This window comes from Scyliorhinus torazame, chromosome 11, assembly GCF_047496885.1.
Source record: "Scyliorhinus torazame isolate Kashiwa2021f chromosome 11, sScyTor2.1, whole genome shotgun sequence".
Taxonomy (NCBI): Eukaryota; Metazoa; Chordata; class Chondrichthyes; order Carcharhiniformes; family Scyliorhinidae; genus Scyliorhinus; species Scyliorhinus torazame.
In genome coordinates this window covers 85812413-85884501 of record NC_092717.1, presented here as the reverse complement: position 1 = coordinate 85884501, position 72089 = coordinate 85812413, and positions in this window count along the sequence as shown.

The window sequence follows — 72089 nt, the reverse complement described above, 5'->3', positions numbered from 1 at the left end:
TGTGGGAAATAAAGTCAAGGGAATGTGTAATTCTGATGGAAATGTACAGTCAAGACAATTCGAAATGTTCTGTAATGTTTATGGTAGATTTTATGAATAAAGTATATTTTTTGAAGAAAAATAAATAAAATGCTGTTCCAATCAATCAACATCCATACAGACTTAACCCTTTAAAATTTGCACAGTTTAACAAAGAGATTGACAGCATGCTTAAAAATTGCATAATTGAAGCGGGTTGCAGCCAATGGAGCTCCCCCATTGTGATGGTACCTATACCAGATGGTACCCAATGGTTGTGTGTGGACTATAGAAAGGTTAATGCAGTTACAAGAACGGACTCTTATCCTATCCTACGTTTGGAGGATTGCATGGAAAAAGTGGGACAGCTTTTATTTCCAAACTGGATTTACTTAAATGTTACTGGCAGGTATCTTTATCCGAAAGGGCGAAGGAAATTTCAGCTTTTGTGACTCCAGATGGTATATACCAATTCAAAGTTATGCCATTTGGCATGAAAAGCGCTCCAGCCAAATTTCAATGGTTAACTAACAAAGTCATTTCAGGATTACCCAATTGTGCGGTATACATCGACAATCTGATAATTTTCAGCCAGACATGATTAGAACATTTAAAACATCTGATGGAGTTATTCGATCGACTTCAGGAGGTGGGCTTGGTGATAAACCTAGCCAAAGTGAATTTGGAAAAGCCCAAGTTACTTTCCTTGGCCATACAATCGGACAGGGTCGAATGGTCCCACGGGATGTGAAAACAGAAGTTATTGAGGAATTTCCGATACTCTCAAGACAAAGGGAAATAATGAGATTTCTTGGCATGAGTGGATTTGATCAAATATTTGTGCAAACGTTTTGTAGCGTGATTGCTCCACTGATGGACTTGCTGAAGAGACGTCGAAAATTTCAGTGGACAGAGGACTTTTAACAGGCATTTGACTGCCTGAAAGCTGTGATAACGAATGCTCCTGTGTTGGAGAATTACAAGGGACTCTGTGATCAGATTGAACCAAAGTATCTGGCTTTAAAGAGAAATGCCGGGGCATAGAGAAATGGACGGATCGTGCAGAGACGTTCTTGTTCAAAGAGACTGTCAATCGAGAAGCATTCCAGTTTGAGGAAGAAGAAATAAAATGGTCTATAGTATTATACCTGTTTGCGTGTGTTGCTTTTTTTTTGAACAAAAAGTATATTTACTGTGTGCATTTCTTAAAGGATAGTGAAAAGGTGAAAAATGAAACCATCTTGAAGTTGATGGTTTATTTATTTTTTCTTGGAGGGAGGTGTCATGTGAGAGTACCTTTAAGAAATGGGTGTTTACTACTGCAGTGATGTCAGAGAGTGGATGGAGCTGGGCTATCTGTCAGCTTTTTACTTTCATTTTAGGCTGTTTGCTTCAGGGTATGTTTTAGTTTCGTTTTCAGAGCTGTTTTTTCAGTCTTATGGATGTTAAAAGGACAGCTTAGCGATTACTTAGTGTTGTATTCTTTGGGGGTTATATTTGAATTGATGGTTGCTAAGATGTTCACTGTATGTTTTAAAAAGGTTAGCTTGAGTTCATAGAACAAACATTGTTTTGCTTTAAAAAATACTTTTCCGTTTCTGCTGTACCACACCTGTAGAGTGGGCCGTGTGCTCCCCATACCACAATCTATTAAAAGTTGTGGGTCAGGTGAACTGCATGATACACTTTGGGGTCCTCTATACCCTCGCCCATAACACTACTAACAGGATGGCAAAATCGGACGGCTCCAAACAGGTTCCAAGACTATAGAAGGAGAACAGGACCTGGAAATTATGAAGACAGAAACCCAGTTAGTACCAACAATAGGAAAATGAACCCCAGAAATGCACTGGGAATGATAAATCGATGTTTTCAATGTGACTCTCAATACCAGTATGCTTTCAACTATCCAACATATTATAATAGACTGTTTAAAGTGATACATGACACGGAAGAGTCAGAAGAGGAAAAAGATAGTGACCAGAAAGAAGGCATTGTCCTATTAACAAGCCGTTTTACGCCGGTAATGAGGGTGTTGGTTGCAGAATCCTTCAATTGTACTGTATTGGACAGTGGCTGCACATCTACTGTGTGGAATTGACTGGTTAAAAGGTTACCTGGACTCCTTGAATACTGGAAATCGTAACAAGGTTAAGGAATTTGAAAGTTCCACAAGATTCAGGTTTGGGGATAATAATACTCTGAAGTCGCTGAAAAGAGTGGTGATCCCTTGCAATATTGACGGAGTGAATAATTTCATTAGCACGGATGTTGCATCAAGTGAGTTACCTTTGCTTCTGAGCAGACCGTCGATGAAGAAAGCACCCATGAAACTGGATATGGAACAGAATAAGGCAACAGTTTTTGGAAAGACGGTGGACTTACAGTTTACACAGTCTGGACACTATTGTATTCCATTACTGACAAATAATATTTCATGTACAGTTGTTAAGGATTTGTTAATGGCAGTTGAAAATGGGACTTTAGCTGATAAAAAGCTTGTTGTATTAAAATTGCAGAGGCAATTTGCACATCCGTCTCCTCGGAGGCTGAAAAATTTATTAAAGGATGCAGGGGTAAGCGATGAAGACTATACTCAGCTAATAGAACACGTTAGTGATCGCCATGAAGTTTGTAGGAAGTACAGAAGGACACCAGCACGACCGATAGTAACCCTACCTTTGGCCAGGGATTTTAACAACATTGTGGCCATGGATATTAAGATCTCGGATAAAGCCAATAATATATTTATTTTGCATTTTGTAGATTTAGAAACCAGATTTAGTCAATCAACGATTGTACAAAGTAAAGAAAAGAGAGTAATTCTGGATCAAATCGTGGAAAAATGGATAGGGGCAGGTATGGGCCCACTGGGAAACTTCCTTACGGACAATGGGGGAGAATTTGCGAATGATGAGTTTCGGGATATGTGTGAAAACGTGAATATCACAGTTATGAATATGGCTGCAGAAAGCCCATTTAGTAATGGTGTGTGTGAAAGAAACCATGTGGTAATAGATGACAGGCTCTGGAAAATTTGGCAGATAGACCAAACTGCAACCTAAATTCAGCTTTAGCATGGGCGGTACATGCAAAGAATTCTTTGCAGATGGTTGGGGGCTATAGTCCTTATCAATTAATGTTTGGTAGAAATCCTAAAATTCCGTCCATTTTGGATGACCAGCCTCCAGCTTGGGAAGGGACTACAATTAGCTCTGCCTTTGCTGAGCATTTAAATGCATCACATAGCAGTAGAAAAGCTTTTTTGGAAGCAGATGTCTCTGAAAGAATTCGCAGAGCTTTGAGGCATAATATAAGGCCATCAAATACCATTTTTCAGCAATGAGAAACTTATACTATAAGAGAGACATTTTAATGAATGGAAAGGCCCAGGGAAGATCATAGGCATAGATGGCAAAACAATTATTTTGCAACATGGCAATCAAACTGTTAGGGTACATTCCTCAAGGATAATGGGTACAGATTACAAATTTTCAAATTTAGACAGAGCAGACAGACATGACGAGGAACCAGGGTCATCTGGTACTCACATGTTACAGAACTATGATGACCAGTTAACTGATGTAGACAGGGTTTCTGTAGAGGAACATAACACTTCTGATGATTTAGAACAGGCTATTTTTCCGAAAGGATAACTGCCAAACGTTGGTACAAAAGTGACATACTTGCCTGAAGGGTCGAGTCAATGGCAGGATGCAACTGTTATTAGTAGAGCAGGGAAGGCCACTGGAAAGTATAAACATTGGTTGAATGTACCGCATTCAGGGGAGAGAGTCAAGACAATGGATTGGGAACACAAAGTTCAAAAATGGAAGACACTGAAATGCAGCGCCAGTTCAGATAGTACATCGACGGTGAACAGGTCCGCAGGAAAAGGTTGAGAACTATTGACAGGACATCCCACAGCAGAAGGGAAAGATCATGCAGTAGCAGTACAGAAAGAGATACCAGGCGGGAGAGGGGACATAGTTTATCAAGATCTCGGAACATGAGTATGACTACAAATACTAATAGGAGTAGAAGCCCACATGCACGTGAGATTTTGGTGGCTTCCAATAAGTTAGATGAAAAAGTTATCAAAGATGCCAAACAACAAGAACTGCATAGTTGAAGGGAATTTGGAGTATACACGGAATTACCGGATAGGGGACAAAGAGCTCTATCTCACAGATGGATTTGCACGGAAAAGGTTCTTCTGGATGGAACTTATCAGGCAAAGGCCAGGCTTGTGGCAAAGAAATTTGAAGAAAACTTAGAAGATCAGGATTTACGGGGAGATTCACCTACGGCAGGAAAGGTTATTTTAAAGATCTTCTATTAGCCACAAAGGCATGGGAATGCAAATCTATACATATAAAAGCTGTCTTCTTGCAGGGGCACCAGCTCCAGAGAGACATTTTTCTCCGCCCTCCTAAAGAGGCAGCTAACACAGAAGGGGTACTGTGGAAGCTAAACAAATTTGTATATGGATTAAATTAAGCATCTAAAGTCTGGTATTTTTTGGTAATTGGACAGACTAAGTTAAGGACAACTTTACTTCACCAATCTTATTTGGAAAGCATCAGCCCAATAGCAATTAGCCGTGGCTGGGTTTCACAAAAAGATGCAATAGTTTCAAAGATGGAAAAAGAGCAACTGCGAAGATTAATTGGGCAACTGAATTGGTTAGGTCGACAGACTAGACCGGACGTGAGTTTTGATGTTTTAGTGTTGAGTACAAAAATGAATGATCCCAAAGTGGAAGACATAATAAGAACAAATAAAGCATTGATCAAACTAAAAATGCAGGAGTGTGTTTTGAGGTTCCCAGTTTTAGGTGACCTTAGGCACTTGAAACTCATAGTTTATCATGATGCATCCTATCCAAATTTATGTGATGGAGTTTCAAGTGCTGGAGGTTTTATAATTTTCCTTTTGGGGAACAATGGTAAATGTTGCCCTCTTGTGTGGGAAACAAAGAAAATAAGGAGAGTGGTCAAAACCACTTTGGCTGCTGAGACGTTAAGCCTTGTAGAGGCGATGGATATGGCCTTTTATATATCTCAGATATTGACAGAAATTTTAGGATTAGGGGATTTGGGCAATATGCCTATTGAATGTCGCATTGGCAATACATCCCTATGGGAAAATGTGCACTCTACAAAATGTGTCGATTAAAAAAGGTTAAGGATAAACATTGCTAGTTTGAAGCAGATGTTGGACAGAGGGGAAATAGCAAAAATTAAAAGGGTTGACAGTCGCTATCAATTGTCAGACTGTTTTACAAAAAGAGGGGCTAGCTCACAGAAACTTTTGGGTATTGTTAATGAAAGGTGCCTGTTTCTGTGACTGTTTTTTTTTCTTCCAAGAATGAAAAAAAAGGAGGGAAATTGCGTTTGTGTTTTTGAGTTTCTTGTAATTTTGTTTTCACCTAATTATTTTTTTCTCCAAGAAAGGGGAGACTGTTAAGTAATGGGTTAAGAGACATTCCAATTAGTTGTCTCATTTATGTTAAGTATCCAATAATTGACACTGATATGTAAAGAGGCTTCAGGTGGCCTTTGTGGTAGGTGATGTGATGTTAGAGTTTTGTGCAGAGTCTGTTGAAGTAAATTAAAGGTGTTTGTGGAAAAGGAGCATAACCTTTGACTCTTTATACAACAGCAGCTAAACATCTAACATCAACCACTCCAAAGAGAGTTAAGTGCATTCCAATTACCCCTTTCACGCTTGAGTGATTTTGAAGTGCTGAGCTGGAAATTGACATTACCATTGCCACCTGTTGTAGCGCTGACCATGAAATCTCCCTGCCTTACCACTTGCCATCATGTGCTTTGGAAGGATTTACAGGCTGATAATCAAACTTTCTGGCCACATTATGAATGCATCTTCCATGGCCATCAGGCACTAAAGTGGCACTTGAACCCAGAGCTTCTGGCCCAGAGGTAGTAATGCTCCCCACTGTGCCACAGGACTTCCATCTCTAAGTCCACAATTGCCATCAAGCTAGCAATCAACCTGGTTCAGTGAGGAGGAGTGTATATAACTGGAACAGCATCGGGCATAAATAAAAATGACATGGCAACCTGCTGAAGCTAAAACTTATGACCACATGAATGCTAACCAGCAGAAGCAGCATGCCATTGACAGAGCTGTACCACCCCACAACCAACAAGGTTTTGCCACAAGTCGTGAACAGTGATGGATAAACAAATAATGAGAATAGGATGCTCTACAAAATGCCCTACCCTCAATGATGGGGAAGTCCACAACATCAGTGCCAATGATAAGGCTGAAGCAATTGCAAAATTCTTCAATCAGAAGCGCCAAGTGTATAATCAATCTCAGTCTCCTCCTGAGGCCCCCAGCAACACAAATTCCAGTCTTCAGTTCATTCGATTCACTCCACATGATATCAAGAAATAGTCGTATGCACTGGATGCAGCAAAGGATATGGCCGCAATAGCATTACAGCTGTATTGCTGAAAACTTACACTCCAGACGTGGCCGTGCCCTGTTCCTGGCAGCTACAACACTGGCATTTATCCAACAAAGTAGAAAATTGCCTAGGTTGTCTTGTCCACCAAAAGTAGGCCAAATCCAAAATGGTCAATTTGGACTGATGCATGAGTGATGAGAGGCAATGTTATGGAGGCTGGCTTTGCAGTTAAGAGGGTATAGGACCTGAAGCTCTGCTCTGGGACAAATGACATTATTTATGTTGCAGTATGGCCCCCCCCCCCTGTTGGCTGGCCCTCCACACTGCATAATTGTGAGTTTCATTGTAAGTCCGCCTCTGAATGGATGGGAAAATGGCCTCTCGACTGCAGCAAGAAGTGACAATTCAATTATGCAAATCATGGACAAAGCAAGAGGAACCTGTCTCTCAAAACTTCCACAATTTCTATGGATGCTTTGGGATTCAACATCCAAGAAGCAGCCGATGCCAGTTTTAATGTTTGAACAGTGCTTACAGACAATCATCGGGGAACAATGCTAAGACCTCACAGAGAACAATTGTTCTGGATTCAGTCAGGTTATTAAGCCCTGTGTGGAGATTGCCTCCAGCAATGGCATCTGTGTAGCGGCAGAGAGACAATTTAATGACAATGGTTCTGGGCTGCTTTGCCAAACTACAGAAGCACAGCCTCAAAACAAACAGAGACTGTAATGTCTTCAGGGCACTCATGGCATTGTTGCAAAATAGTCAAGAGTTAAACAAAGATGCAAATTCCACAGCTTCCGAATCCCAGGCAGCTTCCCAGTTATATGAACAGCGAATCACTGTTGCTCTCATCTCTAACATTCAAGGGCAGGGACACATGAATGAGCAATATAACATGTAAAAACACAAGAAGAAGTAAACATGAATACCAGAACCTCATGCATTGATTCCTTTGGATTATAAATTTCAGAAAATCTATTCCAGATTCTACAGAAAAAAATGCTTTCCTTTCAGAAGGGGATCAAACACACAGAATGTATGCATTAAAATTAAACAATTAAAGCAACTGGAAGTTCTCCCATTTGAGCCACATCGACAGCTATAGTGAAGAATTGCAGAGCAATCCAAAACTATAGTCGATAAGCCTTCCTGATTGTAGTGGCATGTCTGCAGGACTCCTGTACATTATCAGCCTTTATGACCTTGCATGCCGTCCGTACTGTTCCTGACCTGATGCCACATTGGAGATTTTGATGCTGAAAGTAATGTGTAGCATTCTGCAAGCTGTAGTATCCCGCACGGGACTTACACGGTGGGAATGATTATCTTTACTGTGTTTCTCGCAGAGTACGAGCTCCCCTGTTGAGAGGCAGGAGAACCTAATGTAGCATTGTTTAAAAGTCCGACCAGTAAGGCACCAGCCAGACAGAGACCTGGTAGGGATCTATCTAACCAGTACTCAGAAAGGATGCTTTACTTATTCCGGGCTAACAACATCACAGAGAATAAGCGGCAGGCGATCATTCTGTTAATGTCCTGCAGAGTGCACACTTTCAGGGTGATCAGGAGTCTTATGTGGTGCCAGGTCCACATGCATTCGGCCAACTCTTGGCAATTGTGGTGCAACACTTTAACCCGACCCCGTCAGTGATCGTTCAAACATTTTGTTTTATTATGGTGGCGAGATCCCCCAGTGAGTCCGTTAACAAGTTCCTATCACGGCTACGGAAGATAGCCAAGTTTTGTGAGAATGGAGCTGCTTCATCGGATATGCGCCTCGATTGTTTGGTCTGCGGTATAAATAATATGGAAACACAAAAATACTTTTTTTTTTCTCTTCAGGTTCTTGCCCAATTACACTTTGAAAGCCATAACTGAATCCGCCTCCATCTCATTTCCAGGCAATGCATTCCAGATCCTAACCATTCGCTATGTAAATGTGGTATTCCTCATGACGCTGTTGGTACATTTTCCATTCACCTTGAATCAGTGTCCTCTTATTCTTGACCCTTCTGCCAATCTGTCTCTCTCAATTTACTTTGTCTAAATACCTCATGATTTTGAATACCCCAATCAAATCTGTTCTCAACATTTTCTTCTATTTGTCTGCACCTAACCTTGACTGTATCTAAACCATTTCCTCTTTAAAGGCACCCCGTGGCCCTGTCACAGAATTGCCCCAAATCATTGATTTCAATTTGCCTGGAATCTATCTGTTTTCTCTGTACTACAATGGACCCTATTTTAATTAAATAGTTTTCCTCTAGGTTGCTCCTTGTCCTTTTCTATAGCTAACGCAAACCATATACTATGATCACTGTTCCGTAAATGTTTCCCCACTGACACTTCTTAAAAATAAATTTAGAGTACCCATTTGTTTTCTAATTAAGGGGCAATTTAGTGTAGCCAATCCACCTACCCAGCATATCTTTGGGTTGTGGGGTGAGACACACACAGAAATGGGGAGAATGTGCAAACTCCACACGGACAGTGACCCGGCGAGTGAACATAGAACATAGAACATTACAGCGCAGTACAGGCCCTTCGGCCCTCGATGTTGCGCCGACCTGTGAAACCACTCTAAAGCCCATCTACACTATTCCCTTATTGCCCATATGTCTATCCAATGACCATTTGAATGTCCTTAGTGTTGGCGAGTCCACTACTGTTGCAGGCAGGGCATTCCACGCCCTTACCTCTGACATCTGTCTTATATCCATCTCCCCTCAATTTAAAGGTATATTATCCCCTCGTGCGAGACATCATCATCCGAGGAAAAAGACCCTCACTGTCCACCCTATCCAATCCTCTGATCATCTTGTATGCCTCAATTAAGTCACCTCTTAACCTTCTTCTCTCTAACGAAAACAGCCTCAAGTCCCTCAGCCTTTCCTCATAAGATCTTCCCTCCATACCAGGCAACATTCTGGTAAATCTCCTCTGCACCCTTTCCAATGCTTCCACATCCTTCCTATAATGCGGCGACCAGAATTGCATACAATACTCCAAATGCAGCCGCACCAGAGTGTTGTATAGGTGCAACATGACCTCATGGCTCCTAAACTCAATCCCTCTACCAATAAAAGCTAACACACCGTACGCCTTCTTAACAACCCTCTCAGCCTGGCTGGCAACTTTCATGGATTTATGTACATGGACACCGAGATCTCTCTGCTCATCCACACTGCCAAGAATCTTACCATTAGCCCAGTACTCTGTCTTCCTGTTATTCCTTCCAAAATGAATCACCTCACACTTTTCTGCATTAAACTCCATTTGCCACCTCTCAGCCCAGCGCTGCAGCTTATCTATGTCCCTCTGTAACTTGTAACATCCTTCCGTACTGTCCACAACTCCACCGACTTTAGTGTCATCTGCAAATTTACTCACCCATCCTTCTACGCCCTCCTCCAGGTCATTTATAAAAATGACAAACAGCAGTGGCCCCAAAACATATCCTTGTGGTACACCACTATAACTGGACTCCAGTCTGAACATTTCCCATCAACCACCACCCTTTGTCTTCTTCCAGCTAGCCAATTTCTGATCCAAACTGCTAAATCACCCTGAATCCCATGCCTCCGTATTTTCTGCAGTAGCCTTCCGTGAGGAACCTTATCAAACGCTTTACTGAAATCCATATACACCACATCAACTGCTTTACCCTCATCCACCTGTTGGTCACCTTCTCAAAGAACTCTATAAGGTTTGTGAGGCACGACCTACCCTTCACAAAACCGTGTTGACTATCTCTAATCAAATTATTCCTTTCCAGATGATTATACATCCTATCTCTTATAAACCATTCCAAGATTTTTCCCACAACAGAAGTAAGGCTCACTGATCTATAGTTACCGGGGTTATCTCTACTCCACTTCTTGAACAAGGGACAACATTTGCTATCCTCCAGTCTTCTGGCACTATTCCAGTAGACAAAGATGACTTAAAGATCAAGGCCAAAGGCTCAGCAATCTCCCCCTAGCTTCCCAGAGAATCCTAGGATAAATCCCATCCGACCCAGGTGACTTATCTATTTTCACACTTTCCAGAATTGCTAACACCTCCTCCTTATGAACCTCATGCCCTTCTAGTCTAGTAGCCTGAATCTCAGTATTCTCCTCGACAACATTGTCTTTTTCCTGTGTGAATACTGACGAAAAATATTCATTTAGCACCTCCCCTATCTCCTCGGACTCCAAGCACAACTTCCCACGACTGTCCTTGACTGGCCCTACTCTTACCCTAGTCATTCTTTTCTTCCTGACATATCATAGAAAGATTTAGGGTTATCCTTGATCCTACCTACCAAAGACTTCTCATGTCCCCTCCTGGATCGAACCCGGGTCCTCGGTGCAGCGAGCCGCTATGCCACTCCCCTCTGCTGACACTTGATCCACTTGACCTACCTCATTCCCAAGGATTAGATCCAACAATGCCTCTGTCCTCATTAGGCCAGAAACATACTGATCTAGAATATTCTCCTGAACGCATTTGAGAAACCTTTGCTCCTCTCTACCCTTTAAAAAGTAACATTTTTCAGATTATTTTACGTTTCACACATTCTGAGCAGGCAGAAAAGCTCAAATTAAAAACTGGTGTCTTTACTCAGGTTGGTAGGAATATGAGTTAACAATGCAATTCACCCATAACAGCTGGCCTGTTACAATACACGCATTACTTGTACACGTTTGCAATATACCTATTAGTCACAAACCTGTTGAGACCATAAGACATAGGAGCAGAATTAGGTCACTTGGCCCATCGAGTCTGCTCTGCCATTCAATCATGGCTGATATTTTTCTCATTCTCATTCTCCTGCCTTCTCCCCATAACCACTCAGCGATTTGGCCCCCACAGCCTTCTGCGGCAATGTGTTCCACAGATTCACCACCCTCTGGCTGAAGAAATTCCTCCTCCTCATCTCTGCTTTAAAGGATCGCCCCTTTAGTATGAGATTGTGTCCTCTGGTTCTAGTTTTTCCTACAAGTGGAAACATCCTCACTGGCTGGGGGGAAGGGGGTGCTATGGGGGGGCGCTGTCGGAGTCGACCGCTGGTGCGGGGTGGGGAGCGTTGGTGGAAGGGAGGGCGTCGGTGGGCGAGCCAGCGGGTGCCAGGTCTCGCAGGGAAACGGTGTCCTGCCTGCCGTCGGGGTGCTCGTCGTAGGCGTATTGAGGGTTTGCGTGTAATAGTTGGACCCTCTCGACCAGTGGATCTGTCTAATGGCTCCTCACGTGCCTCCAGAGTAGAACTGGTCCCGGAGCCGTCAGCCAACGTGGAAGCGAGACCCCAGAGCTGGACTTCCTGGGGAAGACAAACAAACGGTTGTGAGGGGTCTCGTTCGTGGTCGTACAGAGGAGCGACCTAATGGAGTGTAGGGCATCGGGTAGGACCTCCTGCCAGTGGGCGATTGGGAGACTTCTTGACCGTAGGGCTAGAAGAACAGCCTTCCAAACTGTTGCGTTCTCCCTCTCCACCTGCCCGTTTCCCCGCGGGTTATAGCTGGTCGTTCTGCTCGAGGCGATGCCCTTGATGAGCAGATATTGACGAAGCTCATTGCTCATGAACGATGTACCCTGGTCGCTGTGGATATAAGCGGGGAAACCAAACAGGGTGAAGATGCTGTGCAGTGCCTTGATTACGGAGGCCGAGGTCATGTCGGGGCAGGGGACAGCGAAGGGGAAGTGGGAGAATTCATCAATGACATTGAGAAAATAACTGTTCCAGTTGGTGGACGGGAGGGGCCCTTTGAAGTCCACACTTAGTCACTCAAAGGGCCCAGAGGCCTTTACCAGGCGAGCCTTGTCTGGTCGATAGAAGTGCAGTTTGCACTCCGCACAGATCTGGCAAGCCTTGGTCATGGCCTTGACCTCCTCGGTGGAGTAAGGTTGGTTGCGGGACTTGATGAAATGGGCAAGCCAGGTGACCCCCGGGTGGCAGACGTCATCGTGGATGACCCGCAGACGGTCTTTCTGTGCGTTGGCGCACGTGCCGCGGGATCGGGCATCTGGGGACTCGTTGAGCTTCCCCGGACGATATGTAATATCGTACGTGTAGGTGGAGAGTTCGATCCTCCACCTCAGAATTTTATCATTCTTTATTTTGCCCTGTTGTGCGTTATCGAACATAAAGGAGACCGACCGTTGGTCGGTGACAAGGGCGAACCTCCTACCGGCTAGGTAGTGCCTTCAGTGCCGCACAGTCTCCACTATGGCTTGTGCCTCGTTCACGACTGCAGAGTGTCGAATTTCCGAGACAGTGAGGGTTTGGTCTGCCCGCCTGGTTGAGGGTAGCAGCCAGGGCGACGTCTGATGCATCGCTTTCTACCTGGAAGGGAATGGTTTCGTCCACCGCGTGCATGGCGGCCTTGATGGTATTGGCCTTGATACGACTGAAGGCCGACTGAGCCTCAGCCGTTATGGGAAAAACCGTGGTCTCAATGAGTGAACGGGCTTTGTCCGCATATCTGGGGACCCACTGGGCATAATAGGAAAAGAGCCCCAGGCACCGTTTGAGTGCCTTGAGGCTCTGGCCCTAGGACCCCATTTTTCCCGACGTAGCCTAGGATGGCTAGCCGGGTTGTGTTGAACACGCATTTCTCTTTATTGTATGTCAGATTGAGGGCCCGGGCGGTCTGGAGGAACGTCCTCAGGTTTTTGCCATGGTCCTGCTGGTCATGGCCGCAGATGGTGATGTTGTCCAAGTACAGGTATGTAGCACGTAAACCGTACTGGTCCACCATTTGATCCATTTCCCTTTGGAAAACGGAGACTCCGTTTGTGACACCGAAAGGGACCCTGAGGAAGTGGAAGAGCCGACCGGCTGCTTCGAAGGCTGTATAGGGACCGTCCTCTGGGCGGATAGGGAGTTGATGATAGGCCGATTTTAGGTCGACCATGGAGAATACTCGATACTGGGCGATTTGGTTCACCATTTCTGCTATGCGGGTACGCATCGAGTTGCGTAAAGCGGTTTATGGTCTGGCTATAGTCCACCACCATACGTTGTTTTTCTCCGGAGCGGACTACCAGTACTTGTGCCCTCCAAGAGCTGTTGCTAGCCTTTATGACGCCTTCTTTTAGTAGCCGCTGAACTCTGACTTGATGAAAGTCATGTCTTGGGCATTGTACCGCCGACTCCTGGTGGCAACGGGCTTACAGTCGGGGGTGAGGTTTGCGAAGAGGGGGGTGGTGCAACTTTGAGTGTCGCCTGGCAACATACCGTGAGCGGGGGCAAGGGTTTGCCAAACTTCAGGGTCAGGCTTCGGTGGCTGCACTGAAAGTCCAGACCGAGCAGCAGGGGGGCACAGAGCTGAGCGAGGACATAAAATTTAAAATGGGCGTATTTGGCGCCTTGGAGAGCGAGGTTCGCGACACAATACCCCGTGATTTGGACCGAATGAGACCCAGATGCGAGGACGACAGTTTGGGAGGCGGGTAGGTGCGCAGGGGGCAGAGTCTTACAGTGTCTGGATGGATAAAACTCTCCGTGCTCCTGGAGTCAAAAAGGCAGGGGATGCCGCGGCCATTGATTTGAACCTGTATCATTGAGTTTCGCAGGTGCTTCAGCTGAGATTGATCGAGCGTGATCGCCCTCTAGTTGCGGGCAGTCAGAGTCCTCGGTTGAATCCGACGCAAAATGGCCGCCGCCGTCGGTCGCACGTTTAAAGTTTTGAAGATGGCCGCCACCAAGATGGCCACCCCCATGATTCGCACGAGGCCGATGACGTGTCGGAAGTAGGCGTGTCCGGCCACCGCGCGGCCACGTTGCGGGGCCTGTGGTCCCAGGAGTTCGATTTCTGGGCCCGATGAGACTTTTGTTTCTGGCCTTTGGGCCCAGCCAGGCAGACCTTCGCGAAGTGCCTCTTCTTTCCGCATTCGCCGCAGATAGCGGAGTGGGCTGGGCAACGCTGGTGTGAGTGCTGGCCTTGCCCACAGAAATAGCATTGGGGGCCCCCGGTGTGAGCGGGTCGCCACATGGTGCAGGCCTGAAGCGTGGCCGAGTTTGGAGGGGATCACGAGGGGTTTGCAAGGTCCGCGGAGTGTCATAATATACACCAGTATGTAATGGTGTAGACACACACACACACACTGATGGACATGCAGTGGGACCAATCAGCATAGACAACACCGCAGCCAATCACCAGTGAGAGCACACGCACTATAAAGACAGGCGACAGGAGAGTTCCCGCTCATTCTAGTAGCAGCCAGCTCGGAGCACAGAGCTCACAGCCTGCCACACAGACATTCATCATGTGCTGAGTGCATCACCTGGTTAGGACTAGGCAAGGGTCAACAGTTAAAGCTGGTATTGCATTTACCCACAGTTCAAGTATGTTAATATAGTTAACCTTATAATAAAATAGAGTTGCACCACTTCCAGTGTTGGTGACCTGTTTGTGATCCAGAACACCCAACACATCATGGTACAAGGAGTGGTTGCATACTAGCACTTCTGACACCCTCCTGCAACTAATCAGCATTTCGGCATCCTGAAGTATGGAGAACATCAACCCGCCGCCGCCGCTCCACATCGCCGGTAATCTCGGGGTCAATTGGAAGATTTTTAAACAGCGCTTTCAGCTCTTCCTCGAAGCCACAGACAGGGAGAACGGCTCGGACACCAGGAAGATTGCTCTGCTCCTCTCCATGGCTGGGCAACACGCCATCCACATCTTCAACTCCCTCACATTCGCAGACGACGAGGACAAGACAAAGTACAAGACAGTTTTCCTCAAATTCGATACCCACTTCAGCATCGAGGTCAATCAAAGCTTCGGAAGATACCTGTTCCAGCGGCGCTTGCAGGGTAAGGACGAGCCTTTCCAATCCTTTTTAACACACCTCCGCATCCTTATGCAGTCCTGCGGCTACGGGCCCACCTCCGACTCCATGATATGCGACCAGATCCTATTTGGTGTTCTGTCGGACGCCCTGCATCAGCAGCTCCTCAAAATTAAGCAACTCACCCCAGCGACTGCCATCGAGACCTGTGTCCTGCATGAAAATGCCAACAGCCGGTACTCCCACATATAGGCCGCTGAAACAGAGCGGCAAGGTCCCCATGAGGCGGAACGGGTCCAAACAAGTGAACACCTCCAAGGCTGCAGCCTGGATGAGGGCGGCCATTTTACGCGCTTTTCGCGGCCTCCCGCGCTTGGACGCGCCAAATGAGGGGACGGTGGAGGAACGTGATGCGCAGGCGCGCACCACACTGGACCGCACCCGTGCATGCGCGGTGGCGCAACGAGCGTACTGACGTCACGACGTGCGGCAACTGTGGCTCCGCCCATTTAAAGCGGCAATGTCCTGCAAAATCGCGACAATGCCTACGATGTGGTAGACTTGGCCACTATGGTGCCTGCTGTCGAGCAGCTCAGCCTGCCAATTCGCATCGCTGCAGCCAGCCTCGCAGGAACGTTCGGGCAATTCAACCCACGTTCACCGACTCCGATTCCGACTTCCCGCAGATCAGTGACACCGAGGACCCGAGGGAGCCTTTTCGAGTCGCTGTTATAACAAAGAACAGGCTTTCCCCGAATCAAAGCCACCAGCCGCTGCCGGTGCACAGCATTGATCCAGGCGACGAGTGGTGTGCCACCCTGACAGTCAACCGATCTCAGATACGATTCTGCCTGGACACTGGTGCTTCCGCTAATCCCCTAGTGTGGTCAGACTTTCAGACCCTTGGGGTTAAACCAACCATTCTTCCGCGACCTGCCAACTAATGGACTACAATGGCAACATCATTCCTGCTTCCAGTTCATGCCAACTCGAAGTGCCGCACAACTCGCAAAAAGCCATCCTTCCCTTCGAGATCGTGGGCTCCTCGAAGGACTCTCTGCTAGGCGCACAGGCGTGCAAACTCCTAAAACTCGTTCAACGAGTACACTCTCTCTCTCCAGAGGACACGTCTGCCTTCCAGGATGCGGAATTCAGGGCGCACTCAATGCCATCATCGACCAGCACCGCAACGTTTTAGAAGGCATGGGCACGCTTCCATACACTTACAAAATCCTGCTCAAACAAGACGCCACGTCTGTGATTCATGCACCTCGCAGAGTCCCAGCACCCCTCAAGGACCGCCTCAAGCAGCAGCTGCAGGACCTCCAGGACCAAGGAGTGCTCTCCAGAGTGACGGAACCAACCAACTGGGTCAGTTCTATGGTGTTCCATGGGTCAGTTCCAGGAGATCACGTGCGAGATGGCTCAGGCCAATATCTCCACCAAGCTTGACGCCTCGAAAGGATTCTGTCAAATTCAACTAGACAGGTCCAGCAGAAAGCTGTGTACCTTTAATACCCCGTTTGGCAGATACTGCTACAACAGGATGCCATTTGGGATTATATCGGCATCAGAAGTATTGCACCGGATCATGGAGCAAATGATGGAGGGCATTGAGGGTGTGCGCGTCTATGTTGACGACATCATCATTTGGTCCATATGCAGGAGCATATCAGTCGCCTCCAGCGCGTTTTCAAACGAATACGGGACCAAGGCCTTCGCCTCAACTGAGCCAAATGTTCCTTCGGCCAGACGGAACTCAAGTTCCTCGGGGACCACATCTCCCGGTTGGGTGTGCGGCCGGATGCGGACAAGGTGGCAGCCACCATGGCCATGCAGAAGCCAGCGGATAGGAAGGCGGTCCTCCGATTTTTGGGCATGGTCAACTTCCTGGGGAAGTTCATCCCCAACCTCGCCTCCCATACCACAGCTCTCCGGAACCTGGTCAGGAAGACGACAGACTTCCAATGGCTTCCCGCCCATGAGCGCAAATGGGAGGAGCTTAAGACCAAGCTTACCACGGCCCCGGTATTGGCATTTTTTGATCCCACGAAGGAAACAAAAATTTCAACGGATGCCAGCCAATCCGGCATTGGGGCGGTGCTCCTGCAATGCGATGAGGCGTCATCATGGGTCCCCGTTGCATATGCGTCACGTGCCATGACCCCCACGGAACAGAGCTACGCGCAGATCGAAAAGGAGTACCTGGGCCTGTTGACTGGCATCGACAAATTTCATGATTACGTGTATGGCCGCCCCCAATTCACTGTCGAGACCGACCATTGCCCGCTGGTCAACATTATACAAAAAGACCTGAATGATATGACCCCTCGCCTCCAGCGCATTCTGCTTAAACTCCGGCGGTACGATTTCCAGCTCCTATACACCCCGGGCAAGGACCTGATCATAGCCGATGCTCTGTCCAGGGCAGTCAACACCCCGTGTGACCCAGAGGGGTTCGTCTTCCACGTTGACGCCCATGTGGCCTTCACGGCCTCCAATCTGCCGGCCACGGATGACGCCTTATCCACATTCGCCCCGAGACTGCGGCTGACCCTCTACTACAGCGTATCCTGCGCCACATGACGGACGGGTGGCTCAAGGGCCAATTCCCGCAGTTCTACAATATCAGAGACGATCTGGCAGTAGTCGATGGTGTCCTCCTGAAGCTGGACAGCATCGTGATCCCGCACAGCATGCGCCAGCTCGTTTTGGAACAGCTACACGAGGGCCACCTTGGCGTGGGGAAGTGCCGACAGAGGGCCCGAGAGGCTGTGTACTGGCCCAGCATCAATGAGGACATCGCCAACACAGTGCTCAACTGCCCTACCTGTCAGCGGTTCCAGCCGAACCAACCACGTGAGACCCTACAGCCACATGAGTTGGTCACGTCCCTTTGGTCTAAGGTAGGCGTTGACCTGTTCCATGCGCTCAGCAGAGACTATGTTCTGATTGTAGACTATTTTTCGAACTACTCGGAGGTCGTATGCCTGCATGACATCACATCATCGGCAGTCATCCGTGCCTGCAAGGAGACCTTTGTTCGTCACGGCATTCCACTCACTGTAATGTCGGACAATGGCCCCTGCTTCGCGAGCCAGGAATGGTCCAACTTTGCCAGCAGGTACTAATTTGTGCATGTGACATCCAGTCCCCTGCACCCCCAATCCAATGGCAAAGCGGAAAAGGGCGTCCACATTGTCAAACGGCTCCTCTGCAAGGCTGCTGATGCAGGATCCGACTTCTACCTCGCCTTGCTGGCCTATCATTTGGCCCCACTCTCCACGGGCCTGTCGCCAGCCCAGTTGCTCATGGGTCGCACCCTCAGGGCGACGGTGCCGTCCATTCACGTCCCAGACCTCGACCACGTTCCGGTCCTTCAGCGGATGCAACAGTCTCGTGCACAACACAAGGTGACACATGACGCTCGGGCGACTGATCTCCCTGCTCTGGCGCCGGATGACAATGTCCGCATCCATCTTCCGGAGGGTGGCTGGTCTGCAACTGCTGTGGTTCTTCGGCAGGTGTCTCCCCGCTCGTTCCTGGTTCGTCTGCCAGATGGTTCCATTCGCCGCCTCAATCTGCGTGCCCTTTGTCTCGTTCCACGCTCGCTACGTGATCCTCCACCGGTGTCACGCCCTCCTGTTGTCCCCAACCTGGACTATGTGGAGATTCCGAATACTCTGCATCCTCCTCACTCTGCCATTGCCCAGCCCGTTCCTCAGCCGGTGGCTCCTGACCCACCCTTGAGGCGGTCAACCAGAATTCGTCGCCCACCTCAGAGACTGGACTTATGAGTTTTACGATGTTGGACTCTTTGATCTGTTCTGTTATCCTGTTTCATCGTTCCAGTAGTTTGTATATAATGTTCATTTCGTTGTTGGTGTGACACCCTATTGCTCTGCACCAGGCACCTTCCCGTGTAAATAGATTAGCCTCATGTACATAGTCATGTAAATAACACGCACACACATAGTCAGGTGCGTTCACTACACGATATTTATTGTCACGCAGGCACATGTTCTTTATATGAAAGGTGGGATGTCATAATATACGCCAATATATTATGGTGCAGACACATACACACACACTGATGGACATGCAGTGGGACCAATCAGCATACACAACACCGCAGCCAATCACCAGTGAGAGCACACGCACTATAAAGACAGGTGACAGGAGAGTTCCCGCTCATTCCAGTAGCAGCCAGCTCGGAGCACAGAGCTCACAGCCTGCAACACAGACATTCACCATGTGCTGAGTGCATCACCTGGTTAGGACTAGGCAAGGGTCAACAGTTAAAGCTGGTGTTGCATTTACCCACAGTTCAAGTATGTTAATATAGTTAACCTTATAATAAGATAGAGTTACACCACTTCCAGTGTTAGTGACCTGTCTGTGATCCAGAACACCCAACACATTACGGAGTGCGTGCGGAGATTATGGTGGGCTGCTTCCAGGGAAGAGGCGAGCGTTACCGTGCCTTAGAGGTCCTTCGCTCCGTCTTCTGGGAGCCGCTGCCGGATGTACGTGGATCGGATACCGCACACGAAAGCATCACGAATGTGTAAGTCCATGTGGACTTCTGCCGTCACCTCTTTATGGTCGCAGTTCCTGGCAAGCACGGTGAGTCTCTCTAAGTATTCATCTAGCATTTCCCCAGAAGGCTTGCTGCAGGTCGAGAGCAAATGTCTGGCGTGTACCTCTTTTATCGGCTTTACGAAGCGTTTCTGTAGGTCTTTGACCGCCGTGTCGTATGTCGTAGCTTTCTCGATCACGGAGGATAGTCGGTGGCCCACCCGGGCATGTAGTAAGCTCAGCTTGCGAGGTCCGTCAACTTCAGTCTCTGAGGAATTCAGATAGGCCTCAAAACACCGGAGCCAGTATTTAAAAATTTCAGTGGCTTCCGGCGACCGAGCGTCCAAATTGAGCTTCTCCGGCTTTAGACCGCTGTCCATCATGGTGTAGTCTGGTTATTAAATTGAGATACCCTCAATTACGACTCAGGAGAGGAGTTTGAATATCCAAAGGCTTTAATAACCAGAAAACCAGACAGCTGCCGAAAAGTATGCTGACTGCACTCTGCCTACTGAACATAACCTTATATACAGCTTCCAGGGGGAGGAGCCAGAGGCGGAGTCCCCCAGGGTTCCAAACCCAGTCTTAAAGGGCCTACGCATTAAAGGTACATATGTATACAGATATCATTCATCACACTCAGTGAAGTTATAATTTGAAACAGTTGGATCCTGTTATATGTAATAGGGCTGTTTTTTTTAAAAATGAGGTAGAATGAATCTTTCACAGCAGTATTTCATTTGCACAATCGACTGAACAGAATGAATAAAAGTTGCTTTATCTGAAATTGTGAATGTAAAGTTGCAGGGTTGTATAGAAATGATGACAAAGAATGAACAGATCAAACAATTTAGAAGAACATAAGAACTAGAAGCAGGAGTAGGCCATCTGGCCCCTCGAGCCTGCTCCACCATTCAATGAGATCATGGCTGATCTTTTGTGGACTCAGCTCCACTTTCCGGCCCGAACACCATAACCTTTAATCCCTTTATTCTTCAAAAAACTATCTATCTTTATCTGAAAAACATTTAATGAAGGAGCCTCTACTGCTTCACTGGGCAAGGAATTCCATAGATTCACAACCCTTTGGGTGAAGAAGTTCCTCCTAAACTCAGTCCTAAATCTACTTCCCCTTATTTTGAGGCTATGCCCCCTAGTTCTGCTTTCACCCGCCAGTGGAAACAACCTGGCCGCATCTATCCTATCTATTCTCTTCATAATTTTATATGTTTCTATAAGATCCCCCCTCATCCTTCTAAATTCCAACGAGTACAGTCCCAGTCTACACAACCTCTCCTCGTAATCCAACCCCTTCAGCTCTGGGATTAACCTAGTGAATCTCCTCTGCACACCCTCCAGTGCCAGTACATCCTTTCTCAAGTAAGGAGACCAAAACTGAACACAATACTCCAGGTGTAGCCTCACTAACACCTTATACAATTGCAGCATAACCTCCCTAGTCTTAAACTCCATCCCTCTCGCAATGAAGGACAAAATTCTATTTGCCTTCTTAATCACCTGTTGCACCTGTAAACCAACTTTTTGCGACTCATGCAGTAGCGCACCCAGGTCTCTCTGCACAGCAGCATTTTTTAATATTTTTCATTTAAATAATAATCCCTTTTGCTGTTATTCCTACCATAATGGATAACCTCACATTTGTCACCATTGTATTCCATCTGCCAGACCCTAGCCCATTCACTTAGCCTATCCAAATCCCTCTGCAGACTTCCAGTATCCTCTGCACTTTTTGCTTTACCACTTATCTTAGTGTCATCTGCAAACTTGGACACATTGCCCTTGGTCCCCAAATCCAAATCATCTCTGTAAATTGTGAACAGTTATGGGCCCAACACTGATCCCCGAGGGACACCACTAGCTACTGATTGCCAACCAGAGAAACACCAATTAATCCCCACCCTTTGCTTTCTATTAATTAACCAATCCTCTATCCATGCTACTACTTTCCATGCATCTTTATCTTATGCAGCAACCTTTTGTGTGGTACCTTGTCAAAGGCTTTCTGGAAATCCAGAACCACATCCATTGGCTCCCAGTTATCTACCGCACTGGTATTGTCCTCAGAAAATTCCACGAAATTAGTTAGGCACGACCTGCCCTTTATGAACCCATGCTGCGTCTGCCCAATGGGACAATTTCCATCCAGATGCCTCGCTATTTCTTCCTTGATGATAGATTCCAGCATCTGCCCTACTACCGAAGTTATGCTCACTGGCCTATAATTACCCGGTTTCTGCCTACCTCCTTTTTTAAACAGTGATGTCACGTTTGCTAATTTCCAATCCGCCGGGACCACCACAGAGTCTAGTGAATTTTGGTAAATTATCACTAGTGCATTTGCAATTTCCCTAGCCATCTCTTTTAGCACTCTGGGATGCATTCCATCAGGGCTAGGAGACTTGTCTACCTTTAGCCCCATTAGCTTGCCCATCACTACCTCCTTCATGATAACAATCCTCTTTCTGTCCTCACCTGTCATAGCCTCATTTCCATCAGTCACTGTCATGTTATTTGTGTCTTCCACTGTGAAGACCGACCCAAAAAATCTGTTCAGTTCCTCAGCCATTTTCTCATCTCCGATTATTAAATCGCCCTTCTCATCCTTTAAAGGACCAATATTTACCTTATCCACTCTTTTTTGTTTTATATATTTGTAGAAACATTTACTCTCTGTTTTTATATTCTGAGCAAGTTTATTCTCATAATCTATCTTACTCTTCTTTATAGCTTTTTTAGTAGCTTTCTGTTGCCCCCTAAAGTTTTCCCAGTCCTCTAGTCTCCCACTAATCTTTGCTACTTTGTATGCTTTTTCCTTCAATTTGATACTCTCCCTTATTTCCTTAGATATCCACGGTCGATTTTCCCTCTTTCTACCGTCCTTCCTTTTTGTTGGTATAAACCTTTGCTGAGCACTGTGAAAATTCGCTTGGAAGGTTCTCCACAGTTCCTCAACTGTTTCATCATAAAGTCTTTGCTGCCAGTCTACCTTAGCTAGTTCTTCTCTCATCCCATTGTAATCTCCTTTGTTTAAGCACAAAACACTGGTGCTTGATTTTACCTTCTCACCCTCCATCTGTATTTTAAATTCCATCATATTGAGATCGCTCCTTCCGAGAGGATCCCTAACTTTGAGATCATTAATCAATCCTGTCTCATTACACAGGACCAGATCTAGGACCGCTTGTTCCCTCGTAGGTTCCATTACATACTGTTGTAGGAAACTATCGCGGATACATTCTATAAACTCCTCCTCAAGGCTGCCTTGACCAACCTGGTTAAACCAATCGACATGTAGATTAAAATCCCCCATGATAACTGCTGTACCATTTCTACATGCATCAGTTATTTCTTTGTTTATTGCCTGCCCCACCATAATGTTACTATTTGGTGGCCTACAGACTACTCCTATCAGTGACTTTTTCGCCTTACTAGTCCTGATTTCCACCCAAATGGATTCAACCTTATCCTCCATCGCACCGATGTCATCCCTTACTGTTGCCCGGATGTCATCCTTAAATAACAGAGCTACACCACCTCCCTTACCATCCACTCTGTCCTTCCAAATAGTTTGATACCCTCGGATATTTAACTCCCAGTCGTGACCATCCTTTAACCATGTTTCAGTAATGGCCACTAAATCAAACTCATTCATGATGATTTGCGCCATCAACTCATTTACCTTATTCCGAATACTATGAGCATTCAGGTAAAGTACACTTATGTTGGCTTTTTTACCTCTGTTCTGAATCTTAACACCTCGATCAGTAACCTCTCCTCAGTTATATTTCCTCTTAACCTTTCTCCTAATTTTCCTTGTCGTTGAACCCATATCTTCATCTAACAACCTTCCGCGTCGCTTTCCATTAATGTTTTTAATTCCCGTTTTATTCCTGGTCCTATTCACTGAGCGTCCCTCAGTCACTGTACCTTGTACTGTCGCCCTTTTTGATTTTTGACTGTGGCTTCTCTGCCTTACACTTTCCCCCTTACTGCCTTTTGTTTCTGTCCCTGTTTTACTACCTTCCAACTTCCTGCATCGGTTCCCATCCCCCTGCCACATTAGTTTAAACTCTTCCCAACAGCTCTAGCAAACCCCCCCCCCCCCCCCCCCCCAGGATATCGGTTCCAGTCCTGCCCAGGTGCAGACCGTCCGGTTTGTACTGGTCCCATCTCCCACAGAACCGGTTCCAATGCCCCAGGAATTTGAATCCCTCCCTCTTGCACCATCTCTCGAGCCACGCATTCATCCTATCTATCCTGACATTCCTACTCTGACTAGCTCGTGGCACTGGTAGCAATCCTGAGATTACTACCTTTGAGGTCCTACTTTTTAGTTTAACTCCCAACTTCCTGAATTCAGCTTGTAGGACCTCATCCTGTTTTTTACCTATATCGTTGGTGCCTATGTGCACCACGACAGCTGGCTGTTCACCCTCCCCCCCCAGAATGTCCTGCAGCTGCTCCGAGATATCCTTGACCCTTGCACCAGGGAGGCAACATACCATCCTGGAGTCTCGATTGCGTCCGCAGAACCGCCTGTCTATTCCCCTTACAATTGAGTTCCCTATCACTATAGCCCTGCCATTCTTCTTCCTGCCCAGCTGCGCAGCAGAGCCAGCCACGGTGCCATGAACCTGGCTGCTGCTGCCTTCCCCTGGTGAGCCATCTCCCTCAACAGTATCCAAAGCGGTATATCTGTTTTGCAGGGAGATGACCACAGAGGACACCTGCACTACCTTCCTACTCTTGCTCTGTCTTTTGGTCACCCATTTTCTATCTCCCTCAGTACCTTTCACCTGCGGTGTAACCAACTCGCTAAACGTGCTATCCACGACATCCTCAGCATCGCGGATGCTCCAAAGTGAGTCCATCCGCAGTTCCAGACGGAGCTCCGTCAAGCGGTCTAACAGGAGCTGCAACTGGACACACGTCTTGCACGTGAAGGAGCCATGGACAGTGGACATATCCCTGAGCTCCCACATCACACACGAAGAGCATGACACGGGTCTGAGATCTCCTGCCATGTCTTATACCTTCGGTTAACTTCAACAATCACAATTTCCCCCCCCAAATTAAATAAATAAATAAACAACGAAGAAACAAATAAATAAATATACCAATGAAAAGAAAAAGAAAACAGAAACACTACTTACCAGTTACTTACCAGGGATAAAAAGCACTTCCAGCCCACCGAGCTTCCAATTCCCACTTAGATTCAAATTACCAAACTCACTCTTGGTTCTGTCTCACTCTGGCTGTGTCTTCTCTGGCTCACTGGGAGAACTCACTGGGAGTGAGTTTACAAGTTGCTCTTTTTAAATTGGCCTGAATTGACTCCCCTCCCCCACCTGCTTTTAGATCAAGGTAGATTTAAGTGACTGACACTTAACTGCCAACCAGTTATGTGAGTGGGTGGGGCAGCCCTTGTTAACCCACACTGCACAATTCTAGCTTAATTTAAATTAATTTAAACTCCTGAAATTTAAAAGGAACTGCCTTACTGATTTGATTCAATTCCCACCGAGATTCAAATTCCCCAACTCACTCTTGGTTCTGTCTCACTCTGGCTGTGTCTTCTCTGGCTCACTGGGAGAACTCACTGGGAGTGAGATTACAAGTTGCTCTTTTTAAATTGTCCTGAATTGACTCCCCTCCCCCACCTGCTTTTAGATCAAGGTAGATTTAAGTGACTGACACTTAATTGGCAACCAGTTATGTGAGTGGGTGGGGAAGCCCTTGTTAACTGAGAGATCTTTAGCAGCTCTTATGCACCAGGCCTGTGTACAGGCCTTAACAGTATATAAATAAACACATATCTTCCCCATTATAGTTTGGACAATCAGATGCAAATAACATTGGACGGAAGCAACAGAATATTAAATATTATGCACAGTGCATGAGCTTGGGCCACAAAGCTTGGCGCAAAGCCCAAACATGCTCCTCCCAGCTCCTTCTTAAACATTGGCCAATATATACATTAAGTCAATACGTAGTCCCTGGCCGGGATTCTCCAATCCCGCGACCAAGTTCCTTCGCCGTCGTGAAAAGCGGCGCGAGCCTCTCCGGCGTCAACGGGCCTCAAGTGGCAGGTATTCACCCCTTCCTGGGGGCTAGTACAGAGCCGGAGTAGTGTCCTCAGCTGCGGCTCCTGAAAGCCGGCACGCCACGGCCGGCGCGAGTCCGCGCATGCATGCCACAGCCGGCGCAAGTCTGCACGTGCGCGTGGGTTCCCGTCTCTGCGCCGGCCCCCGGGCAATATAGCGGTGCCCTGCAGGGGCCTGGTGCGGAGGAACATAGGCCCCCACGGAGGCCCCCCCTGGGGTCGGTTCCCCTCACCCCCCCCCACCAGGATGGCTCCGAGGTCCCACCGGGTGGGACCATACGTAACCCACGCCGGCGAGACTCGGCCGAACTCGGCGGACTCGGCGGGCACTTGGCCCGTCGAGGCCTGGAGAATCGCCGGGTGGGGGGGCCGTTTTTAACGCCCCCCCCCCCGACTGGCACAGCGGGCAATCCCGCGGGCGCCAGGCAATCGGCTCCAGAGAATCGGCGAGCCGGCGTTGGGGCGGGGTCGGAGAATCCTGGCCCATGAGTTTGGGATTTGGTCTGCTCAGCCACCCTGTGCATGAAATTATCCGAATGAGCTGTGCTTCGGAGGCACCCTGCTTACTATCCACGTGGCAGATGACATCAGGTGTGTCCGGGGCATGCACAGTGGCTGCAGGGCTTGCTGCATTGATGGCAAGAGGGGCCTCTATTTCCATCGGTGCAGAGGACACAGATTGTGGACTTAGTGTGTCAAAATCTGTGGCAGTTGACGGATCTGGTTCGGGTACCTGTAACAGTTGATGCTGGTCCCTGACATACAGGGCAACATCTGAGGTGACCACATAACTGTTTGATTGAGGGATGGGGGCATAGTTGTGGACCACTGCCAATGTGTATTTGCTGTATGTGTTTTGCATCCTGGCTGTCTGGCAGAGCTCCAGAATGCAGAGTCTGCAGGCGTTAAGGTCATAGTATGTTTTCCCTTTTTGTCACCATTTCATGAGGACTCCCTTCACATTAAATTCCCCTTTGGGTTGAAGAAGGGCTTTGGCGACAGGGATCATGGTTTTGGTGCATCAAAAGCGCATTTTCTCTTTTGACGAGTGCAGAACCTCTATTGGCAAATTATGCAGACTGAGTAGTGTGACTCATAGTTCTGAGTTGTTGTGGTAGTCACCACTGTTGTATTATATTGTATGTACTGCACTGCATACAGTATTACGGTAAGACCCCTGTACTACAGGTACGGGGGTAGACCCCTGCCTGCTGGCTCTGCCCAGTAGGCGGAGTATAAATGTGTGTGCTCTCCGAACTGCAGCCATTTCGGCAGACGCTGTAGGAGGCAAAACATCTCTGTGTAATAAAGCCTTGATTACTCTCTACTCTCGTCTCGTTGTAATTGATAGTGCATCAGTTGTCATCGAGGCATTTTCCGAGGTGGTGCTTTACTGAGTGTAATGCATGCTACACCAAACCATTCAACTGTGGATAGAGGGAGGGCACTTGTGATGTGGTCAAAGTCCCATGTGTATGCAAAGTGTTTGAGCTCGCTGGAGACAAACTGCTGGGTGTGGTCCGTCATTGCCATTTTGGAATGCAGCAAAGTATCTCTTCAGCTTTTCAATTACTGTAGTGCTCTTTATGTCGGGCAAGCAATCAACTTCATACCAGCCTGAGAATAAATCAACAAGGCCCACATACTTTCTCACATTCCGCTTAAATATATTTAACCTGATGAGTGACCATGGAAGGTCTGGGACCTGAGGGACAATCAGTGGTTCCCTTGGTTTGATGAGTCTTGAGTCGCATCCTTCTTGATGTTACCATTATTAAGGGCCAGTACATGGTTTCCTTTAACCTACACTTTTTTGCTTCCACCCTGAGTGTTCTTGATGGAGTTGTTGGATGTAGTACTTCTGCAGAGAGCTGGAGATGGCAAACTTCTGACCACAGTATTGCCTGTCTTGCACAGTTAACTCCTTACTCAGGTGTAAAAAGTGCTGACTTTGTGGGGAAACTCCTTTGACATCACATGCTATCCTTTCATAATGATGTCATGGAGCTGCCTTCATATATGATCCGCAAGTAGGGCAGCATTGACTTCCTCAATTCTGCGTGACAACAATACTTGAATTGTCACAAGACCATGCCCCCCTCACGACCTGTATACTCAGAGGTGGGTAGATTATTTCACAAGGTTGCCTTGCAGGGAGCTGTTCCATGGACCATTGGAAGACCTCACTGCCAATGAAGTTCCTATAAAGCATGTTGAGGAACCGGTATCTGCCCACCGGAGACATGAACATAACGAGCTTCAAAGATTCTTCATCATGCGGGATTTGCCAAAATCCACACTTAACATCCAGGATGCTGAAAACCTTAGAATAGGGCATTTTGACTATGACCTGTTCAACCATCTTCATAGGACGCTGGTGTCTCGGAGTGCTTTATTTACGTGAACTGTGTCGATGCAGATCTTGACTGTGTCATCTTTATTTAGCTCCCATCGCACAAACCCACTCTGTCCAAGCGGGCTGTGACTCCCAGTCTTGTCATTCGGTCCAATTTGTTGGCTAGCTTCTGTTTCATGGCAAGGGGTACTCTTAGGGTGGCACAGTGGCACAGAGATTTGCACAGCTGCCTCACAGCTCCAGGTACCTGGGTTCAATTCCATACTCAGGTGACTGTCTATATGGAGTTTGCACTTTCTCCCCGTGTCTGTGTGGGTTTCCTCCGGGTGCTTCGGTTTCCTTCCACAGTCCAGAGCTGCAGGTTAGGCAGATTAGCCATGATAAATTGCCGTTTCATGTCCAAAAAAGGTTAGGTAGGGTTACTGGGATACAGGGATAGGATGGAGGCATGGGCTTAAGTAGGGTACTCTTTCCAAGGGCCGGTGCAGACTGGATGGGCCGAATAACCTCCTTCTGCACTGTAGAGATTCTATTCTACCCTTGAGACACAGACAGCAGATGTTGCTGAGTCTTCCAGCCTCATGTGACATGTACTGGGCAGCTTCCCAATAATATCAGAGCCAAATATGCTGTTGTGCTCCACAACCTCTGGGGTTCTGCTGCTGCAGGGTGTGTACATCCAACGTAAGGTGGATTATCCCCAGTGCAATGCCGTCCTGGAGACCCAGCAGCGGTTTGACCTCCTTATTGACTACGTGGAGTTGAAACTTGACCTGTGCGCAGTGCAGGATGACCATGCCTTCTGTGCGTACGGTTTGTCCACCATATGCAGCAAGATTTTCTTTATTGGTGGAATCTCGTGACTTGAGTTCTGACAGAAGCGGCTTTGACAAAACATTTATTTTTGCCCATGTTGACTTTGATTTGGCATTGCTGTGAGCAATGTTTAACGTTGTGGACATTTCACCTTTTCCAGTGATAAGACCCACACTCGCAGTGGAATGGTTTAAGGGGTTTGATACTCTGCTTGTTTTGATTTACCTCCAGCTCATTCACTTTGCTCATGTCCCGAACTTTGGAAGGGTAGCCGGCAGCAACGTGACTTGTGGTAGTGGCAAGTTGCTGTGGCTTTAACCTGCAACATTTGGCAAAGTGATTCCACTTACCACAGTTATTACAACACTTATTAAATGCGAAGTACTTGCTTCTTTTTTGTGGGTTCTGGCTGCTGCAGTTCGACTACCGTAACTTTAATTTCTTTCCTTAATTCCTTCGTGCTCCTCTCAGACTGCCCATTCAGCATGCAAATGATAAAGGCGGATTCTAATGTGTGTTTTTTTTCGTGGAGCAACTGCTTGCGCAGAGCATCATTGTGTATTCCACACATTATACGGTTATGTGGCCTCTTATGGTGAGTGTTCATTGGTGAGAGTGCCGAATAATTTTCACCAGAATTTTCAAAGTTGAGGCATATGATTGTACCGATTCACTGAGTTTAGTGATTAATGGTGTTAAAAGCGTCCCTGTCCATAATGACATTTTTTACAATAGCATCTCAGAGTCCTCTTGGTCTTCCTTCTCTTGGAAGATGAAGGATTCATATTTTTTGACAGCCTCTGGGCCATGACTCAAGAGCATGTATGGTTGCACTCTGTTTAATTTATCGGAGAGACTGGCAATGTAGTATACCCGCCATTCTTCTTTGAATTCCTTGATGGTGTTCTTACTGAAGATGAGCGAGTCAATGCACCAAAGTCCTTGTTCCGTCTTGGCCAGCTCCTGACACCGTGTAAAATTGCTTTGTTGTGCAGGAATGATGAAATACCACGAACAATTTAAACAGTTTACTGAGCCATCTTTAGCAGCACTTACATGCCATGCCTGTAGCCATGCTGTGGAGAATTCCCATGTTACTAACATGTCACTTGCTGCGTACAGGTCATCACAATGTATCTATGAAAACACATTTTAAAGTGTTTAAATACAAATTTCACTGTAATGAAACCTCTGTGGACATATGAATGAGAGACTGATTGAGAGGATAAAGGTTCATGTTTTGGAAGGTAACTTTCCAATCAGGAAATCTTGGGGTCGAATTTTCTGCTTTGTGTGCGTAGTTTTTTAATCTGGCTAAAGAATATTTTCCATTGTCATCCATTTCATCAATTGTAAAAAAAAGTCCCTTGCTTAATACGGAGTAATATCTTCCTATGCTGCCTGACATTATTTGAAAGATATAGCAAGACATAAAATGTAGACTATCAAAGGACACTGTATTGTAATCATCCCAGATTTAACTAGGCAGTGAATCGACAATTACATATTCTAAAATATTCCCTGCTGTACTTTAAACAGAATAGTTTGCCACATTTCATTATTCTTGAACTGAAAATCTGAAATTTAGATTGTTCAACAAGGGTTTCAGTTCATATCACTGTCGTCCATAAACAGTAAAAAATATATTCGCGAATGTCATGCATGAGAACAGAATTATGAAATAGATGGTGTTGTTACAGTCTTCCAAGGTAGAGTGTCATAATATACTTAACCTGCAGTTAGTTCTTTATCAGAAACTCTCCTGTGTCTCCAACAACTTGATGAAGTAAAATCAGATTAGTAGCAAACAATTAATCAAATGCATATATGATGGGGGACATGGTAGCACAGTGGTCAGCACTGTTGCTTCACAGCTCGAGGGTCCCAGGTTCGATTCCTGCTTGGGTCACTGTCTGTGCGGAGTCTGCACGTTCTCCTCGTGTCTGCGTGGGTTTCCTCCGGGTGTTCTGGTTTCCTCCCACAGGTCTTGAAAGACGTGTTTGTTAGGTACATTGGACATTCTCAGTTCTCCCTCTGTGTCCCTGAACAGGCGCTGGAGTGTGGCGACTGGGGGATTTTCACAGTTACTTCATTGCAGTCTTAATGTAATCCTACTTTTAACAATAATAAAGATTCTTCTTATTATTATTATGAAGGTCTGCTTTTTTGATGCCTCAGTGAGTTTCGTTCAGAGATTTGTTAAGCCAAGCAATCAGGATGATCCCAGAGTTGATCATTGGACTGTGTTGGGACACTGGTAGGGGTAATTCAATTGTTTTCACTTTGTCTAATTTAGGGGAGGACAATCACCCCCAATTCTCATTTTTCCTTAGGTGAACATTTCCGTATGGAAATTAGTTGGCAACAATGCCAACCTTGGCATGTGGACCTCACCACCTTCCCCCAATGAATAAATGGTTTATAAGCATTCACTCCCAAAGTTTATACACAAGAAGTAGCCACTTAAGTGGGATACTGGATGGTGCCCACCACCTATGGAATCATATCCTCACAAGGGATCAGGAGCTTTGAAAGAAGATAGGAGAAAATTGTTGCAAGAGAAAATGATAAATGAAGACGGACATCCTGCTGTGATGTGTTGTGCCACAATCTAAATCTGTAATTGCCAAAGTTCACTCTGTCCAATCGTAGAATATGGCTCAATTCCTCAGAAGCATGTGCGGCTCGAAGTTCAGATGTTAGACTTATTATATTCAGCAGTCCTAACCATGACTGTTCCATGCTGCACATTATGTTTTATGGAAACTACAGTTATTGCCTGATCCTGTGTCCCAGGTGAAGAATTCTGAATAAACATAGCTGCACATGAGAAAGGTTATCACTCCGACTGCAGACTTGCTCAAGCATCCTATAATTTCAGGCCCAAGTAAGCAAATATTTAATATATCAGACAAAGCCTTGGTATATTCAGAAATAAGCTCCATTCCAGAATATAAATGTTCAAACACATTTTGTTCGCCATAATAGTCTTTTCTATGAGTTCATTAGTGAAAAATCCTTCAACCAACATGTTCGGCATCCTTTGCCATGGCAACACCATTTTTATTTCACTATGCTCAAATAAAATTCATGCAGCATGAAGTGACTGGTTACAACTTCCACTAATCCACCCAATTAATATATAATAGACAACCTCAGTTGATTTGAATATGTGCATATAGTCACAGTATAAAAACCTTTTAATATGTAAACCACGCCTACTCCATACAGCCAGACATGCAATGAGACGGGAATCTTATAATCAGCATTCCTATTAATATGCAGCAAACAAATTGTTGTGGTAAAAGATTAAAACCACTCAAGTCTATAAGTTAGAGGAACAGAGACTTTATTCACAAGCATGCTTGGGAAGCACAACCTGCTCCTACAGGGTGTCCCCTTGTACAAAAGCTGTGTAACATGCTTATACTCCCTGGTTATCACACTTGCTCTATAAAGTCCTAAGAAGCAGAATCTTGCAGGCTGTAGATGCCTGTAGTCATCTGCCTAGAAGGCTGAGAATGCCGGTGATTCATGTCTCCGACTTGTGGCTTTAACACTCTACCATTGTTGATTCATCCTGTGAAGGACATTAAGTGTTGTGATTGTTTGATTCCCACACCATCATGCCTAGGTATGGGCTATATTTCCCATCATGCTGACAAAGTGCTTTAATAACTGTTCTTGTCTATTTTTAAATCCTATTTCAAAGTCATTAATCTTCATATCAAATTGTTTCATTTACCTCACTTCAATACTCAACCAACAACTGAAACACATCTGGGGAAATTCTTGGTGAATACTTTAGGCTCTCAAGAGCCTCCTAGGTGCCTAAAGTGGGGTCTTAAGCTGCAATGCTGACTTTAGCCTGCATTTAGCAGAAGAATGCGAAGGTTGAGTCGGGAGCAGCCACCAGAGCACAATAAAGGAGTTGATTGACAAGTGAATTGCCTGTTCACACTCATTAAAGAGGCTGCATACCATGTTGGTGGGTAATACTTCATTTGTAACCTTTCCTCACAGTGACCAACTGAACAGGAATAAACAAGTGTTGCAGACTATTCTGAGCATTACATAAAGCCATGTTCCGTTCTCACAATTCACTTGCTGATTATGATTGACTGGTTACACTGAAGAGGATTTTTGTAAACACATTGGGAGACTCACTGGAACACTTTATTAAGAATTCACCGACACGTAATCAACATTTCTCTTAGAATTTCACCCAGAAAGATTGAGTGCTGTGCTGCTTACAACAGTCACCAGCAGAAAGGAAGTGGATGGGATCATTATCTTCTGGCAAAGAGTTTCCCTTGCTTGGAGAAGATCAGTCTAAAAAGACCAACACCAGTTGCTTACTGTCGTGTTATGTACTCTGGGATAACACAGGCTGCAACTGGATGCAGTTTTAACCAAAAGATACTCCAGACCTTGAAGTTAGTTCAATCTGATTTATTGAACCAGTAGCACAGTTAGCACAGTTCTCTATGAGTTCGACTCTCTGCTAACCTAAGTGTGGTTACTCTGTCTGACTGAACCAGACTAGCTCTTAGCCACGTGCTGGAGGTGTGATACTGTACATACACTCCGCCTCTTTCCACTGATGAACACCTACAGAGTGAGTCAGGGTGTGAGTGCCTCGTGCCTTTTATACCACCCCTGAGTGTCCTGCCTGCTCATTGGTCATGTCCTGTTCTCCGTGTTCATTAGCTGCCTGTCTGTGCATCATTATCTGCACGTCTGCATATCATGACACCTCCCTTTTTTTTATGTTTTGTAGGCGCATGGGAACATACTTACATGTGGTGGCATATATTAACATATTTACAAGCGGTGGCATATGTGAACGTATTTACAGCTGAAGACAGCTGTCTCATGTGAGAAAACAGAACATAACAAACAAAACAAATGTTCATAAGTCCAGTCTCTGGGGCTTGCGTCTGATCCTTGTCGACCGCCGGAGAGGTGGTGGTGGGGACGACGGAGCCTTGACAGGCGGGATGGAAGCCTGACTGGTGGCTTCGTAGTTCGAGGTATCAGGAGGTGGCAAAACAACGGATGGAAACGTAGAAGAAAGCGGGCTGGCAACTTTGGCAGTGCCCGTCTGTTTTGCCACACAACAGAACCATCAGCCATATGTACAACATACGAGCGGGGGCGCAGCCTGTTGAACATCGACAGCTGGAGCAGACCAGCCACCATCCGGTATCTTGATCCTGACAGTGTCTGACGGGGATAATACGGGCAAATCGGAGGCATGAGCATCATAGCCCTGCTTTTGCTGGTTTCGGAACTGCTGCACCTTCTGCAGCATCGGGAGGTGGTCCAGGTTGGGCATGTGTATGGCTGGAAGTATCATCTCATCCGCAGGTCCCTGTTCATGAGGAGTTGAGCCAGCGACATGCCAGTGGACAGTGGGGTCGCCCTATAGCAAGCAGCACAAGGTAGATGTCAGGAGCAGAATCTGCGGCCTTGCAGCTGAGCTGTTTCACAATGTGCACCCCTTTTGCAACCTTGGACTGCGGATAGTGTGGGCTGGAAGTGACATGTTTGAAATGGTATGACTTGGCAAACATAGACCACTCGTGGCTGTTGAAGCACGGGCCATTGTCACTCATGACAGTGAGTGGGATACCTGGAGAACGTCTCCTTACAGGCGTTGATGACGGTCCGAGATGTGAGGCCTGAGAGCTTCTCGACTTCAGGGTAATTGGAGAAATAGTCAATAATCAACACGTAGTCACGACCATTCGCACGAAAGAGGTCGATGCCAACCTTGGACCACGGGGAGGTCGCGATTTTGTGCTGCTGGAGCGTCTCCTTGCTCTGCGCTGGCTGGAAACGTTGACAAGTCGCACAGTTGAGGACCATGTTCGAGATGTCCTGGCTAATACCGGGCCAGTAGACAGCCTGCCTGGCTCTGCGTCTGCACTTCTCGACGCCCAGGTGTCCCTCAAGGATTTGGCGGAGCACCAAGCTCTGGAGACTGAGTGGAATGACAATCCGGTCCAGCTTGAGGAGGATACCATCAATCGCCGTCAGGTCTTCCTTTACATTGTAAAATTGAGGGCACTGACCTTTCTGCCAGCCATTGGCGAGGTGGTGCATGACACGCTGCAAGATGGTGTCTTTGGCTCTCTCCTCGCGGATATGAACCACCTTCCCATCAGACGCCTGGAGGGTGCTAGCACACAGCTGCACCTGTGATTCAATCTGCCGGATGATTTCCAGCGGTTCACTAGGCAATGTGATGGAGCAGGACAATGTATCAGCGGTGATGAGCTCCTTGCCAGGCGTGTACACTAAGTCAAAGTCGTACCTTCTGATTTTGAGGAGGATGCGCTGCAACCGAGGCGTCATGTCGTTCAGGTCCTTGTGGATAATGTGGACCAGAGGCCTATGACCCGTCTCGATAGTGAATGTCGGCAGGCCATAGACATGGTCGTGAAACTTGAGAATGCCAGTGAGAAGACCCAGACATTTCTTCTCTATTTGCGCATACCTTGTTTCCGTGGGCGTCATGGCCCTCGATGCGTAGGCGACAGGTGCCCAGGATGAAGTGTCATCGCGTTGAAGCAGCACTGCACCAATGCCATCCTGGCTCGCATCTGTCAAGATCTTCGTCTCCCTCTCTGGGTTGAAAAATGCCAAGACGGGTGCAGTGGTGAGCTTGGCTTTCAGCTCCAACCACTCTGCCTGATGAGCTGCCTTCCACTCAAAAGCAGTGGATTTTTTCACCAGGTTTCGTAGGGCCGTTGTGTGTGAGGCCAGGTTTGGGATGAACTTGCCCAGAAAATTGACCATGCCCAGGAAGCGCAATACCGCCTTCTTGTCTACAGGGAGCTTCATGGCTTCAATGGCCTTGACCTTGACTGTGTCCGGGCGCACGCCCTGCTGAGAGATCTGGTCACCTAGGAACTTGAGTGTCGATATGCCAAAGCAACATTTGGACCTGTTCAGCTTCAGGCCATTGGCATGGACACGGCGGAATACCTACTGGAGACGGGAAACATGCTCTTCAGGGCTCGTGGACCATATGATGATGTCATTCACGTACACACGAACCCCTTCGATGCGTTCCATCATCTGCTCCATGATGCGATGGAAGATCTCCGATGTCGAGACAATGCCAAACGACATGCGATTATAGCATTGAAGGTGCAGAGCCTTCTGCTGGACTCATCCATGTGATGCATCTAACTTGGTGAAAAAACGTGCATGTGCCATCTCACTGGTGAGTTCCTCCCGCTTCGGAATGGGGTAATGTTCACGCATTACATTCTTATTGAGATCCTTGGGATGAATGCAGATGTACAGGTCTCCCGAAGGCTTTCTAACACACACCATCGAGCTGACCCAGTCAGTCGGTTTGGTTATCTTGGAAATGATGCCCTGTTGCTGAAGATCCTTGAGCTGTGCCTTCAGGCGCTCCCTCAGCGGAGCCGGGACCCGGCGTGGTGCGTGGACCACTGACTTTGCATCAGGTCGTAGCAGAATCTTGTATCGATATGGCAGCATGCCCATCCCGTCGAACACATCCGGATACTGAGCGAGGATGTCGTCAATGCCGGCCTGAAGATCCACATTGGAGGATGTCGTTATGTAAACCCGCTGCAGGAGGTTCAGCTGCTTGCAGGCCTGCGCGACAAGTAGGGATGCCCTGTCTGGATTGACAATTTCAAAACGTAACCGTGCACGGGTGCTCTGGTTGGGGACGAGTAGATGGCAGGATCCCAGTGCCGTGATGGCATTTCTGTTGTAGTCCAGGAGCCTGCAGGCTGCTGGAAGGACCTCGGGGGGCTTCTTGATGCGTTTGAAATCTGCCTGTGAGAGGAGATTGGCAGAAGTACCTGTGTCCAGCTTAAACTGGATGGAGCAGTGGTTGACCTGCATCACCGCACGCCATTCGTCCGCAGAATCCACAGCAAGGATGGATTGAATTTGTGATGAGTTGGATGTGGCATATTTACATTTGGTAATGATGCCCACACAGTAGGCGGAGACCAGGCATTCTTTCTCTGGATCCGTTGTGCTGCCAGGATCAGAATCCTGTAATCGCTGTTGAACACTCTGAACGCGCCGTCGACGGAATTGGGAGCACTGGCCCCTGACTGGTGGTGCAGACCTGCACAAGGCTGCATAGTATCCAGGCGTCCCGCAGTTTAAACATCGTCTGCCTCTTGCAGGGCAGTGTTTCTTTAAGTGGGCGTTGCCGCAGTTCGAGCACGTCATGACGCCGGCGTCCTGACGCTCCACGCGGCGTCGCACATGCGCAGTGCGGGTGTCGGCCGCTTCGTTATCCCGTTCACATCACGCATGCGTGGGGCCCCGGGAAAAGTGCGCAAAATGGCCGCTTTCATCAATGCTGAGGCGCTGCATCCGGGAGATGGCCTGCACACTCTCTGCCTAATGGGAGGCAAGTTTCTCGTTTTCAGCTGATTTGTACTGGGCATAGAGATTTTTGGCGTGCTCATGTACTGTGCATGTTTCAATCGCGACTGGCAGGGTCATTTGCTTGATTTTCAGTTGCTGCTCTGAGGATCAGAGTAACTCCAAAAATGATTTGTTCTCTGATCATGGAGTCAGCAATATCACCAAAGTTGCAGGACAGCTCGAGCAGGCGGAGGTTAGTTAAGAAGGAGTTGAAAGATTCATCTTTACCTTGTAGACGCAGTTTGAATATGTAGCGCTCGAAGATTTCATTGGTGTCCACTTCACAGTGACAGTCAAACGTGTCCAGGATGGTCTGAAACTTTGTCTTGTCCTGGCCTTCGGTGAAGTGAAAAGAGTTGAAGAGTTTGATGGCTTGATCACCCGCTGTTGAGAAGAGAAGTGCGATCTTCCTTGCATCAGACGCACCCACGAGGTCTGAAGCTTTGATGTACAGCAGAAACTTTTGCTTGAATGTCCGCCAGTTGGCATTGAGACTGCCGGAGGTCCTGAGCTGGTGAGGAGCCTGAATCTTCTCCATAATGCCGGGGTACATTCGCTGGTCGTCACGGAACGGACTGAGGTAATCCACCCAGATTAAGCAGTCTCCTGGTCGCATGCCGTGTTATGTACCCTGGGATAACACAGGCTGCAACTGGATGCAGCTTTAACCAAAAGATACTCCAGACCTTGAAGTTACTTCAATCTGATTTATTGAACCAGTAGCACAGTTAGCACAGTTCTCTATGAGTTCGACTCTCTGCTAACCTAAGTGTGGTTACTCTGTCTGACTGAACCAGACTAGCACTTAGCCACATGCTGGAGGTGTAATACTGTACATACACCTTGACTCACTCTGTAGATGTTCATCAGTGGAAAGAGATGGAGTGTGAGTGCCTCGTGCCTTTTATAGTGAGATACCACCCCTGAGAGTCCTGCCTGCTCATTGGTCATGTCCTGTTCTTTGTGTTCATTAGCTGCCTGTCTGTGTCTTTCTGTATATCATTATCTGCATATCTGCATATCATGACACTTACGAGAGAGGGATGGAAGGACATTGCTGACTCTCAGCAGGGATTCTCCGACCCCGCGCCGTCTCGCCGATTCTCCGGCGTCGGTTTTCATGCCCGCAGGATCGCCGCCGCGCCGGTCGGGGGCCGTTGACAGCGGCCCCCCCGGCAATTCTCCGGGTCTTGACGGGCCGGGTGCCCGCCGTGTTCGGCCGAGTCCCACTGGCGTGGGTTACTCAGGTCCCACATGGCTGGACCTGAAATGTGTGTCTGCAGGGGCCGTCCTGCAGGGGGGCGGCAGAGGGATCCGACCCCGGGAGGGGCCTCAACGGTGGCCTTGCGCGCGATCGGGACCTACCGATTGGCGGGCGGGCTGGTTCAGTGGGGGCCTATGTTCCTCCGCGCCGGGCCTCTGTAGGGTTCCGCCATATTGCCCGGGGGCCGGCGCGGAGACGGGAACCCACTCGCATGTGCGGAATCACGCTGGCCGTGGCGCGCATGCGCGGAATCATGCCGGCCATAGCGCATACCAGACAATTGAGGACCGTTGACGCCGGAGTGGTTTATGCCGTTTTTCACGCTGGTGTCAGAACTTGGCCGCAGGATTGGAGAAACCCGGCCCTTATTCCCCTAGGGCCATAAGAGAGCAATGGATATGTGATCAGTGAGAGGGAAGAATCATTTTGTCTGACGTGAACAACACACTTGAGACTAGACATCTGGATGAAGGGGCAATGGATCTTCACTTCTCTGCCTCAGGCCAACCTCGCTGTTGGTGGCTGCTCTTTCCTTGGGCAACTCCGCAAATTCCATGGCTCGTTCCTCATAGGGATGAATACTTGAATCTCTGAGACTCCGCTCCCCCATCTTGGCCATTTGCCGTTTATTATAGGCTATTTTCTCCCGCGGGGCTAAAGAGCGGGCAATGTGAGCCACATGCTTGATGGGTCAGGCGTCTATAGCAGGTGACATGAAGCGTTGTGGTGTTGGTTGCCTGGAGGTTCTGAGGAACAATCACCAAGATTGGATGTGGTGAGGGTGCGAGGTGGAGGATTTTGGGGGAATTTAAGGGGTGGTAGGTGGAACTTATGCCAGGAGAGCGATGGTAACTTGCATCTTGTTGGAGGTTGTTGGTCTTCTTCCGACATTGGATGGCGGTCCTCCTTGTCATGTTGCCCGCACTGATAGCCACTGCCACTGCCTCCCAGTAGCTTTGCTGAACCTGCTGCTGGTCCTCCGATCCCCTGTGGGAACAGGGTGCCCTTCTCTCATCCACAGCGTCAAGAAGCCTTGTGAGGTTGGCATCCCCAAAATGATGAGTGAGTGGTGAGGGACCGCTTAAAAGCATCTCCCCTTGGATAGTGGCGAGCTGTTGAGGTATGAGTCGGACGAATCAAAGGGCGAGGGAACCAGTTATGTCGTGAATCTCTTGCGGCTCATTTTTGGCACTAATTGCTATTGAATATGGGCTGCAATCTCACCAATGCGATCGTCACGAAAGTCAACGCCAAACGCGCCAAAATCGGACTTTACTTTTGGTTTTCTGCATCGCACCCCAGATTTTATTTCCTGGTGGCCTGGCCTCCATAACCAGTGGCTTTTCCCCTCCAGACTCCTCAGGCCCCGAGGATGAATTTTGAAGCCTGAGGGTAGAGGTTCATTCAGAAAGCACTTGCTATGCCCCCTGTATGAGAGTCTTCTGCCCTCGTGTAGCTGCTCAACTTCCTTTGTCAAACTCCCCCACTCTGCCCATGCAGCCCAGCATTTCACAGGACCCTGCCCAGGGACTCCACAGTTGCCCTCTGTGCTGACCCTGTGACATCACCCACTCACATCAACCTCCAGCTGCTACTCTTAAAAGGGCAATCCCTCAGCAGAGAAATGGCCATAAGCCCAGCAAGGAGGGTTCGAGAAGCGCTATCATGCACACCAGCCACCAGATCACTTGAGACCTGGAGGACCACAGAAGTGAAGGGTCTCTATGACCTTTGAGCAACCTCCACCCCATCAAAACCACCTTAGACCCAATTTACACTCTGGAGGGCGATGCGACCTGAATGCTCACCTCCGATATCCCCTTCGTAGGCGAGGTCGTCAGGTTCTTGCTTTTATGCAGCTGTTGTAAATCTCGCCAGCGTGACCTTACAATGAATATTTACTCGCCCTTCTCACTGGTAGCTAACGTGGGCTCAAAATTCCATCCCGTATGTAAGGTAAGGGAATTTATGAGGTAATCGGAGGTAACAGGAATCATCTCCACGTGATGCCAACTCTGCTTTTAAGGGTATAATGACCTCCAATTGGCATTATTGGTTGGCCAATTGGAGTATGCGCTCCCTCAATGATAGCTCATTGAGGGGGCCCATATAAGCACCTGTGTAGGCTTTGTGAACCAGTCTTAAGTTGACTGGAATGCTAGCATCACTGTTTGGAGCTGCTCTTGGATATAGTTATTGCAAATAAATACTGGTGTAGTGACGGTACCCCTGCCTCCTGTGGATTATTACAAAGTGCATGCCGATTGTAGGTGGAAGGGAAAAGGTCAGACAGATTTGAGTCCTAAGGTATGAATTAGCATTAGATATGAGAAAGTGGACCCTGAGGGTAGAAAGAGTGTGTGAAATGCAGATTAAAACTTATGAACTCATGATCTGAGGTTCCTCTGCAAGATGCAAATGTCCAATGTAAAATTAGTTTGAGCAGTCTCAGTGCAATTTCTTGTGGAGCTGAGTCTACATCACAGGTTGATGCTAACTGATGTTGAATTATCAATCTCAATCTTGGAAAGGGCAGGGGAGTGAGATTAATTGGATAGAACTGACTCAACCGCAATGAGCTAAATAGCCTCCTTCGATGCTGAATGATTCTTTGAATTGGGGAGGTCGCAGAACGGCTGCTGGTTGTAACCGAACAATGTCACAGTAAAAGCTGCTCTTTTGAAATTGGTGCTGAACTATTATGTTACAGCAAATTAGAGGAAGCTTTACTCTGCAGTGCTCTGACCTGGGAAAGTTTGAGGCTGACACTGGGTCCCCAGAATGCAAAGGTACTTGGTGCTCATAGAATCATAGAATTTACAGTGTGGAAGGAGCCCATTCGGCCCATCGTGTCTACACTGGCTCTTGGGAAGAGCACCCTACCCAAGCCCAAATCTCCACCCCATCCCCATAAACCAGGAACCCCACCTAACCTAAGGGCAATTTATCATGGCCAATCCAACTAACCTGCACACGTTTGGACCGTGGGAGGAAACCCAGGCAGGCACGGGGGTAACGTGCAGACTCCGCACAGATTGTGACCCAAGCTGGGAATCGAACCTGGGACCCTGGAGCTGTGAAGCAACTGTGATAACCACTGTGCGACCTTGCTGCCCTCAGAAGGATATGGGGTATTTTGAGCCATTCCTCTTCACCTGCGGAATCAGAGGAGCAGTCTAAAAACTCCACGGGAATGAGGAAACATGATTCCCGCCGGAGAGATCACGTTTCCAGATTTTCCCCACCACTTGTCGGCGAAGTCACGAGATCCATGCCCACAAAGGGCATGAACCTTGATTTAATAGTTTTGCAGTGATTTAAATATTAGCGCTCTCTCCCCCACCCCCCCCACCACCGCCCCCGCCCCACCCCACCAAATGACCCCTCGCGTACTAAATATCCATACCTCGCCGATGTCTCAGCAAGGTTTACAACAGGTTTGGTCTGACGTGAGGCAGTCTAGGGGAACCCTCCAGGAGTGCAGAGGCAAGTATAGCCCCTGGGGGAGAGAGGGACATGTCTGGGCAGTGCCCTGGCAGTTCCCTCCGACAAAAGTTGGCAGTGCTCGTAGGAGCCTGATGGGATGAATTGATGTGTGGCGCGGGGGGCACTGCCTATACTCTGCGGTGTTGGCGGGGTAGCTCAATGCCAGTGGTGGATGTCATGGTGGGGGGTGGGCGCATAGGATGAGGGAGCAGAATGCCGCAGAGGATTGTCGAGGAGGGAGAGCCTTGATACCTCCGTGATGGGTCCTGGAGGCTGTTACGCCGCAGTTGATCTCTAGAGTCGCTTGACAGTTCTATGAGGCTCAGTAATGACCATGCCACTCTTTATTTTGCTTAAGATGTTCAAGATTTGGCAAGAAAATTGATCTGCGCAACTGGAGCGTTCCACACCAGTTTTGTGCCTGAGTGATGCACGATCAATGACCACTAAAGCAAGGTTTTTGTCCAACTGAAGGCTTTAATAAGCTAGATGTTTCCCCCAGCAGCTCAGGTACAGAATGAGGGCTGCTGGGGCGACACGGGTTCTTATACCCTGCCTATCAGGGCGGAGCTATCATACACTCTGACCAATAGAAAGCATCCAGTTTCCATCAATAGTGCTCTGGCCTATCAGGTACCGTAATACCTCTAATACCACATTCACCCCCTGTTAAAAAAGAGTCCGGCGGGGGTACTCCGGGAGCATGGCTTCGATCTCCATGGCAGCTTCGTCACCCCTAGACGGCGCTGGTGGGGAAAAAGGCTGACCTGGGAAGAGAGCCCCTGCGGGGGACGTCGGTGGGTGGGGGGGGGGGCTAGAGGGGGGGCAGCGGAAAGACCGATCCCCCTGTAAGGTGCTGCGGTGGAGGGGAGGGTGGGACTGGTGGCTGGAATGTGCGCGGAGTTCCGGCGGGCGCCAGGTCCCGTAGGGAGACCGTATCTTGTCGACCGTCGGGGTATGCCACGTAGGCGTACTGGGGGTTAGCATGGAGCAGATGGTCCCTCTCAACCAACGGATCCGACTTGTGCGCCCGCAGGTGTTTTCGGAGCAGGATGCGTCCGGGAGCTGCCAGCCAGGTTGGGAGCAAGGTACCAGAGGAGGACTTCCTAGGGAAGACAAGGAGACGTTCGTGAGGTGTCTGATTGGTGGTCGTACAAAGCAGTGACCAGATGGAGTGGAGGGCATCCGGGAGGACTTCTTGCCAGCAGGAGACTGCGAGGTTCCTGGACCGTAGGGCCAGTAGGACGGTCTTCCAGACCGTTCCGTTCTCCCTCTCTACCTGTCCGTTACCCTGGGGGTTGTAACTGGTCGTCCTGCTCGAGGCAATGCCATTGCTGAGCAGGAATTGACGCAGTTCGTTGCTCATAAAGGACGACCTCCTATCACTGTGTATGTAAGCAGGGAACCCGAACAGTGCAAAGATGCTATGGAGAGCCTTGATGACAGTGGTTGCGGTCATGTCGGGCAGGGGATGGCGAATGGGAACCGGGAGTACTCGTCCACCACATTCAGGAAGTACATGTTGCGGTCGGTGGAGGGGAGCGGGCCATTGAAGTCCATGCTGAGGCGTTCAAAGGGACGGGAAGCCTTTATCAGGTGCACTTTCTCTGGCCGGTAGAAGTGCGGTTTGCACTCCGCGCAGATTTGGCAGTCCCTGGTGACTGTCCTGACCTCCTCGATGAAGTAGGGCAGGTTGCGGGTCTTGACAAAATGGTCAAAAGCGAGTGATCCCCGGGTGGCAGAGGTCCTCGCGGAGGACTCGGAGGCGGTCCACTTGTGCGGTGGCACATGTGCCGCGGGACAGGGCGTCAGGAGGCTCGTTTAGCTTCCCGGGACGATACAAGATCTCGTAGTTGTAGGTGGAGTATTCGATCCTCCACCGGAAGATCTTGTCGTTTTCTATCTTACCCCGCTGTGCAGTATCAAACATGAAAGCCACCAACCGGAGGCCTGTGAGATTTTTGGATTAACGGGGTGGATGAGGAGAGAACAGTGCCTTACTGTGTCGGGATGTATGAAGCTCTCCGTGCTCCCAGAGTCGATTAGGCAGGACGTCTCGTGCCCGTTGATGAAAACGGTCGTCGTAGCGGTTGAGAGTGTTCGAGGCCGAGACTGATCCAGAGTCACCGAGGCCAATCGCAGCAGTTGAGTGTTCTGTTCGGGCAGTGTGTGGTCAGCCGAGCTGGGGTCATGGGGGTTCATCCAACATGGCGTCTCCCATTGGTCGCACATGGCTGGGGGTGCACAAAATGGCGGCGGCCATCCCTCCAACGTGGCGTCCGCGGAACAAGATGGCGGCGCCCGGGGTCCGCACGTGACCCTGGGATATGGAGGTGGCGGCGACCACTGGCCGCACGTGGCCCGTGGAGATGTTTGTGGTTGCGGTCCGCATTCGCCGCTGGAGACCGCGGCCACCGCTCGGGCCTGGTCTACCCCCACGAAATGGCCCTTTTTGCTGCATTCTTTGCAGGTGGATGCGCGGGCCGGGCAGCGCTGGCGGGGGTGCTTGGCCTGCCCGCAAAAGTAGCAGCGGGGCCCCTCAGGGTTGCCAGGCCCCCTTGCAGCGCAGGCCTGTCGGGGAATGGGGGAAGTCTCGGGGTCGGCTGCGGGGGCGTTCCACGCTGCCCAGGGGGCTGCCACGCGATCGGGAACGTAAGCACCGGCGTTCCCGGAGGCCACGTCCAGGGAGCCTGCAAGGGCCCGTGCCTCCCTGAGACCCAGGGTGTCCTTCTCTAACAGACGCAGGCGGATTTGTGACGATAGCATACCTGCCACGAAAACCTCCCGGACTAAGTGTTCCGTGTGTTAACTCGCCGAAACTTGCGGGCAGCCACAGCTTCTGCCCAACACCAGGAGTGCACGGTAGAATTCCTCCAGCGATTCCCCAGGGGTTTGTCGCCTTGTTGCAAGCAGGTACCGGGCGTAGACCTGGTTTATCAGGCGAATATAGTGTCCTTTTAGCAGCTCTATTGCTGCTTCAAAGTCTTCCTCTTCCTCGATGAGGGTGGTAATCTCCGGGCTCACCCTTGAGTGCAGGACATGCAGTTTCTGCTCTCCCGTGGGTGCGTTTTCAGCCGTCTCGAGATACCCTTTAAATCACGCCAGTCAGTGCTTAAAGATTGCCGCTGAGTTCGCCGCATGGGGGCTAAGTTGCAGACACTCCGGCTTGATTCGGAGCTCCATCCTTTCTTCTTAAAAAAAAACAGCTTATTAAATTGATGCACGATCAATGACCACTGAAGCAAGGTTCTAGTCCAACTGAAGGCTTTAATAAGCTCGATGTTCCCCCCAGCAGTTCAGGTACAGAATGAGGGCTGCTGGGACGGCACGGGTTCTTATACCCTGCCTATCAGGGCGGAGCTATCATACACTCTGACCAATAGAAAGCATACAGTTTCCACCAATGGTGCTTTAGCCTATCAGGTACCATAATAGCTATAATACCACACTGAGCCTGATACTTTTCCAAATTCTTGTAAGATTCCATGCTATGTCTTCACATTGGGCGGCATGATGGCATAGGGTATAGAACTGCTGTCTCACAGCGCCAGGCGCCCTGGTTTAATTCCATTCCTGACTGACTGTGTGGAGTTTGTACATTCTCCTGTGTCTGCGTGGGTTCCCTCCCACTGTCCAAAGATGTTAGGTTAGATGGATTGGCTGTGAAAAATTGCCCCTCAGTGTCCTAAAAAGGTTAGGTGGGGTTACTGGGTTACGGGGATAGGGTGGGCGTGTGTCTAGATACGGTGCTCTTTTAGTGGGTCTGTGCAGACTTGATGGGTTGAATGGCCTCCTTCTGCACTGTAGGGATTCTAGATAACACAGATTCATAAAAAATGAGCTTTAAAGAACATGTACCTTTTAGATTTTAAATTAATGACTCAGTAACTTTAATGCCAATCCAGAGGTTTCCTATCTGTAAGCACTTAGAGGATGATATTCTGAATGTTGCTTTTGGTATCGAGTTTACCTATTGACCAGATATGTTGAGGAATTTCAAGGTTGCATGCAGTAAATTTGGCCTTTGGTTTGTTAATCTACTGAGCTTCACCAAGTCCTATGTTAGCCACCAGATTGGGCACTGCATTTCTAAAGATGAAAGAAATAAAAACCTGCAGGGCTTTTCATGTCTTCATCCCTTCAAAATATCTGTCAACCTGATCGCTGCTGGTGAACACGGAGATTCAGCAGTTCATAGCCACCAATGCTCCAGGTGAAGAAGGGGCTTAAGTAAAGATGGCGCCAGAGCGTGGCGACTCTCTGCGAGCTCTCTCAAACAGATCCACTTTTTACATCTCCTATAACCGTACAAATGTCTTAAAAAAAAATTTCAACACTAATCTTTCTCTTTTATCTTCCCTTGCAGGTTTGAAGATGCTCTGAGGCCCGTGGAGTGGACCTTTTTACCCGACTAGACCCGGCCCTGCTGCACTCCTGATGAGCCCCCTGGGAGCTCATGAGGCCCAAAACGGATGTGCGGCTCCGACCTTGAATTCAAACTGACTCGGACCTCGGAGCGCCCGACCTGGCCTAGGTACCGACGACGCCAGCCCCCAGACCACTCAATCAAGTCACCGGAGCACCCGACCCGGTCCCCAACCACGAGACCTGGCCCGACTTGACCTGGAGAGGCCCGCTCAGCGACCCAACCTGGAGAGGCCCGCCCAGCGACATGACCTGGAGAGGCCTGCCTCGCGACCCGACATACCTAAGGATGGAGGAAAGAAGAATCCATGTGGAGGCCCGACCAAGCCTACTCCAAGGCCCAACCCCAGGAGCGACCAAGGAGGGAGCAGAGCACGCGACCCAGCCCAACCTGCCTCAGGAAGCCCCTGCCTGCGACCCAAGAACCCTGAAAAGGTGGAGACCCTGTGCGAGGTCCCGAATGCGCCGCAAAGTATTCCCGTACTCGCAGAACGCCGGGACCCGACCGGATCGCAAACATGCCCCCCCAGCAACCCCAATATTGCAACCAGCGCTCGTAACCCTGCCAGACGTGACCCCGGAAACATAGCCAGCCCCCCGGCCCCTGCCAGACGCAACTACCTACCTTCCACAAAGTCAGACTCCACTCATCAGATCCCGAGACCATTCAGCCACAGCTGCTGACCGAGAAAGCGAGGGAAACTTGGCGGTCTGCAGGTGAGACTGAAGCAATGCGGTTTCAGGACTCCTCTTCCCAGCATGCTCCTGGCAAACGTCCAAGCGATAGAAGAAAAGCTGGACGAGCTTAACACTAGACTAACTTTTCCGAGGGAAGTAAGAGACTGCCTCACTGGACTGTGCCATACAACCTGAAGGCTTCTCAATTCACCAGGCGGACTGCACCGCGTCATCATCAGGGAAGCAGAGGGTGGAGGGGTTTGCTTCCTCATCAACTCCTCCTGGTGCTTGGATGTGGCGGCCCTGGCGACCTACTGCTCCCCAGACCTGGAATACCTGACCGTGAAGTGCCGACCATACTACCTTCCACATGAGATCACTTCAGCCATTATCACAGCGGTCTACATCCCACCCCAGGCAGAAGTGAAGAATGCACTGGACGAACTGTACACAGTTATAAACAACAATGAAACAGAACACCCGGAGGCCTTGTTCATTATGGCCGAGGACGTCAACAAGGCCAACCTCCAGAGCGTACTGCCAAAATTCCACCAACACATCTCCTGTCCCACCAGGGGCAACAACACTCTTGACCACTGCTACTCAAAAATCAAGGGTGCCTACCGTTCCATCCCCCGACCGCACTTTGGGAAATCAAACCATAAGATAAGACCAGCATACAAGCAGAAACGTAAGTGGGAGAATCCGGCGAAGATGGTCGTGCAGTGCTGGTTCAAGGAAACAGAAGAGCTTCTACGTGACAGCTTGGAGACAGTGGACTGGTTGATACTGAAGAACTCAGCGACCAACCGAAACGAGTATGGTCACCATCGTCACAGACTTCATCAGCAAATGTGTGGATGACTGCGTGCAAAAGAAAGTCGTATGTACATTTCCCAACCAGAAATCATGGCTCAATCGGGAGATTGGCTCCCTACTGAAGGAAAGGTCTGATGCGTTCAAGTCAGGCGAACATCCTATACAAGAAATCCAGGTACGACCTCCGCAAAGCCATCCGGGAAGCCAAGTGGCAATATCAGATCAAGCTAGAGTCACAAACTAGTGTTACAGACTCTCATCGGTTGTGGCAAGGCCTAAACAACATAATGAGCTCCAAAGCGAAGCCGAGCAGTATCTCCGGCAGCAGTGCACCCCGACCCGATGAACTCAATGCATTCTATGCTCGGTTCGAGCAAACAATCATCAATCCGCTGTCGACTGCCCCAGAAGCCCCGGGGCAGCTTCCGAAGTCAGATCGGCATTCCTGAAAGTGAACCCTCGGAAGGCGGCGGGTCCAGACGGGTTCCCTGGTCTTGCACTCAGAGCCTGCGAGGACCAGCTGGCAGATGTGTTCGCAGATATCTTCAACCTGTCCCTACTCTGCTCCAACGTCCCCACCTGCTTCAAAGAAGACCACCATCATACCGGTGCCAAAGAAGAACCAGGCAAAGTGCCTCAATGACTACCGTCCAGTGGCCCTGACATCAATCATCATGATGCTTCAAGAGATTTGTCATGAAGCACATCAACTCCATATTCCCAGGATGCCATATTCCCAGGATTTGCATACTGCCGCAACCAGTCCACAGCTGACACCATCTCCCTGGCCCTACACTATCCCTGGAGCATCTCAACAACTCTTACATAAGACTCCTATTTATTGACTACAGCTCCACCTTCAACACCATATCAAAGCTCCAAAACCTAGGACTTGGCTCCTCACTCAGAACATAGAACATAGAACATAGAAAATACAGCACAGAACAGGCCCTTCGGCCCACGATGTTGTGCCGAACCTTTGTCCTAGATTAATCATAGATTATCATTGAATTTACAGTGCAGAAGGAGGCCATTCGGCCCCCTGAGTCTGCACCGGCTCTTGGAAAGAGCACCCTACCCAAACTCAACACCTCCACCCAACACCAAGGGCAATTTTGGACACTAAGGGCAATTTATCATGGCCAATCCACCTACCCTGCACATATTTGGACTGTGGGAGGAAACCGGAGCACCCGGAGGAAACCCACGCAGACACGGGGAGGACGTGCAGTCTCAGCAACTGGATCCTCGACTTTCTGACCCATAGATCACAATCAGTAAGAATAAACAACAACACCTCCTCCACAATAGTCCTCAATACTGCGACCCCATAAGGCTCTGTACACAGCCCCCTACTATACTCCCTATACACGCACGACTGCATAGCAATATTTTGTTACAACTCCATCTACCAGTTTGCTGACGATACGACCATAGTGGGTCGGAACTCGAACAATGACAAGTCAGAATACAGAGGGGAGATAGAGAACCTAGTGGAGTGGTGCAACAACAACAATCTATCCCTCAATGCCAGCAAAACTAAAGAGCTGGTCATTGACTTCAGGAAGCAAAGAACTGTACACACCCCTGTCTGCATCAACACAGCTGAGGTGGAAATGGTTGACAGCTTCAAATTCCTTGGGCTGCAGATCACCAAAACCTGTCCTGGTTCACCCACGTCGACGCTACCATCATGAAAGCACAACAGCGCCTATACTTCCTCAGGAAACTAAGGAAAGACGCCATGTCCACACTGACTCCTACCAACATTTACAGATGCACCATAGAAAGCATCCTATCAGGCTGCATCACAGCCTGGTATGGCAACTGCTCGGCCCAGGACCACAAGAAACTTCAGAGAGTCGAGAACACAGTCCAGTCCATCACACAAAACTGCCTCCCATCCATTGACTCCATCTACACCTCCCGCTGCATGGGGAAAGTGGGCAGCATAATCAAAGACCCCTCCCACCCGGCTTACTCACTCTTCCAACTTCTTCCACTGGGCAGGAGATACAGAAGTCTGAGAACACGTACGAACAGATTCAAAAACACCTTCTTCCACGCTGTTACCAGAATCCTAAACAACTCTCTCATGGACTGACCTGATTAATACTACACTCCTGTATGCTTCACCCAATGCCGGTGTACCTTGTGTTGCCGTATTATGTATTTTCTTTTCTTTTAATGTGCTAAATGATCTGTTTGAGCTGCACGCAGAAAATTATATTTCACTGTACCTCATTACACGTGGCAATAAACAAATCCAAATCCAAATGAAGGCGCAATGATGCAGGAGTGAGACGGGAGGAAAAACTTGGAGCAAACATAAGTTTCAGCGCTGAATGAAGTTCAGAACTGTTGACAGGTTCAGTCAATTCGCCTGCATCTCAACTCACAGATAAAGAATGACAACTTGGCCAACATACCAAAAACATGGAAGCATATATTAAGAAGCGGTCACTACATAGAGGAGAAAAATTGCTCGGGAAAGAGGGAGCCTGAGGATACAATGCTTCATGTTGGTCTTCCTCAATACTGGGATTTGAGGTGTGCAATTATTTGGACAAATCCAAAATGAAAGACCTAATTGAATTCATCCTCCTTCAGCCTAGCCTTTCACAGATGCATTTGCCAATGAGAGTATTGGGAGGAGTGAGCACTGTATGATCCTTGTGGCCATTTTCAAACTGAGAAAACCCTCCATTGTGTTATACTAACTGGGAAAATTTCAGACCAAATCCAGCAGGCCATGTGAACCATCAGCAGCAGTAGAATTGTATTCCATCACAATCTATAATCTTATGACCAGGCATATGCTTCACCCTACCATTGCCATCAAGACAAGGGACTGACCCTGGTTTAATGAGGAGTGCATGAGAACAGGCCAAGGGCAGCATCAAGCTGAGAGATGCGATAAACAGCAGGAGAAGCAACATACTACAGACAAAGCCAAGTGATCTCACAACCGACAGATCAGGCCAAAGCTCTGCATTCCTGCCACATCCAGAAAATTAAACAGCTAGCGGGAGGAAGAGAATGACCCATGAATATCCCTATCCTCAATGATGAAGACTTAAGCATGTAAATGCAAAAGATAAAGGTGAAATGTTTTCATGGTAATCAGGCAGAGTCAACATGGTTTTGTGAAAGGGAAATCATGTGTAGCCAACTTATTTAAGTTTTTTGAGTAAGTAGCATGTGCTGTGGATAAAGGAGAACTGGTGGATGTGCTGTACTTAGAATCCCAGAAAGTAATTGATAAAGTGCCAAATCAAAGGTTATTGTGGAAAATAAAAGCTCATGGTATAGGGGGATACTGACATGGATAGAAGACTGGCTAACAGGAGGCCGAGAGTAGGCATAACTGTGTCTTTTTCAGGTTGGCAAGAGGTAAGGTGTGCCAGAGGGATCAGTGCTTTACAATTTGTCTAATTGACTTGGATGAAGGGATGGATGCCAAATTTGCTGATGACGCATAGTTGAAATGTAAGTGGGAAAGAGGACATGGAAGGAGGCGCCAAAAATATGCAGATAAGTTGGGTGAGTGGAAAAAGATCTAGAAAATGGAGTATTAAGTGGGATAATGTGAAATTGTCCATTTTGGCAAGAAGATTTAAGAGAAACGTACTTTCTAAATGGTGAGAGATTGTGGAGCTCTGAGATACAGAGGGATCTGGGTATCTTCGCACATGGATTGCAAAAGGCCAGTCTTTGGTTTCAGCAAGTATTTGGGAAAGCTAATAGAATATCATAATTTATTGTGAGGGGAATTGAAAACAAAAGTAGGGAAGCTATGCTTCAGTTATACAGAGCACTAATGATTCCACATCAGCAGTATTATGCACAATATTAGTCACCCTTCTTTCAGAAGGGATGTAAATGCATCTCAGTGAGGGTTTACCAGACAAATACCTGGAATGGGTCGATTGTCTTATGATGAAAGGTTGAACAGGCTGAGTTTGTATCTGCTGAAGTTTAGAAGAAAAAAGGCAATTGCAGCATATAAGATCCTGGGCTCTAGATAGGGTGGTTATGGAGAGGATGTTTTCCTCTTGTGGGAGAATCAAAAACTAGGAACTAGAAAATACGGGGCCGCCCATTTAAAATGGAGGTGAGACAATATTCTTTCTCTAAGAGGGTCATGAGTCTTTGGAAATCTCTTCCTGAAATGGCAGCGGAAGCAGAGTCTTTGAATATTTTATTTATTTGAATATTTAGGGCAGCACGGTAGCATAGTGGTTAGCACAATTGCTTCACAGCTCCAAGGTCCCAGGTTCGATTCCCAGCTTGGGTCACTGTCTGTGCGGAGTCTGCACGTTCTCCCCGTGTGTGCGTGGGTTTCCTCCGGGTGCTCCCGTTTCCTCCCACAGTCCAAAGATGTGCAGGTTAGGTGGATTGGCCATGCTAAATTGCCCTTAGTGTCCAAAATTGCTCTTAGTGTTGGGTGGGGTTACTGGGTTATGGGGATAGGGGAGAGATGTGGGCCTGAGTAGGGTGCTCTTTCCAAGAGCCGGTGCAGACTCGATGGGCCGAATGGCCTCCTTCTGTATTGTAAATTCTATGATTCTATGATTCTAAAGGCAGAGGTGGGTAGATTCTTGGTAAGCACTGGGGTGATAGATTATCAGGGGTAGGCGGGATAAAGATTTGAAGTTACTATCAGATCAGCCATGATCTTATTAAATTGCAGAGCAGGCTCGAGGGGATGAATGGCTTACTCCTGCTCCTGGTTCATTTGTTTAAACATCTTCGGCCAGAAGTGCTGAGTCCATGGTCCATCTTATCCCCCTATTGGGGTCCCCAGCATTATAATCACTCTTCAGTCAATTTGATTCACTCCATGTAATGGTCAGTTTGGGGCCTGTAAGGGCCATTGAGTTCCCAATTCCATTACAGCCTTGGTCCAAATATGAACAAATAAACTGAATACCACAGGTGAGTGAGAGTGACTGCCCTTGACATCAAGGCAACATTTGACCAAGTATTGTATCAGACATCTAGTAAAACTAGAGTCAATGAGAATCAGGGGAAAATTCTTCACAGTCTAGAGTCATGCCTATCACGGAGGAAGATAGCTGTGGTTGCTGAAGGCTAATCTTCATAGCCTGAGAAATGTTGCTGCAGGATTCTCAGGAATGTATCCTAGACCCAACAATCCTTCCTCAATCATGCTTTCTTAATGGTTAGACAGAAGTGGAGATGTTTGCTTATAACTGAACAATGTCCTGCCCTATTCACAACTCCTTAGATAATGAAAGAGCAAGTCCCACATGCAGTAAGTCCTGAACAATACTTTGGGCTGAGCTGATAAGTGGCAAGTAACATCTGCGCTACATAAGTGCCAGGCAATGATTATCTCCATCAACAAGGAGTCTAACCATCTCCCCTTGACATTTAATAGCTTTACCATCATCAAATCTCCCACCTCCTGCAACCTGGGCTTCACCATTGACCGCAAATGTAACAAGAGCAGGTCAACAGTTACTAAGTGACAGGCCTTTTGTCACTCGCCAAAGCACAACCCACAGTATAGCAGTCGAGAGTGTGATGGAATATTGTCCAATTGTCTATAAGAGTACAACTCCAACAACCCTCAAGTAACTTGACACTACCCAGGACAAACAAGCCTGCTTGCTTGATACCCATACAGTACCTTTAGCAGTCGTTGTGTCTGCCATAAATGCACAGTGGCTCCAGTATGTACCATCTGCCGGATGTATTGTACTAATTCATCATGACTTATTTATCATCACCGTCCAAATCCACAATCATTACTTACCGAGAAGGACAAGGGCAGAAGGTGCATGGAAACAGCACAATCTTAAAAACACACACTGTCCTGACTTAGAAATATACAGCCATTTCTTCAGGATCGCTGTCAAAATCCAGGAACTGCCTTCTGTCAGCACTGTGGGAATACCTTCAGCGCATGGACTGCGAGTTCACCACCACCTTCTCAAGGGCAACATAGGAATGGACAACACATGCAAAGCTTGCCAGAAATGTCCACTTCCCATGAATAATTAAAAATGGTTAAAGGATGGAAGAATAATATTCAAACTTTACTTCAATAAAAGAAATGTGTCGTAGTTAACTTTCCCCTGAGATCTATTTCTTTCTCAAATGTGAGTTCAGGTCATCTCCCTCATCATACATTTCAATATATGGCATTAGGCAGCAGTAATTATATGACTATCTCTGTAATGAGATACAGTTTGTCAAGAATTGACTTTTTTTGATGTCAAGTATTGTTTCCGCTGCCATTGCTCAAACGTGGATGCTGTTCTGTTGTTGCAGTGTAATTTGAATGAGATGGCAATGACAATCTTTACAGTTTATGAGCACTGAATCTTTTTAATGACAGTTTTTGAAAGAGGATGATTTTGTAGCACTTTGGCATTCGCTGCAAATAAATTGTCATGATAACTTCTTCAAGAAATTCTCGGTGAAAAGTCTCAATTCAGAAGTAGATGGCAGAATCATTTTTTGTAGCTATACTGTGAAAAACACAGTACTTATGTTTCTGCTCATTTTGAATGCCAATTGGTTCCTACTCTTAAAGATGGAGGCCCAAGGATCAGGGAAAATTGACCTCATCTGCACAATTGCTGCAAGCTGCCAGCATCTGGTCGTTGACGACTTTCCCACCACAGCAGAGTGCTGACCCCGGCTTAAATATGTCCATTCTCTTTTCTGAGGTAGATGACCAGAAGAAACATCTCTGGGGGAGGGCGGAGGGGGGGTGGTTAGAATGTTTTTGGCAGCTGGAAATGACGGAGGGGCCAGAGAATTAATGGCTTTTACACTGATGGGATTTTCTGTTGAGATCGTTCCCCCACCCCAATGACCTAATGGCGTTCCCGCCATTAAGGTTCGGGAACTCCATTCGCGTACCATATACTTAGCGGGCCTCCCCACCATTTCATCCCTCATGTAGGGGCATCACCCACCACCCTGCCAGCGTGTTGTTGGAGAAGTGCACAGCATGTTATGTAAAATGGGGAACAGGCAAACAAAATCCCCCAGGGATGCACAGGTACCTACCTGCTGCAGGAGGGAGAGGATCATGGCCGGAACATACTCTGAAACTGCCCAATGGAGTAGTGGGACTGGTTGGGCGGGGGGGGCCTTCTGTGTTGCGCAGGGAGGGTGTTTAAGGGGGGGGGGGTTTATGAGAGGGTGGGGGGGTGTTTATGAGAGGGTGTGCGGGTGGGATGTGATGTCCATGCCGCTGGCTAGGACCCCAATTCGGTGAACCTGGAGGTGCACGCCGGCCCAGACGCACAGGTTTGTCATCCTCCTGTGCCTGCCCAGGCCCCCTGTCCTGCCCATCCTCACCCTCTGCCACATCTTCTTCATCGGACGAGGACTGACGTTCATATCTCTCCTCCAGCACGTTACCCCTCTGCTGCGCGATGTTGTAGAGGATGCAGAAAAACATCACGATGTGAGCGACCCTCCAAGCTGTACCGGAGGGCCCCATTGGGCCTGTCCAGTGTCATGTGAGAGTACCTTTGAGAAATGGGTGTTTATCGAATAGCTGTAGTGGGTGTACCTTTAAGAAATGGGTGTTTATCAAATAGCTGCAGTGATGTCAGAGTGTGTGTGGAGCTGGGCTGTCTGTCTTTCACTTTCGTTTTTGAGCTGGCAGCTACAGTATGTGTTTAGTTTCGTTTTCAGAGTTGGATAGCTGCAGCAAAGCAAGCAGCTGTATACGGATCTCTCTCTCTACAAGCTACACAATTTCTTCAGCTCATTTGAGGATTTCAAAGTAATACCTGTTTCTGTAGAGAATTTAAACCTGCTGTCTTTCTTTGAAAAGGGTTTAACATATGGATGCTGCTTGGAAAGATTAAGGGTTACTTATAGAGTACTGTATTCTTTGGGGGAAATATTTGAGTTGATAGTTGCTAAGATGTTTACTGTGTGTATGTTAGATCTCTGTTGCATCACACCTGTAGAGTGGGCCTTTGTGCTCCCCATTATCAAAATCTATTAAAGGTTATGGGTCAGGGGAATTCCATGATACACTTTGGGGTTCTCTAAACCCTGGCCTGCAATACCAGACACCCGAATCGCATCTTCAGGATGGCGAAGCATCCCTCGATCACACCCCTGGTTGCTGCAGGGGCGTCATTGTAGTCTCCACGTTGGTCTGTGGCCTCCGAATAGGCGTCATCAGGCTGGGCTGCAGTGGATAACCCCTGTCGCCTAGGTGTCAACTCCTCAGCCTCCAAGAGGTCAGGAACCGTCAAGTGTGTCAGGATGAAGGCACACACTGCCTAGGTATTGGGCGCAGACATGAATGATGTGCAGCTGATGGTCATACACCAGTTGCATGTTCATTGAGTGGAACCCCATTCGGTTTGTGACGCAGAGCATCACGGAGGACATGCCCGCTAATGATATGCAAATGGCATTTACTGTACGTGTGGAGTAGAATGCATTGACACCGCTGTCGAGGCACCAGAGCGTGGCATTCTGACGTGCGCACGCCGTCGGCCACGATTTTGGCGTCACGACCGATTCTCCACCCCTCCACTCAATCACATTCTGCAATTTTGGCATTGGCCGACAGAGAATCCCGCTACTTTCATTGAGTTACGACTAATTAGTGGTTGAATTAAAGCTCCTTTTTTCTCAACTTTCCCCTGCTAATCCCTCTCCTGCCTTCATCTACCTTCAGTGCCTCTATTTATGCTGATTTATTGCCCTCCTGACAATTGGAGCTTCTGGAACAACAGCCGATGGCAAAATCACAAGCAACTGTCTCCACCAGAGTTGGCAATATTACATCGGGTAAGTCTCAGAGTGGGAGATGGGAGTATGGAACCCCAGCCATTTGGAGTGTGGTGGAGCTTGAAGAAGCATTTTTTTAACAAGTGCCCAGAACTATGCCACATCCATATCCTTGGAAAACTAGGCAGCATAGTCCCAAAACCTGCTCTTCTCAGGACTGCTTAATTTGGGAGGAGGACTCCAAAACAGACATAAAGCCCCTAAATAGCTTGTAAATGGAGACTAGCAGCTGTCTTTGGCAGCTGTCTCAGACGTCTGAAAAATGGCTCAAGCTAATTTTGCATTGCATGTTTCTAAGCATTCTTTTATACAGGATATCGGTCCATAAAATTGGGTCTTGCTGAAGCCATTTTATGCCATGAAACAAGTGGAATCTGGTCCAATTTCTTCCCCTTAATTTGATAACCATAATTGTAAAGAAAATCAAAGAAGTTAAAGAAATGTTAACTTTAAAGTGAAAGCAATTTAATAAAGCACAATTATAAATCCAAAGCAATTTTCTTTGCCACAAAAGGAGCCGAGAAAGGTCATGTGAAGAAATGCACTGTTAAGTTTAGGGAATCCCAACTATCATATTGAAATGGGTGCACTGATTCTCAGGGAGGTCTGAAGAAGTGCCTGATAGGAAAATAAGTGAATGTGAAAGAAATGTTGACAATTAAATTGCAGATCAAGAGCACAGAGCAGCAGATTGATATCTTTGTGTTGAAATTATCAACCCAGGGTTATCGGAATACACCAGTGCTACACGCACCTGACCTAGGACCCGTGCATGAGGCAGTTGTGTTTTACCAAGGAGACCATTCTCCAGATCTGTGGAAGGCAGATTCAAATCTCTCTGCACAACCAGGAGATATTGTTTCTTGTGCTGATCAAGGTCATGGTAGAATTTTTGTTATGTTACTGGAACTTTCCAGGCTTCCACGGATGATATCAGTCATATCTCACAATCCTCTGGAAACTTCTGTCTGAGGTAGATTTTTTCAGCTCAAGAAATGACTGCAGGCCAGATTTTCGTGGAAGAGGTGGGGAGGTCATATTGGGAAACATCCCAACTCGCAGAACTGTCTCCTTTAAAAGGGTCCCCATCCGCCATATTTTTATGCCAGGGAGGTGGGGCTAGGATGCAATCAAGCTTGTTGCCTGGGGAGACAGACCTGAGGAGGCGATGGAGGCAGGCAAATGGCAAATCCAGAATGCTGGAAGGCCCATCACGATTTGCTGTAACATTGGCCCAGTTATAAGATGAATGTCAGGCCTTGCACTCTCACCCCTTATCCCTCATCCATTTCACATGTTCCCCATAGGCCCTCCATGTCACCTCATACCTCCTCCACACTCCATATGCACATGTCTCTTCAAGCCTCCCTCTAACCTTCCCTGTCTTATTCATGCCACCTCATACCCCCATTCCCCTAAGCACCCTCCATGCTCCCTCATAATCCCATGCCCTCTCCATGCCCCCAAATATCAGCCATAGCCACTAACCAAATATTTCCCATAGGCATACATCAGGAGACATGGCTTTGAAATGTACACAAAAAATTAAACTTTGAACAATTTAATCGAACTGTTGTTCAAACACACTTTATACAGAATAAGTGTCTTCAAACAAGGCATTTAAAAATATTAACACCTTAAGTGGTCATCTGTTGTAAAAAATACAAGTGTCTATTCAGAAGCCACATCAAAGACAGAGAATCTTTTAATAACACTTTAAAACTGTCAGTCCAACATAGCCCCTTGCTCAGTGAAGTGGGTCTGTAGCTTCTGAAAATCAGACAAGCATTCATAATAGACTCAGTTGTTGTTACAAACCATTGCAGCTCAAAGACAAGGAAACTGATCGGAACTGACATAAGAGTTGGCTTTTTTTCTCAGCTAAACCAGATGGCCTGTCAATCGATGGACTCCAGGAGCAAGAGTCCAGTTGTATTTCATCACAGGGAAAGCTGCAGACCAGAGTTGGAATTTTCCATTCCAGAGACAAAGCACAATGACAGAAGCAAAAGTCGGAGTGACTTCCAGTTATACGTGTGACGCTGAACATGCAGAATCTTGCACAGTTCAGCTAATTAATTAGGCAGCCACAAGGAGCACGTTGAATCTTCTAGAAGGGCAGACAGGAAATGGCCCCACCCATGACATCACCTCATCAGCTCCAATATCCAGGCACCATATTTGACCAGAACACAGATAGCTATTCACTCTTTTATTCTATTCCTTGCCACATCCTACTCCCTGCAATCCTGCCTTGGTCTCGCCTCTCCCCTCCACCCCTCCCCGTACCCAGGCTTGACACAGCTTTTGGGACAGGCATTTGGTATCTCTCAGTGGCAGTGTGAATGAAAGGTGAAAGCAATGTCTACTGACCTGAAAGTCCAGGAAGAGGTCTATCCCGCCAGGTGCATGCCACATGTGTGCCATTGTAAAACAGGATGTTGTAAATCTTCAGTGGCAGGGTGTTTACTTTGGAGAGAGTGTGTTGGTCTTTTAATGAGCATTCGTGAGGTGGAAATGGGGTTCTGAGCATAGCTCCGAGGGCCACTCAACCCACCTTGAAGTTGCCATGAAGGGAGAACAAGAATCCAAACTAATTTTGCGCCATGGAGAACTGATCTTTGGCCTTCCACCAGATATTATTTGCCCCCCCCCCCCCCCCCACCCCCCCCGCCCCCCACCTGCCAAGATTCCAGCAGCTGGCAGAAAAATTCTGCCCCAGGTTTCTTTATCAATTTTAAAGAGCTGTGAACATTTGAAGCTCTTTCAACCACGACAAGCAGAGCTCCCATGCACTGTTTTCACCAGTTTTAAAGCTGAACAACAATTTTTACAAATGGAAAAGTATCCTAATGCATCTCCCCACTTACTCAATGCTGATTAACTTGCCCTTGCAGGACAGAGACCTATGAACATGGGGAGGACGGGAGACCACAGGTCCAATCTACAATACTACATCTAACTATTAAATCTGGAAGAATCGATTATTTTGTGTTCCAAACCCTGTCAATGAAAGAATTTCAGGAGCAGGTGATTGCGGTTTTTGTGGGTTCCCCACAGGGAATTGGGTTCCCCCATGGTTCACAACTCCTCTGAGGTAATGTGCACCACATAGTCTGACAGAAGTAACCAAACTCCAGACACATTATGGGGGAGAGAAGAGGAGGGCGTGGGCGAGTGTTGTGGGACTGCTTGCCTGTGTGGAAGTGCTGCTTGTGGGAGGGCTGCGTGCACCTGTATACTGTGCTTGCAAAAACTGGCAGAACCAGGAATGAACCCCAGAAACCGATCCTGACTGCAATTTTTAAAGAGCTCCTGAGTCAGCCTGACTCTGCGAATATTTGAGCTTCAATGTTATTCCCGATTCTGAGAGGTAAGAACAGCAAATTTCTTTCCCTGAAGGGCATCAGTGAACTGGTTAGGTTTTTATGACAATTGACAATTGTTTTATGGTCACCACGAGACTTTTAATTCCAGGTGTTTCATCAAATTTCAATTCCACCATCTGTTGTGGTGGGATTTGAACCTGGGATTCCCAGAGCATTACCCTGGGTCTCTTCATTACAAGTCCAGTAACAGTACCACAGCATCAACAGCCACCCCACCAACCCTGTTAAACTATTCACCATGGTACTCACACTTAATAGCTCACCTATATGATTTTTGTCCTACTCTGCTGCTTCAATGAAGTGCAACCCAAATGGAAAAAGCACACAAAGTAGATGATGGTAGAGAACCTAAGATGGACAGTTCATACATCCTCCTGGGACGCTTTTGAGATGTTGGGCATTACGTGGTGGCACTCCCTCTGTCTGCGCCATCTCAACATAAGGTTGATAAACGTGGGTCACCATAAGGTGGAGTAACATGGGAGGATGCAGGAATGTTGTAGTATATTCCTGCTCCATGACTCCCATGCCGCTACCTTGGGACCTCATTCAGCCAGCCCATTGATCTAGAGGAGGGTTTGTCCTAGAAGAGAAAGAGTGGTGAAAAGAGAAAGTGGCAAGTAACATTCATGTCAACAAGTGTCAGGCAATGACCATCTCCCACAATAATGAATCTAACCATCATCCCTTGATATTCAATGATATTACTATCAATGAATCCCTCACTATCAACATCCTGGGGATTAGCATTGACCAGAAACTGAACTGAACTAGCAATATAAAGCTGTTGCCACTAGCACAGGTCAAAGACTAGGAATCCTGGGGCAGCACGGTGGCTCAGTGGGTTAGGACTGCAGTCTCATGGCGCCAAGGTCCCAGGTTCGATCCCGGCTCTGGGTCACTGTCCGTGTGGAGTTTGCACATTCTCCCCGTGTTTGCGTGGGATTTGCCCCCAAAGTACAAAGATGTGCAAGGTAGGTGGATTGAACATGTTAAATTGCCCCTTAAATTGGAAAATATTAATTGGGTACTCTAAATTTTTTTAAAAAGACTAGTAATCCTGCAGTGACTAACTCACCTCCTGACATCCCAAAGCCTGTCCAAAATCTACAAGGCACAAGTCAAGAATGTGATGGAATACACTCCACTTGCCTGGGTAAGTGCAACTCCAACAGCACTCAATAAATGTGACACAATTCAGGACAACGCAGCCCGTTTGACTGGCACCCCATCTACAAAAACCATTCACTCTCTTCACCACTGATGCACAGTTGCAGCAGTGTCTACCATCTATAAGATACATTGCAGGAACTAACCAATGCTCTTTCGGCAGCAGCTTCCAAACCCATGAACGCTATCGTCGAGAAGGGCAAGGACAGATACCTGGGAACACAACCACCTGGATGTTCTCCTAAAAGCCACTAAATATCCTGACTTGGAAATATATCGCCGTTCCTTCACTGTTGCTGGGTCAAAATCCTGAAACTCCCTCCCTAACAGCACTGTGGGTGTATCTATGCCACATGTACAGAAGGCAGCTCACCTCCAACTTCCACCTTCTCAAAAGCAATTAAGAATGTACAATAAATGCTCGTCTAGCCAGCAACATCCACATCCCATCAATGAATAGAAAATAATTAGCACAGTTCTCACTTTGCACTTGGAGCTGGAACACTAAAATTACAATTAACACTCTACTGAGGCACTGAGGGAGCACTGCACTTTTTGGGTTGTTGTCTTTTGGATAACACATTAAACTGAAGCGCTACTTCCTGATCTGGTGGGTGTAAAAGATCTGATTGCACAATTTTAAAGAAAACCAGAGGAGTTATCCCTGGTATTCCCTTTTAATTTATCCCTAAATTAAGTTCACAAAAACAGATTACATGGTCATTATCACATTGCAATGCATAGATCCCTATCTGCATTTCCTACATTACAAGTTACCAGAGTTCAAAAGGCACTTCATTGGCTGCATAGCACTTTCTGTTGTGAAAGGCACGGTATAATTGCAAGTCTTTATTGAATTTGTTTTCACCCTTACCCCAAAACAGCTGCAATAGCATCTGGGAGCAGAGCTGATTCGACTTATTTAGATATTTATGGTGGGTGCCTCTGCCTCTATTGGAATATAAGAAGGGCTGGTTTAGCTCAGTGGGCTAGACAACTGTTTTGTGATGCAGAACAAGGCCAGCAGCGCAGGTTCAATTCCTGTACCAGCTTGCCCGAACAGGCGGTGGAATGTGGCGACTAGGGGCTTGTCACAGTAACTTCATTCTTGTGACAATAAAAGGTTATTATAATTATTATATCTTGAGCAAGTGCCAGGGAATGGGAATAAAATGTAGCACTGACTATCTGCTCTGGAGGTCAGCTGGTCTCACCGGCTATAAAAGATTGTTATTAACATCCTCAATAATCATACTTTTAACTGGTGGATGGGAGATATGCTTGAGTGTGCTGAATATTTTCAGAAGAATTGGAAGCACTTTGAGTGGAGTTTCCAATTTCATTTTTCCTTTTGTCATCGTCCCTCTCAAGGCCCAACCATATTTCACTGCTACTAGAGCCCCCTGGGGAACAAATTTCTGTTGATCAATGGGGACAGGCATTCCTTCACTTCATCAGTGTACCTGCCACCATGGCACTGCTGAACCGCTGCTGTGGAGCAGGAATGGGAGTCAATCTTCATGACTCTCTTGCCCCTCACTTTGGTCCCTGGCTATCATTTATTTCATAAGGAATGATTAGAAGTTCTAATCCAAGGCATGAAAGAAACTCCCAGAAATGGTAACCTCGTCTCCAGTAGCCTCTTGTCAGAGCCATGATGGAATAAAGGCAGAAGCTCACAGAAGTCCCGACCAATATAAATTGCACATTCTGGAGTGAGGTTATGCACCTGTATACCAACATAATTCCGGCAAAGGACTGGCAGAGTCCAGGGAAACCGCAGAACTTTCAGTTCAACTGGCCCTCCACCATTTTTGGAAATTTTCGGTTGTTTGAAAAGGTCAGAAATTTCTACAGCTTTTTACATGGCAAATGATAGGCCAGGGCTTGTGAAGAGCTGGGGCCAAAGGGTTTGGCCTGAGGTCACGGTGAGTTCAGGAGTAGGGTCAGGCGTTTGACCAGGGAGTGAGAAATAGCTGAGGCCAGGGCAGGGGCTAGGATGGTTAGCGGAGCTGGAACCAGGGGTGGAGCCAGGTTGTAGGATGGAACTGAGTCCAGGGGAAGACTTCCTGTGAGCTGGGAATTCCCATTGCTGCTCCACAATGAAAACACAGAAAGTTTCACAGTGGAGTGGGCAGCACGGTAGCACACGTGACTAGTACCATGGCTTCACAGCACCAGGGTCCCAGGTTCGATTCCCCACTGGGTCACTGTCTGTGTGGAGTCTGCACATTCTCCCCATGTCTGCGTGGGTTTCCTCTGGGTGCTCCGGTTTCCTCCCACAGTCCAAAGACGTGCAGGTTAGGTGGATTGGCCATGATAAATTACCCTTAGTGGCCAAAAAGGTTAGGAGGGGTTATTGGGCTACAGGGATAGGGTGGAAGTGAGGGATTAAGTGGGTCGGTGCAGATTCGATGTGCGGAATAGCTTCCTTCTGCACTGTATGTTCTATACCAGCTGATGTTTGTGCATTTGCATATCACATTGGTGGGGCCTACACCAGGCAAGTGACCTGAACACCCCCCCGTCCACCCAACAAGATTTTGCCTGAAAATTCTACCATTTTGAACTCTTTGGGCTGGATTCTCTGATTTTGAGGATTTGTCTGGGGCATGTGTCTAGTCTTACGACCAAAAAGTAAAGCCCTTAACTTTAACCGGAGATAGGGATGCAGAATTGCCGGGTACATGGTCATGTTTATGTAGAGGCCGCGGCGTACAACATGGCGCCGGGTGTGTATGGACCCGGACTGCCAGATAGTGCCACCCTGTAGCCCCCCTCGCCACCCGCGGACCACCCTACACCAGTCCCCCGGCTCCCGCCGAAGGCCCCCGCCAGCGGAAGGGCTCCCTCCACCCCGACTGTGTCGGTGATGGACAGAGCGGCCAAGTGAGGTCCCTGAAAACTGCGAGCACAGTCCCCAACGCCGTCGGGAAGTCATTGCATCGGGGGCGGAACATCGAGGGAGCACCTCAGGTGACGTCCTGAGGCCGTCCTGATGGCGTGTGGAGTTCTCAGCGATGATGTTGTTTTTGAGGGGGCGGAGCATCCGAAAAATGGCCCCGCCCCCGATTTTGGCATCAAAACGGATTCTCTGGCCAATCGCTGAATGTGATTTCGGCCTTGGCAAGCGGAGAATCCAGTCCTTTGTGTTCTGTGCTGATAAAACAGTTGCCATGGGATTCTGATCATCCTCTCTTCCCAAGTGTGAAGGCAGCAGTCATCAGCAGCATTGAGCATGAGGGTACCAAAGGGGCCTTCTAATGAGATAACCGTCGACTAACGATACACAGTGTAAATCATCTCCAGTATTGTCAACCTAGCAATCTCAGAACCTCTAATATTTACTCCAGCTCAGTCATAAATTAAAAGATTAAAAGTATAGATGGTGAGAATTTAATGAAAAATTATTGAGATATTTCGAGCAGCTTGACTGTTCCCTTCTGCTGATCTCTTCGCAATAAGCTCTTGAAAGCAATTCACAGAATAACCTCAATCACTGACATCAGGGGCGTCATTCTCCGACCCCCCGCCGGGTCGGAGAATGGCCGTTGGCCGCCGTGAATCCCGCCCCCGCCCCCGCCGAAGTCTCCGAAGGGAGAAAAGTCGGCGGGGCGTTAATGGCGCCGCTGCCGCGGAGAATGTCACGGGTCTGCGCAAGGCAGCCGATTTTCGGCCTGCCGATATTCTCCCTTCCGGATGGGCCGAAGTCCCGTCGACGTGATGACCGTTCACGTCGACGTGAATCAAACCTCCTTTTCATCGGCGTGACCCGGTGCTCCAGGCTCACGCCGACCAGCGAGGAGGTGAGTGACGGCCTGGGGGGTTGGCTCTGGGCAGGAAATGGCGTGGCCGCAGACTGATTGCGTGAGGAGAGGTGTGTCTCGGCTTGTGTGTGTGTGTGTGCGGCCGGGGGGGGGTGGGGGGGGGGGGGGGGAGGGGGGGTGGGTGGTTAGAGTAGGTTGGGCTCCGGGGGAGTGCCGGGAGGGGGTCCGTGCCGGGGTGGAGGTTGGGGGGGGGGGGGGTCCGTGCCGGGGTGGAGGTTGGGGGTTGGGGAGGGGGTCCGTGCCGGTGTGGAGGTTGGGGGGGGGGGTCCGTGCCGGGGTGGAGGTTGGGGGTTGGGGAGGGGGTCCGTGCCGGGGTGGAGGTTGGGGGGGGGGGTCCGTGCCGGGGTGGAGGTTGGGGGTTGGGGAGGGGGTCCGTGCCGGGGTGGAGGTTGGGGGGGGGGTTCGTGCCGGGGAGGAGGTTGGGGGTTGGGGAGGGGGTCCGTGCCGGGATGGAGGTTGAGGGGGGGGGGTCCGTGCCGGGGTGGAGGTTGGGGGTTGGGGAGGGGGTCCGTGCCGGGGTGGAGGTTGGGGGGGGGTCCGTGCCGGGGTGGAGGTTGGGGGTTGGGGAGGGGGTCCGTGCCGGGGTGGAGGTTGGGGGGGGGGGGTCCGTGCCGGAGTGGAGGTTGGGGGTTGGGGAGGGGGTCCGTGCCGGGGTGGAGGTTGGGGGGGGGGTCCGTGCCGGGGTGGAGGTTGGGGGTTGGGGAGGGGGTCCGTGCCGGGGTGGAGGTTGGGGGGGGGTCCGTGCCGGGGTGGAGGTTGGGGGTTGGGGAGGGGGTCCGTGCCGGGGTGGAGGTTGGGGGGGGGGTCCGTGCCGGGGTGGAGGTTGGGGGTTGGGGAGGGGGTCCGTGCCGGGGTGGAGGTTGGGGGGGGGTCCGTGCCGGGGTGGAGGTTGGGGGTTGGGGAGGGGGTCCGTGCCGGGGTGGAGGTTGGGGGGGGGGGTCCGTGCCGGGGTGGAGGTTGGGGGTTGGGGAGGGGGTCCGTGCCGGGATGGAGGTTGAGGGGGGGGGGTCCGTGCCGGGGTGGAGGTTGGGGGTTGGGGAGGGGGTCCGTGCCGGGGTGGAGGTTGGGGGATGTGTCCGTGCCGGGGTGGAGGTTGGGGGTTGGGGAGGGGGTCCGTGCCGGGGTGGAGGTTGGGGGGGGTGTCCGTGCCGGGGTGGAGGTTGGGGGTTGGGGAGGGGGTCCGTGCCGGGGTGGAGGTTGGGGGGGGGGGGGTCCGTGCCGGGGTGGAGGTTGGTGGTTGGCGAGGGGGTCCGTGCCGGGGTGGAGGTTGGGGAGGGGGTCCGTGCCGGGGTGGAGGTTGGGGGGGGGGGGTCCGTGCCGGGATGGAGGTTGGGGGTTGGGGGGTCCGTGCCGGGGTGGAGGTTGGTGGTTGGCGAGGGGGTCCGTGCCGGGGTGGAGGTTGGGGGGTGGTGGTCCGTGCCGGGGTGGAGGTTGGGGAGGGGGTCCGTGCCGGGGTGGAGGTTGGGGGGGGGGTCCGTGCCGGGATGGAGGTTGGGGGTTGGGGGGGGGGTCCGTGCCGGGGTGGAGGTTGGTGGTTGGCGAGGGGGTCCGTGCCGGGGTGGAGGTTGGGGGGTGGTGGTCCGTGCCGGGGTGGAGGTTGGGGAGGGGGTCCGTGCCGGGGTGGAGGTTGGGGGGGGGGGTCCGTGCCGGGGTGGAGGTTGGTGGTTGGCGAGGGGGTCCGTGCCGGGGTGGAGGTTGGGGGGTGGTGGTCCGTGCCGGGGTGGAGGTTGGGGAGGGGGTCCGTGCCAGGGTGGAGGTTGGGGAGGGGGTCCGTGCCGGGATGGAGGTTGGGGGGGGGGTTCGTGCTAGGGTGTAGGTTGGGGAGGGGGTCCGTGCCGGGGTGGAGGTTGGGGAGGGGGTCCGTGCCGGGGTGGAGGTTGGGGGGGGGGTCCGTGCCGGGGTGGAGGTTGGGGGGGGGTCCGTGCCGGGGTGGAGGTTGGGGGGGGGGGGTCCGTGCCGGGATGGAGGTTGGGGGTTGGGGAGAGGGTCCGTGCCGGGGTGGAGGTTGGGGGGGGGGTCCGTGCCGGGGTGGAGGTTGGGGGTTGGGGGGGGGTCCGTGCTGGGGTGGAGGTTGGGGGGGGTGTCCGTGCCGTGGTGGAGGTTGGGGGTTGGGGAGGGGGTCCGTGCCGGGGTGGAGGTTGGGGGGGGGTCCGTGCCGGGGTGGAGGTTGGGGGTTGGGGAGGGGGTCCGTGCCGGGGTGGAGGTTGGGGGGGGGGGTCCGTGCCGGGGTGGAGGTTGGGGGTTGGCGAGGGGGTCCGTGCCGGGGTGGATGTTGGGGGGTGGTGGTCCGTGCCGGGGTGGAGGTTGGGGAGGGGGTCCGTGCCGGGGTGGAGGTTGGGGAGGGGGTCCGTGCCGGGATGGAGGTTGGGGGTTGGGCGGGGGGTTCGTGCTAGGGTGTAGGTTGGGGAGGGGGTCCGTGCCGGGGTGGAGGTTGGGGAGGGGGTCCGTGCCGGGGTGGAGGTTGGGTGGGGGGTCCGTGCCGGGGTGGAGGTTGGGGGGGGGGGGTCCGTGCCGGGGTGGAGGTTGGGGGGGGGGGGTCCGTGCCGGGATGGAGGTTGGGGGTTGGGGAGAGGGTCCGTGCCGGGGTGGAGGTTGGGGGGGGGGTCCGTGCCGGGGTGGATGTTGGGGGTTGGGGGGGGGGGTCCGTGCTGGGGTGGGCGATGGGAGGGCAAATGAGTTGGTCCACCTGGCCAGATGCCAGCCTCCAACAGTTGGACCCATGCGGTCCATGCCACCTGGCTGGGGGGAGGAGGGGATATGGGCAATGATGACATGTCGTCGTTCCCCTCCCCCCCACCAGGCCGTCATGTTTTCAGACCATCCAGCGATGTTGGCCGCCGTGGTGGCAGCCGCTCATGTCTATGTTGCCCTGGATGAGGAGGAGGAGGAGGAGGAGGAGGAGGAGCGTGCCAGAGAGGCGGCGCAGGCTGCCGCAGAGGGGCAGGCGGCAGCCGCCCAGGCTGGAGGGACACCTGACCGACAGGACGAGGAGGGGGAGGAGGACGTCGCGGCCCCACGGCAACGGAGGCACCTGAGGGCGCCCCGTGTGTACCGGCCCCGGCAGTCATACCAGGACCTCACGGACCGGGAATGCAGGAGGAGACTCCGGATGAGCCGGGAAACCGTGGCACACATCTGCCACCTGCTGGCACACCTGTCACCGCGTGGCACTGGCGGGGGACACCCTCTCCCCGTGTCCGTCAAGGTTACTGTGGCCCTGAACTTTTATGCAACGGGGTCATTCCAGGCACCGAGTGGGGTCCTGTCCGGCATATCGCAGACATCGGTGCACCGGTGCATCCGGGCAGTGACAGATGCCCTTTATGCCATGGCGCACCGCTACATCCGCTTCCCCGTGGACCGGGCCAGCCAAGATGCCCGGGCCGTGGGCTTCTCTGCCGTTGCCGGGTTCCCCATGGTCCAGGGCGCGATCGATGGGATGCACGTCGCCGTGCGGCCACCTGCAGAGAACAGGGCCGTGTTCACTAATAGGAAGGGGACCTATTCGATGAACGTACAGGTGGCCTGCGACCACCGCATGATGATCCTGCACGTCTGCGCCCGTCACCCAGGCAGTGTACACGACTCATTCATGTTGTCGCGGTCATCCATCCCCGGCATGTACGAGGGACGCCATCCCCGGCTGAGGGGCTGGTTGCTGGGCGACAGGGGCTACCCATTGCGATCGTGGCTGATGACGCCTATACGGAGGCCACGCAATGAGGCGGAGAACCGCTACAATGATGCCCATGTAGCGACAAGGGGAGTGATCGAGAGGTGCTTTGGCGTGCTGAAGATGCGTTTCAGGTGCCTGGACCTCTCTGGGGGCGCCCTCCAGTATCGGTCAGATAGGGTCGGCCGCATCATTGTGGTGTGCTGCGTCCTGCACAACATAGCCCAGCAGAGGGGCGATGTGCCGCAGGCAGAGGAGGGCGGAGTGGAGGAGCAGCAGGAAGAGGCCCAGTCCTCCCCAGATGAGGGGGATGGGGGCAATGGTCAGGGCAGACGGGGTAGACACAGACGGGTGGCTGTCCACCGTTACCGGCTGGCCCAGCGGGCACGGGACAGACTGATAGACGCCCGCTTCACTGACTAGATGGGCGTGGGAATCGGGTAGTATGGCCACAGACCGCACACCATGACAACAGCCGACCACCCACACCCCCCACCCATCCACCCACCCAGCACCCTCACCCCCCTCCCCAACCCCACACACCCCACCCGCATGCACACCCCCCCCCACCCCCAATTGCCGATCCACCGGCGGCACAACGGGCCGGGCTCACCCAGTTGCGGGTGGACGCGTGTCTATCGCAGGCCATGGAGAATGATGACAACCCGCCCTGCGATGAGCTCCTAGCTCTACATCGTTGGACTATGTCTGACCCATGGCCACAGTACCACCATCCACCCGGACCATCCCTACATGCGGCTGTGACACTGCAGCGCACGGTCCCGTCCTCTGCCCGGGGGATGTTGATGGCGGCCCAGGGGGAAGGGCGCAGACTCACCTGGGGCTGAGGTAAGACCACCCCTCACACACACACTTGCGCTCAACGTACATGACACCCCCGCACACTTTGGACAGAGCACAAAGGCAGCTTCGGTAGGTGTAACATTGACTTTAATAACCAAAGGAGTTCATGCACGTGCCCTAGCGCCTACAGCTCATCTGTGCCCTGCACCCGTGCCAACTTACTCAGTGTCTAATTGTTTGGCCTTACGGGCCCTTTGACTACGTCTACGTGGTTCCCCAGACGGTACAGCAGAACTGGAGGTGGACTCCTGTGATTCCTGCCCTCTGACACTGGATCCCTTTGCCGGCCGTTTCCTGGGGCGTCCTGGCCTAGATGGGCCAGGCTGCGGCCCGGGCGACTGGGATGGCGAGCTGCCAGCCTGACCTGCCCGTTGCCCACCCGATGCACCTGGGACGGAAGGGGGGGAGTCCGAGGTGTCGCGGTGTACCGGGACCTCCCCTACAGAGGGAGCCGGGACGGACCACACCACCTCCTCCTCCCTCGGGGTGCCCGATGGCCCCCAGGCCTCTACATGGGTGGGGGATGCGAACGGACTGGCCATCCGACGCGCCCCCGACATCTGGCGCTGCCAGTCCTGGAGGCCCGTGCTGGTATCGACAGGGGTCTGCAGGTTTGCAGCCATGGAGCCCAGGGGGTTGTCGAACCCTGTCTGCGACAGTGCGACGCCAGCTCGCACATGGCCACTGGCGCCGATGCCCTCAGCGATGGCCTGCTGAGACTGGGCCATGGCCTGCAGAGACTGGGCCATGGCCTGCAGAGACTGGGCTATGGCCTGCTGAGACTGGGCCATGGCCTGCTGAGACTGGGCCATGGCCTGCTGAGACTGGGCCATGGCCTGCTGAGACTGGGCTATGGCGTGCTGAGACTGGGCTATGGCGTTGAGCGCCTCTGCCATCTGGCGCTGGCACTGGCTCATGGCCTCCTGTGAGAGGGCAGCCATTTCCTGGGCCACAGACGCCGCCTGCACGGAAGGCCCCAGGCCTCGCAAACCGTTCCCCATGTCTGACACCGTCGCACCCATTGCCTCCATCGCGGACGCCACCCGTGCGGTGTCAGCCTGGGTGGCACGCATGACCGGGACCACTCCCAGCTCCTGGACGCGGGTGGACTCCTCCACCTGCGACCGCAGCCGCCGCAAGCCACCCGTCACCCTATTCGCTCGTCTCCGTGTCGGTGGTTGCATCGGATCTATGTGTGGGTGTGGTAACTGCAGGAACCCGGGATCCATGTGGGCGGCAGACGTTCGCTTGGCCTGGGCTGCCCTCCGACCGCCCGGTCCCTCTGCTGCTCCTACCTCCACCTGCTGTACCGGGACGGCTGTGTTGTGCGCACCAGTGAGTGTACCAGACGCCTCATCACTAAAGTGCCCAACCGTGGTGAGTGTTTCTGCGATGGTGGAGGGTGTTGGTGACAGCAGTGGCGTTGTGTCGTGCTCTTCGTCCCACTCTGAGTCCATGGCACTTTGGGGTGGGGGTTCGTCTCCACCCATCCACTCTGAGTCACTGTCCGGTATTTCGTCTTCCCGGGTAGTGCTGTCCCGGGTAGTGGTGTCCCGGGTAGGGGTGTCCTGGGTAGTGGTGTCCCGGGTAGGGGTGTCCTGGGTAGTGATGTCCCGGGTAGGGGTGTCCTGGATAGTGGTGTCCCGGGTAGGGGTGTCCTGGATAGTGGTGTCCTGGGTAGTGGTGTCCTGGCTCGGATGTGACGGGGGCCTGTGGCTGCCCCCCTCATCACTGGGTGGTCGCTCCCGCACGTGACGGGGGTGTCGTCTCCCTGTTGCTCCAGGTCTCTCCGTCTCCCGTGGTGTGCGAGGGGCATCCTGCGGGCGTCGCATGCTGGAGGGTCCGGGTCTCTCCGTCTCCCGTGGTCTCCGAGGGGCATCCTGCGGGCATCGCATGCTGGAGGGTTCGGGTCTCTCCGTCTCCCGTGGTCACCGAGGGGCATCCTGCGGGCGTCGCATGCTGGAGGGTTCGGGTCTCTCCGTCTCCCCTGGTCTCCGAGGGGCATCCTGCGGGCGTCGCATGCTGGAGGGTTCGGGTCTCTCCGTCTCCCGTGGTCTCCGAGGGGCATCCTGCGGGCGGTCTGCATCTGCGGGGATGGGTGCCTGGACGTTTGGTCCTGCGATACACAATGAAGCATGCAT